This window comes from Erpetoichthys calabaricus, chromosome 2 (assembly GCF_900747795.2).
Source record: "Erpetoichthys calabaricus chromosome 2, fErpCal1.3, whole genome shotgun sequence".
NCBI classification, from domain to species: domain Eukaryota; kingdom Metazoa; phylum Chordata; class Cladistia; order Polypteriformes; family Polypteridae; genus Erpetoichthys; species Erpetoichthys calabaricus.
The window spans coordinates 342562715-342634803 of NC_041395.2; the positions used below are offsets into that span (position 1 = coordinate 342562715).

A 72089-nucleotide genomic window follows, 5' to 3' on the forward strand; every position below is an offset into this window, starting at 1 on the left:
GGCTGGCCATCCCTCACAAAGGGCTTCATATTAAGTAATTGGATTGGAGCAAAAACCTGCAGCCCTCCAGGACCATGATTGAGGACCCCTGATCTAACTTGTAGCAGTGCTACCGCAGGAAGAACTCCATTTCCCAGCAGCACGAGGGGGATTACCCTCGTTGGATGACTGAAACGGGAGCAGGGGCTTGCTGGAGATGAGAAAGGCTAGCGGGAAAGTTGTAAAAAAGGGGACCCGGTGAAGCAAAGGGGAGAGCTGTGTTCGTGTGTAACCTGTCCAATGTGTCTACTAAAAAGTCATTTGCGCCGTGTGGATCGTCTCCCGTTAGGTTGACTGGACTGTATCGCGCCTGCCTGCCTGTCGTGTGTAGAGTGTTGGATTAGTTGTCATGCGTCTTCTAAAGGAGCGCTCCTGCAAATCCCACCCCTCGCCGCTCAGGACTACTGGTTAGGACTGTTTCATTCCTTTATTACGTAAGCTGTCCCCGGGATTCTCAACTTCACACCAAACCATTTCATCCGCTTCTGCCGCATTGGACTGCACAAGGACTTTGTCGTAAGTGTTTATTGTTGTGGTTCATTCTTATATTAAAATTGTGTTGCTGTAGGGGGAAAGGGGAAGTTTGTCTTGATTGTTGTTGTTTGCATTGGTTTTCCATTTAATATATTGTTCATTCATTCATTTGGTTTATTGGATTTTGCGTCTATGTCTGTGAGTGAATGCGGATCGGAACCAAAGCTGGGTGAGTTCCTGGAATCCCCACTAAAAAAAAAAAATAATGAATCACCGTTAATGGCAGTGAGAATCTTAGCTGGGTTTTTAGAGCGCTACAAACTCTGTATCAGAGTAAAGGACGGAAGGCATGGTACCTGTAGAAAATACAAATGAAAATGTGAGATAGCTACACAGACAGTAACCAGGTAGGAAACTGAACTCTCCAATGCGTATGAGAACATGAGGGCAACCATCAAGAATATATAAGGAAAGCTAAAAGGTAGTTAGAGAGGAATGTAGCAGATAAGGAGAAAGATGACCCAAAGAGATTCCTTCAGTATTTTAGCAGTAAAAGAACAGTCAAGGAGGTGAAGAATATCTGGAATAGTAAAGGGGGATTTAAAAATATAGACAGTGAAATAGCAGACGATCTAAACTTGTTTTTTTAGGTCCTCACATGCGAGGAAGTAGATTACCTCCCAGCGGTAACAGGGACTACTAAGGAGGAACTGAGTGATTTTAGAAATTATAGAGGGAGCTCAGATTAAATAGGCTGAAATCAAACAAGTCACCAGGTCAGGTACGGTCGGGTTGTTGAATATGCACTGGTACAGCGCGTTGCCGCACCCACTACACAATGAAAGAGCTGGCTGGCAACCCCCCCAAGGCAAACATGGGGTCCAGTCCCACCCTCCAAAAATGACCCTCCATCTGCCACAGCCAGGGCATCCCCTTGGCCTGGTTCAGCCACTCAGGTCCTCAGCAATGAAGATCACCCTCGGGTAATCGCGCCACATGGCCGTAGTGCCGTAACTAACGCTCCCTCACAATGACCGTCATGTGTCTCACACGGGACTCCGTGAACAACACAAAGTCAAAGCAGCAGTGCTCAAGGATTCTCCGTAGAGACACCAAAGGAGTCCAGTCTTCATCTCAGGTCACTGGATAGCGTCCATGTCTCACAAACAGGGAGCTCCAGGACTCTAAAGACTTGGACCATTGTCCTTTTGCAGAGACAACCTCATGACCCCTCATGCTCTCCCAATCCGTCTACTGTCTTCATAGGAAGAGTCACCAGAGACATGAATGTCACTGCCAAGGTGAGTAAACCTCTCAATGATGAGGTCGACACTCTCCCCGCAGACAGACACACTGCTGGTGGCCGTGCCCAAGAGGTCATTAAAGGCCTGGATCTTTGGTTTTTATCAGGACCCTCGCAAGCCCAGACACTCCGACTCCTCCCTCAGTCTCTCAAGACCTCCATTAGAGCCTTCATTGACTCCTTATCCTGTTGGAGGGTCCATGACCTGAGACTGTGACACAGCTTTCTGACACTGGGCAGGACGTTTCACTTCAGAATGTCCTGACTGTCTTCAGATTTCATTGTTCCCTGCACAGACACGGGACACCCAGTGCCAGCTGCAGCAAAGCAGCCCCAAAACATAAGCGAGCCTCCTCCATATTTCATAGTAGGTCTAGTGTTCTTTTCTTTGAAAGCTTTGTTGCTTCGTCTATGGACAGAGAGCTGATGTGACTTGCCATAAAGCTCCAGTTTTGTCACATCTGTCCAATGGACCTTCTCTGAGAAGCATTATGGCTTGTCAAATCAAATTCCAGTCTGGCTTTTCTTTCAGCAGTGGAGTCCTCTCAGGTCTTCTTCCATTGAGCCCATTGTCACTCGGAAGGCAACGGGTGGTGTGATCAGACCCTGATGGACCTCCACCTTGGATTTCAGCTCCTCTCCCTTTGGACGTTCTTCTCAGCTTTTTGTCTGCCATTCTCGCTGTCCTTCTGCCCATTCTGGAGGTTGCTCTTCCAGGAAGGTTGGCAACAGACCTTAAACTTCTTCGTAATATTTGACACTGTCACCACAGGAACATCAAGCTGCATGGAGATGGTGGTCTTCTGGTCTTTGCCTTTCACAAGCTTGTCTGTCATTTTCTTTCTGATCTCCTCAGACGACTCTCTCATTTACTGTCTCTGGTTCAGTGAGGGACGACTTTTCTCCATTATTGAATGATTGGAGACACGTGTGAGATACGAATCCAAGAAAACAGTCAGTTTGAAAAAAAAAAAAATCACTTGAATCCCACTATTTAGGATCTTTCCTAAGGGTCCCAACACATGGGTTGAGAATCTCTTTGTAGAGTAAGCCATAGTTGCTCTCTTGTCACGCTTGCTTTGCTTTACTCGATGACATGTCAAAGGCGTGTAGGTACCCAGGTGGGACAACTACTTTCCATATCATCACTTTTTAGGAGGCATGCAGCACTTTTTCCATGAGCTGGTTTGGGGGGGCAACAGATTTCTGCACGGCTACATGATGCACAGAATCTAAAAAAGATGGAAAATAAGAAAAATCAAACCTGCCGAAAGGGAAACATTTACAAATAAAAAGATGGGGATGTTCAGCATAAAGAGATGGAAGACCACCCATAAAATGCTTTTGTAGGTTGCCATGTGTTAAAACCGCACATCAGTAGTTCACTAAATAATTCAACGTGATGGGGTTAGTGGGAGTCGGACGGATGCATCGAGTCCAAGTGTTTGTAAGTCAGGATCGGTTATCTGTCTTTTAAAATAATCCCCCCAACCCCAGGGACCACCTGGTTTGTGTACATTGTAGAGCTGGCTTAGTGTTGAATTGCTAACCGGTTATTAGAGAAACCTTTGTGATTGTCTTAGCACAGATTAAACCTTCCTTCAATAAAGAAAGTAACAGGGAAAGGCTTCCAGTCAACTTAGCGGCCTGTGCCTCCCGTCGAGGAAACGTCAAACCCCCCAACCTGCACAGCTGGCTTCAGAAGACTTGAGGGTCACTCACTTGGTAGGCTGTATTATTAATCCCTGAGGGGAAGTTGTCTTTTCATGTGACCTTTTGGGGGTCAGAGTGCAGGGGTCAGCCATTGTCCAGCACTCCCTTGGGGCAACTTGCAGGTTAAGGGTCTTGCTAAAGGGCCCAATGGAGTCGGATCCCTTCTGGAGGTAACGAGATTTGAACCAACGACCTTCCAGATACCAGTGAGCACAGATCCGTAGGCTCAGAGCCACCAGAATTTTGTTATTCTGAGAATTATTAAATTCATAATTTCATTTTCGTTTTGCATAAGGGGCACATTGTGTCCAGTTGTTTATTATTTACCGTTGGTGCCCGTGATGCCATTTTGTTTCGACAGTCCTCACTAATCCTGTACTGTTGTCGCTGTGACGCGCTGGGGTGTCGTTGGCAAGTGGTTTCTACAATTGTCCGAATGACATCTTTTTGACGGATTTTTTTTTTTTTTTTTTTTTTTTTTTAAAGTGGCCAAGGTTCCAGATTTTTAGTTTTACAAGCACTTCTGAGAGCATTTTGTCCCATTGTTTGGCCAAGAATTCTAGTACGTCACTTTTTGACGACAGGTTTTGGTTCACATCTTGATTTACATGCAGGATCCTTATGACTTCCTGGTGTTTCACCACACCCTGTCTTTTTCCTTCGATTCGGCCTCATCCACCACCTGTGCCTTCTCTCGTAGTGTTTGCTGACCACCTTGGCAGACGGTAAGCACTCTTAGTGTAAGTAACCATACAACCTTCAACAATTTCATTTTTCTGTCTTCAAAATGTCAAAAGTTCCGACATTGGAAACTTTACTCCCAAAAGTTTGTTTTTTTTCTTAGGGATGCTCTGATTGATCAATCACCAATCGAAATTGGCTGATTTTCACTAAAAAAAAAAAAGACTTGATCGGCGATTGGATCACAAAAAAACGACCTTTTCAGCCCCTGCTTTTCTAAGGTTTGTAGTAATTTAGTTGCAGTAGTTAAACCAGCACACGTCTTTTTTTTTGTTTGTTTCTTCCTTTTGCAACAAATGTCCTGCAGTGTAAACAAAGAGCAGTGAGTGAGAGGCAATTGATACTCTATGTTAGCCTTTAAGTTAAATAAAGTGGAGTAATAAACTGAAAAAAAAAATTTGGATGTGAGCGTCAGTAAAGGACCGCGTTACCTGAACCATTCTAGAACATTTCAGTAATTGTTTTCCGCTCTGGTCTTTCTGATCATAAAACAGGTCATTATGATAGCAAATGATGAGAAGAATTCCTAATTCATTGCACAATTACAGTATTTGAGGGTTTCTCTCGAGTGTCTCTTTCTCTTGTACGATTTTGGCTCAAAAACTAATCAGCACATCGTCATCTCATAACAGGTTGAAGTTTTGAGTTAGGGATAAAGTATCTATCCTTATATAATATTATAGTACCCTATCTATCTCTATCTATCTATCTATCTATCTATCTATCTATCTATCTATCTATCTATCTATCTATCTATCTATCTATCTATCTATCTATCTATCTATCTATCTATCTATCTATCTATCTATCTATCTATCTATCTATCTATCTATCCAGCTGTTTAGCTCAAGAAACGGTGACACACAGACAGACAGACACTCATCATCGAGATATCAGGTGACCCGTCAAGTTCCATCGAAAATTGGAGGTCGATAATTTTGACGAATCTAAAGCTTTTTGCTCCTTCCCCATAGACGATAGGTTAGGGTGCATTGGGTGCAAAACCAAAGTCAATAAATTGGACAAGTCGTCCTGTGAAACTGGGCAAACGGCAAGAAAAGCTGCTGTAAGGAATTCAGACCTTTTTATTTTGACCTTAAATGAAAACGGACACCGCTGGAGTTTGAACAGCAAGCTTCTTTAAAATGCAGACGCTTGCACTTTTAATTTACAAGAGAAAAGATAAAGATGAATTTGAAATTGCTGCTTTGTAAACTACAGACTCTTTTATAAACCTTATAAACTGTTTATTATTAGTTGCTGTGTGTTGTACAGCATAAGTTTTGGTAAGAAACGAGCAGTGCAGAATTAAAACGGTGATCCATATTTTATCATTTACACCTCAAGAATTACGAACGTCCAGCTGATACACCGAAGAAAAAACAAAACACACCGATATAAATATAAATATATACATGACAGTAAAATAAAAAACTGTAGTGTGATTACTGATTCAAATTGATTTAAACCTACAAGTACAGCTCTACTTACATTTAAGCTGTGATTAAGAGCCAATAACAATTCATTGATTTTGTGAGAATATTTATATTTAAAAAAAAAAAAAAAACTAGGGAAGCTCTGCCCCCTGCTGGCTTTGCTTGCCAACCCCTACACGCCTGTCATTTCCCGGATCTGCGGGTTGCGATGAATCATGCTGTGCTTTTGGATAAACACGAATACCAACTCAGTTTTGAAAGACGGAGATATCAAAGACAATTATCGCTGACAATTCATCACGTGTTGGTTTAGATAGATAGATAGATAGATAGATAGATAGATAGATAGATAGATAGATAGATAGATAGATAGATAGATAGATAGATAGATAGATAGATACTTTATTAATCCCAAGGGGAAATTCACATAGATAGATAGATAGATAGATAGATAGATAGATAGATAGATACTTTATTAATCCCAAGGGGAAATTCACATAGATAGATAGATAGATAGATAGATAGATAGATAGATAGATAGATAGATAGATAGATAGATAGATAGATAGATAGATAGATAGATAGATACTTTATTAATCCCAAGGGGAAATTCACATACTCCAGCAGCAGCATACTGATACAAATAACAATATTAAATTAAAGAGTGATAACAATGCAGGTATAACAGACAATAACTTTATATAATGTTAACGTTTACCCCCCCTGGGTGGAATTGAAGAGTCACATAGTGTGGTGGAGGATCGATCTCCTCAGTCTGTCAGTGGAGCAGGACGGTGACAGCAGTCTGTCGCTGAAGCTGCTCCTCTGTCTGGAGATGATCCTGTTCAGTGGATTCTCCATGATTGACAGGAGTCTGCTCAGCGCCCATCGCTGTGCCAAAGATGTTAAACTGTCCAGCTCCGTGCCTACAATAGAGCCTGCCTTCCTCACCAGTTTGTCCAGGCGTGAGGCGTCCTTCTTCTTTATGCTGCCTCCCCAGCACACCACCATGTAGAAGAGGGCGCTCGCCACAAGCGTCTGATAGAACATCTGCAGCATCTTATTGCAGATGTTGAAGGACGCCAGTCTTCTAAGGAAGTATAGTCAGCTCTGTCCTCTCTTACACAGATCATCAGTATTGGCAGTCCAGTCTAATTTATCATCCAGCTGCACTCCCAGGTATTTATAGGTCTGCACCCTCTGCACACAGTCACCTCTGATGATCACGGGGTCCGTGAGGGGTCTGGGCCTCCTAAAATCCACCACCAGCTCTTTGGTTTTGCTGGTGGTCAGGTGTAGGTGGTTTGAGTCGCACCATTTAACAAAGTCCTTGATTAGGTCCCTATACTCCTCCTCCTGCCCACTCCTGATGCAGCCCACGATAGCAGTGTCGTCAGTGAACTTATGCACATGTTAGGACTCAGAGTTGTATTGGAAGTCTGATGTATATAGGCTGAACAGGACCGGAGAAAGTACAGTCCCCTGCGGCGCTCCTGTGCTGCTGACCACAATGTCAGACCTGCAGTTCCCAAGACGCACATACTGAGGTCTGTCTGTAAGATAGTCCACGCTTCATGCCACCAGGTATGAATCTACTCCCATCTCTGTCAGCTTGTCCCTAAGGAGCAGAGGTTGGATTGTGTTGAAGGCACTAGAGAAGTCTAGAAACATAATTCTTACAGCACCACTGCCTCTGTCCATGTGGGAGAGGGATCGGTGTAGCATGTAGATGATGGCATCCTCCACTCCCACCTTCTCCTGGTATGTGAACTGCAGAGGGTCGAGGGCGTGACGGACCTGTGGCCTCAGGTGGTGAAGCAGCAACCTCTCCATGGTCTTCATCACATATGACATCAGAGCGACAGGCCGGAAGTCATTCAGCTCACTAGGACGTGATACCTTTGGGACTGGGGTGATACAAGATGTTTTCCAAAGCCTTGGGACTCTCCCCTGTTCCAGGCGCAGGTTGAAGATGCGCTGTAGAGGACTCCCCAGCTCCGACGCACAGACCTTCAGCAGTCGTGGTGATACTCCATCTGGACCCACTGCTTTGCTGGCACAAAGTCTCCTTAGCTCTCTGCTCATCTGCGCTGCAGTAATTGTGGGTGGGGATGTCTCTCCTATGCTGGTGTCAGCAGGATGATGGGTGGAGGGTGCAGTACTCCAAGGTGAGAGTGGGTTAGGGTGGTCAAACCTGTTAAAGAAGTTGTTCATTTGGTTTGCTCTCTTCACGTCTCATCCCATCCCACACTTCCTTCATGCTGTTATTCTGCAACTTCTGCTCCAGCTTTCTCCTGTACTGCTCCTTCGCCGCCCTGAGCTGGACTCGGAGTTCCTTCTGCACGCGCTTGAGCTCATGCTGATCACCGTCTTTAAAAGCCCTTTTCTTCTGGTTCAAAAGGCCCTTGATGTCACTTGTAATCCATGGCTTGTTGTTAGCATAGCAGCGTACTGTTCTTACTGGAGCTACAATGTCCATACAGAAGTTGATGTAGTCAGTAGTGCAGTCAACAACCTCCTCAATGTTCTCACTATGTGACCCCTGCAGGATATCCCAGTCTGTAGTTCCAGTCTCTCAGAGCCTGCTCTGCCTCCGGGGACCACTTCCTGAATGATCGTGTGGTTGCAGGTAGGACCCTCACTTTTGGTTTACATATGCAAGTGTGATCTTTCAGATTCATATAGAAATCCAAGAAAACGTCTTTCTGCGTGTTTTTCAGATAAATTTTGTGTAAAGTGTGATACTTTTGGATGTATGGATTTGTATCCATTATTGGCTGTAGAATTTCTAATACGTCCGATCGTTTAACTCTTTCAGTTCTGTGTTGCATCATCTTCTCCGTGATCATAAGCATACACCTGACCGGATTGTGGTTTCTTTGAAATTAAACTTGTCGTTGCTTTAACTGTTGCGGGACCACAAATTCTCATAGCGTATGGTCCATTATTGTGAAAATCTACGTTTTGAGCATTGAATGATGCGAACGCGAACAGATTGTTGTAGATTTGGATATTTTGCCTGTAGTGTTTGTGGATTTCACTTTCACCAAACAACAAATCTTTTAATTCTTGCGGATACACCTCTTCAGTGGGTAGACACACTGACAACACGAATTAGACGATCTACAAGTCTGCGACTTACAGTTTAAATCTGAAGAATATCTGCATACTTCTGTCATATGTCCTATGTGTGAATTTCTCCTTGGGATTAATAAAGTATCTATCTACACTGCCTGCCAAAAAAAAAGTTGCCACCTGGATTTAACTAAGCAAATAGGTACGAGCCTCCTATTGGATAATTACTGCATGGGCGATTATCTTTCAGCTGGCAACAAGTTATTTAACGCCAACTGGTGCAATGAGTGGCTTCTCATTTCTTAAACAACCATGTCGAAAGACACATCTCGTGGTCGCGGAAAAGATGTTAGTCTGTTTGAGAAGGGTCAAATCATTGGCATGCATCAAGCAGAGAAAACATCCAAGGAGATTGCAGAAACTACTAAAATTGGGTTAAGAACTGTCCAACGCAATATTAAAAACTGGAAGGATAGTGGGGACCCATCGTCTTCGAGGAAGAAATGTGGCCGGAAAAAAATCCTGAATGACCGTGATCGGCGATCACTTAAACATTTGGTGAAATCAAATTGAAGAAAAGCAACAGTAGAACTCAGGTCTATGTTTAATAGTGAAAGTAAGAGCATTTCCACACGTACAATGCGAAGGGAACTCAAGGGATTGGGACTGAACAGCTGTGTTCCCCGATGGCACGGGCATATTCCAAGATGTCAATGCCAGGATTCATCGGGCTCAAATTGTGAAAGAGTGGTTCAGGGAGCATGAGACATCATTTTCACACATGGATTGGCCACCACAGAGTCCAGACCTTAACCCCATTGAGAAACTTTGGGATGTGCTGGAGAAGGCTTTGCGCAGCGGTTAGACTCTACCATCATCAATGCAAGATCTTGGTGAAAAATGAATGCAACACTGGATGGAACTACTGTGGTGGGTTGGCACCCTGCCCAGGATTGGTTCCTGCCTTGTGCCCTGTGTTGGCTGGGATTGGCTCCAGCAGACCCCCGTGACCCTGTGTTCGGATTCAGCGGGTTGGAAAATGGATGGATGGATGGAACTAAATCTTGTGACATTGCAAAAGCTTATCGAAACAATGCCACAGTGAATGCGTGCCGTAATCAAAGCTAAAGGCAGTCCAACGAAATATTAGAGTGTGTGACCTTTTTTTTTTTTTTTTGGTGGTGACTTTTTTTTTTTGGCCAGGCAGTGTATCTCATATATTCAATCTCTTTTCACTTTAATCTTTTCATCATATTGCATTGAATTTTGTTTCCGTGTTTGGAATGACATCGTGACAACGCAACGTAGAACTGCCGGTGAGTGACTTAGCGTTTCTTTCTCTCTACACAAACTGAGTCTGACAATAGCATTCACACAAATGAGAAATGATTGGACCGTGTGTTTGTATGTGGGCGGGACTATTCCAAATCTCTTTGCATAAAGTTTTGTCTCTCGGGGCTTGAATTTTTCTCTCGCGGGATTTCACTTTCACCAAACAATAAATCTTTTAATTCTCGCAGATACGCCTCTTCATTGGGGAGAAACACGACTTTTCCCTGATGGCAACACGAATCAGACGATCTACAAGTCTCCAACTTTAAACTTTAAAGCCAAACAATATCTCCATACTTCTGTCATATCACCTCTGTCCATATATTCGATCTCTTTTCGCTGTTCTGTTATTTCACCGAGTAATAATTTCTGTTTGTTTGCACTAACTTTCTATCAGAATTTTGAGACTTTCAAATTTTAGTACTTTCGTTATCTCTAACCTACTCTGCATGTGCATCGCGCCATCCATCCATCCATCCATTTTCCAACCTGCTGAATCCGAACACAGGGTCACGGGGGGTCTGCTGGAGCCAATCCCAGCCAACACAGGGCACAAGGCAGGAACCAATCCTGGGCAGGGTGCCAACCCACCACAGGACACACCCACACACCAAGCACACAATAGGGCCAATTTAGAATCGCCAATCCACCTAACCAGCATGTCTTTGGACTGTGGGAGGAAACCCACGCAGACACGGGGAGAACATGCAAACTCCACGCAGGGTGGACCCGGGAAGCGAACCCAGGTCCCCAGGTCTCTCAACTGCGAGGCAGCAGCGCTACCCACTGCGCCACCGTGCCGCCCTGCATCACGCCAACGTTTTTGAATTCTTTACAATGTTCTACTTTGTCTTTTCTTCCTCTACTGTTTGTCTTTTATCCCCCCCAAACCCCATTTGGACCTGTTAGGTTTTCAATTCATCTCACAAAGTCTCGTCTCATCCCAAGACTTTTTTATATACGAGTAGTAGAGAGATTAGAGAAATGGTGAAAACTACCGTTTTTATTTAAGCCTCATTTCAGATTAGATACATTACAGAAAATAATTAAACAATATGACAGTTTGTGATTATGAGACGCATTTTAATTTCAGAGCGGCACGGTGGCACAGTGGGTAGCGCTGCTGCCTGGCAGTTAGGAGACCTGGGTTCCCTGCGTGGAGTTTGCATGTTCTCTCCGTGTCTGCGTGGGTTTCCTCCCACAGTCCAAAAACATGCAGGTTTGGTGCATTGGCGATCCTAAATTGTTCCTAGTATGTGTGTGTGTGCCCTGCGGTGGGCTGGCACCCTGCCCAGGATTTGTTCCTGCCTTGTGCCCTGTGCTGGCTGGGATTGGCTGCAGTAGACCCAAGGTGACCCCGTATTAGGATATAGCGGGTTGGATAATAACTGACTGATTGACTAACATATAAACTTATGGGGTGGCATGGCGGCACAGTGGGTAGCACTGCTGCCTGGCAGTTAGGAGACCTGGGTTCCCTGAATGGAGTTTGCATGTTCTCCCCATGTCTGCATGCGTTTCCTCCCACGGTCCAAAGACATGCATGTTTGGTGCATTGGCGATCCTAATTGCCCCTAGTGTGTGCTTGGTGTGTGTGTGCCCTGCGGTGGGCTGGCACCCTGCCCAGGATTTGTTCCTGCCTTGTGCCCTGTGCTGGCTGGGATTGGCTCCAGCGGACCCCAGTGACCCTGTATTAGGATATAGCAGGTTGGATAATAACTGACTGACTAACATATAAACTTATGGGGTGGCATGGTGGCACAGTGGGTAGTGCTGCTGCCTCACAATAAGGAGACTCGTTCCTTCATAGGTCTAGAGATTCAGGTCGAGGAGGGGGCCTTGGAATAATTCATTGTAACAAAATGCAAATCACTTCTAAAAATTTAGGCAACTTTACATCCTTTGAAGCATTCATTTTAAATATTAAAACAGATTCCAACACAATTATAGTGCTAGTCTATAGACCACCAGGGCCGTATTCATTGTTCATGTCTGAATTTAGCAACTTTTTATCTGACTTGGCTATAAATTATGATCACGTAGTACTGATGGGAGATTTTAATGTACACATTGATGTGGAAACTGACACTTTTAGCAAATGTTTTACTTATTTGTTAAATTCAGTAGGATTTTGTCAGAATGTCAAAGGTCCAACTCATAATCATAACCACACATTAGATTTAATCATAACTTACAAAGTTGAAATTCAAAATTTAATTATTACTCCATTAAATGAAGTTATTTCCGATCACTACTTAATTACATTTGATTTAGTCCTGCCCTTGCCAACACACTCCCAGATTAAGACAAAGACAGTGCAACATCTAGATTGTAATTCTGCTTCAAAATTTATAGATACTTTGAGTAAGTCGAGTGTAATTGTGGAAAACCATTTAGATCAGTTAACATCAAATGTAAACGTGGAAAACAATTTAGATGAGCTAACATCACATTATAATGTGACCTTGAGAGATGCTCTGGACACAGTGGCTCCCCTTAAAACAAAAGTGATCAAAGCACATAGAAACTCTCCCTGGTTTAATGAAAACACTCGAGCTCTTAAATTAGAGTGTCGAAAACTGGAGCGCAGATGGAGAACAACAAAGCTACAGGTCTTTCAAACTGCATGGACAGAGAGTGTTAATAAATATAAAAAAGCTCTCTTTAAAGCTCGCCCAGAATACTATTCTACAATAATAGATAACAATACTAAAAATCCTCGGGTACTGTTTAGAACAGTGGCTAAATTAACAAATGGAAATTCAGATCAACAGTGCAAAATACCAACAGACATTAGCAGTACAGACTTTATTAACTTCTTCAATGAGAAAATTAAAAATATAAGATCCCAGATCTCAGCATCACAGTACAAACCAAATACTAGCTTAGCAGACCCTGTCTCACGTTGCACTCAGCACTTTAGTCATTTTAATCCTGTAACTGAGCAGGAAGTCTTAAGTTTAATTTCTAAAATGAAGCCCACTACTTGTTCCCTAGATCCAGTGCCAACAAAACTAGTAAAAAGTGCAATGGATGTTCTTGCAGCGCCTATCCTAAACATTATCAATAGTTCATTATTCCATGGCACAGTACCTGAAGCACTAAAAGTGTCAGTCATTAAGCCATTACTTAAAAAGTTAGACCTAGACTCACACATACTAAATAATTATAGGCCTATTTCAAATTTACAGTTTCTCTCTAAAATACTAGAAAAAGTAGTCGCCAGTCAGCTTCAGACACACCTTATGCATTACAATTTATCTGAGAAATTCCAGTCTGGTTTTCGCACTGGTCATAGTACAGAAACGGCACTAACACGGGTTGTAAACGACATTCTGATATCCTCTGATGAAGGAAAGTCCACTGTAATTATGTTGTTGGACTTAAGTGCAGCATTTGACACCATCGACCATTCTATTTTACTGCACAGGCTAGAAAATGATGTTGGGCTTACAGGCACCGTGCTCGCTTGGTTTAGTTCTTACTTATCAAATCGATTCCAATACGTACAGAAATGTGCTGACAGTACTCCATCATTATACACAGAAGTTCAATATGGTGTCCCGCAGGGCTCAGTACTGGGACCTTTACTGTTTTCACTTTACATGCTTCCACTAGGATCTCTCATTAGGAAACATCATGTTAATTTTCACTCGTATGCAGATGACACCCAGTTCTACCTTTCATTTAAATCAAATGAAGTTTATCTGATGTTGTCTTTAATTAGTTGTGTTAGTGAATTAAAGGAGTGGATGAATAAGAACTACTTGTCTTTAAATACAGATAAAACAGAGATGTTAATTGTTGGAGGGAATGACGCTGATCACAACAATATTTTGTCATCATTTAACTCAGTGGGAATCCCAGTCAAATTTACTGAATCAGCCCGCAATCTCAGAGTTATCTTTGACTCTAGCAGGTCATTTAAAGCGCATATTACAAAGTTGTCCAAAACATGTTTCTTCCATCTTAAAAATGTTAGGAAATTAAGGCGCTTTTTAAATAAACAGGATTCTGAGAAACTAATTCCTGTATTTATCTCTAGTAGGATTGACTACTGCAATGCGGTGTGCACTGGATGTTCAAACTGTTCTTTATACAGCCTCCAGTTAATCCAAAATGCGGCTGCAAGAATTATTACAAGAACAAGAAAATACGAACACATAACTCCAGTTCTTAAATCCTTACACTGGCTCCCGGTTAAGTTTAGGGCAGATTTCAAAATCCTTCTTTTAACATATAAAGCATTAAATGGCCGAGGTCCGGCTTACTTGTCTGAACTTATCATGACTTACAAACCTGAGCGCACATTAAGATCTCAAGATGCCGGTCTGCTTATGATTCCAAGGATTAATAAAATAACAGTGGGGGGTCGAGCTTTTAGTTACAGGGCCCCTAAACTGTGGAGTGGTCTGCCTGCTACTATAAGAGATGCCCCTTCGGTCTCAGCTTTTAAATCCCGGCTGAAGACTCACTACTTCAGTTTAGCACACCCTGACTAGAGCTGCTGATTAACTGTGCAGACTGCATCTCTGTTGTTAGTCATTAGCACTTAAACATAAGTAACATGACAGTTATAATTGGATACTAACCCTCACTTATTCTGTTTTTCTTCTCGGTACTCAAATGTGGCACTTGGTGCCACGGCCCACCTGCCAAGTTGTTTTGCCTGCCTAAGGAAAAGTCATCCCAGATGGAGGATCGCAGGAATCGTGGGAAAGAGGGGTCCTTTCATCGGATTGGCTGGCCCAGCTCTGTTTCAGCCGTGGAATGGCCAAATGGGGGAGGCAGCTTGAAGGATGAGGTCTCCAGGACTCTACACAAATACAAACCTTATTATGGGATATATCATCTACTGTTAAATTCTGCTCTGTACTTCTAAAATTTATATTTTTTATTTCTTACTATATTGACCACTCCTTTAACTGTCACCTTATCGTGGTGGAGGGGTTTGCGTGTCCCAATGATCCTAGGAGCTCTGTTGTCCGGGGCTTTATGCCCCTGGTAGGGCCACCCAAGGCAAACTGGTCCTAGGTGAGGGATGAGACAAAGAGCGGTTAAACAAACCTCCTATGAAGAAAAACAATTTTGGACGGCGTTTTCCCTTGCCCGGACGCGGGTCACCGGGGCCCCATTCTGGAGCCAAGGCTGGAGGTGGGGCTCGATGGCGAGCGCCTGGTGGCCGGGCCTGCACCCATGGGGCTCGGCCGGGCACAGCCCGAAGGGGTAACGTGGATCCCCCGTCCCATGGACTCACCACCTATGGGAGGGGCCAAGGAGGTCGGGTGCAGTGTGAGTTGGGTGGTGGGCGAAGGCGGGGACCTTGGCGGTCCGATCCTCGGCTACAGAAGCTGGCTCTTGGGACGTGGAATGTCACCTCTCTGAAGGTGAAGGAGCCTGAGCTAGTGCGCGAAGTTGAGAGGTTCCTGCTAGATATAGTCGGACTCACCTCGACGCACAGCTTGGACTCTGGAACCAATCTCCTTGAGAGGGGCTGGACTCTGTACCACTCTGGAGTTGCCCCCGGTGAGAGGCGCCGAGCAGGTGTGGGTATACTTATTGCCCCCCAACTTGGAGCCTGTACATTGAGGTTTACCCCGGTGGACGAGAGGGTAGCCTCCCTTCGCCTTCGGGTGGGGGGACGGGTCCTAACTGTTGTTTGTGCGTATGCACCGATCAGCAGTTCGGAGTACCCACCCTTTTTGGAGTCCCTGGAGGGGGTGCTAGAGGGCATACCTTCTGGGGACTCCCTCGTTCTGCTGGGAGACTTCAATGCTCACGTGGGCAATGACAGTGAGACCTGGAAGGGCGTGATTGGGAGGAATGGCCCCCCTGATCTGAACCCGAGCGGTGTTTTGTTATTGGACTTCTGTGCTCGTCACGGATTGTCCATAACGAACACCATGTTCAAGCATAGGGGTGTTCATATGTGCACTTGGCACCAGGACACCCTAGGCCTCAGTTCGATGATCGACTTTGTGGTCGTGTCGTCGGACTTGCGGCCACATGTCTTGGACACTCGGGTGAAGAGAGGGGCGGAGCTGTCAACTGATCACCACCTGGTGGTGAGTTGGCTTCGATGGTGGGGGAGGATGCCGGTCAGGCCTGGTAGGCCCAAACGTGTTGTGAGGGTCTGCTGGGAACGTCTGGCAGAGCCCCCTGTCAGAAGTAGCTTCAACTCCCACCTCCGGCAGAACTTCGACCACATCCCGAGGGAGGTGGGGGACATTGAGTCCGAATGGGCCATGTTCCGTGCCTCTATTGTTGAGGCAGCTGACCGGAGCTGTGGCCGTAAGGTGGTCGGTGCCTGTCGTGGCGGCAATCCCCGAACCCGCTGGTGGACACCGGCGGTGAAGGATGCCGTCAAGCTGAAGAAGGAGTCCTACTGGTCCCTTTTGTCCTGTGGGACCCCGGAGGCAGCTGATAGGTACCGGCAGGCCAAGCGGAATGCGGCTTCAGTGGTTGCTGAGGCAAAAACTCGGGCGTGGGAGGAGTTTGGGGAGGCCATGGAGAACGACTTTCGGACGGCTTCAAGGAGATTCTGGTCCACCATCCGGCGTCTCAGGAAGGGGAAGCAGTGCAGTGTCAACACTGTATATGGTGGGGATGGTGCGCTGCTGACCTCGACTCGGGACGTTGTGGGTCAGTGGGGGGAGTACTTCGAAGACCTCCTTAATCCCATTAACATGTCTTCCAATGAGGAAGCAGAGCCTGGGGACTCAGAGGTGGGCTCCCCCATCTCTGGGACTGAGGTCACCGAGGTGGTCAAAAAACTCCTTGGTGGCAGGGCCCCGGGGGTGGATGAGATACGCCCGGAGTTCCTCAAGGCTCTGGATGTTGTAGGACTGTCTTGGCTGACACGCCTCTGCAACATCACATGGACATCAGGGACAGTGCCTTTGGATTGGCAGACCGGGGTGGTGGTCCCCCTCTTTAAGAAGGGGGACCGGAGGGTGTGTTCCAACTACAGAGGGATCACACTCCTCAGCCTCCCTGGAAAAGTCTATTCAGGGGTCCTGGAGAGGAGGGTCCGTCGGATAGTCGAGCCTCGGATTCAGGAGGAACAGTATGGTTTTCGTCCTGGTCGCGGAACAGTGGACCAGCTCTACACCCTTAGCAGGGTCCTGGAGGGTGCATGGGAGTTTGCCCAACCAGTCTACATGTGTTTTGTGGACTTGGAAAAGGCATTCGACCGTGTCCCTCAGGGAATCTTGTGGGGGTACTCCGAGAGTATGGGGTACCGGCCCCCCTGATAAGGGCTGTTCGGTCCCTGTACGATCGGTGCCAGAGCTTGGTCCGCATTGCCGGCAGTAAGTCGAACCCGTTTCCAGTGAGAGTTGGACTCCGCCAGGGCTGCCCTTTGTCACCAATTCTGTTCATAACTTTTATGGACAGAATTTCTAGGCACAGCCAGGGTGTTGAGGGGGTCCGGTTTGGTGGGCTCAGGATTGGGTCACTGCTTTTTGCAGATGATGTTGTCCTGTTTGCTTCATCCGGCAGTGATCTTCAGCTCTCTCTGGATTGGTTCGCAGCCGAGTGTGAAGCGGCTGGGATGAGAATCAGCACCTCCAAATCCGAGACCATGGTCCTCAGCCGGAAAAGGGTGGAGTGCCCTCTCAGGGTTGGGAGCGAGATCCTGCGCCAAGTGGAGGAGTTCAAGTATCTCGGGGTCTTGTTCACGAGTGAGGGAAGAATGGAGCGTGAGATCGACAGGCGGATGGGTGCGGCGTCCACAGTGATGAGGGCGCTGCATCGGTCTGTCGTGGTGAAGAAGGAGCTGAGCCGTAAGGCTCAGCTCTCAATTTACCAGTCGATCTATGTTCCTACCCTCACCTATGGTCATGAGCTATGGGTAGTGACCGAAAGAACGAGATCGCGAATACAAGCGGCTGAAATGAGTTTCCTCCGCAGGGTGTCTGGGCTTTCCCTTAAAGATAGGGTGAGAAGCTCAGTCATCCGGGAGGGGCTCAGAGTAGAGCCGCTGCTCCTCCGCATCGAGAGGAGTCAGATGAGGTGGCTCGGGCATCTGATCAGGATGCCTCCTGGACGCCTCCCTGGTGAGATGTTCCGGGCACGTCTAACCGGGAGGAGGCCCCGGGGAAGACCCAGGACACGTTGGAGGGACTATGTCTCTCGACTTGGCTTGGGAACGCCTTGGGATTCTCCCGGAAGAGCTAGAAGAAGTGGCCGGGGAGAGGGAAGTCTGGGCATCTCTGCTCAAGCTGCTGCCCCCGCGACCCGACCTCGGATAAGCGGGAGACAATGGATGGATGGATTACTATATTGAGAAATTGTTCTGTTCTGTGTATTGTATTGTATTGACCCCCTTCTTTTGACACCCACTGCATGCCCAACCTACCTGGAAAGGGGTCTCTCTTTGAACTGCCTTTCCCAAGGTTTCTTCCATTTTTCCCTACTAGGTTTTTTTGGGAGTTTTTCCGTTGTCTTCTTAGAGAGTCGAGGCTGGGGGGCTGTCAAGAGACAGGGCCTGTTAAAGCCCATTGCAGCACTTCCTGTGTGATTTTGGGCTATACAACAAATAAATTGTATTGTATTGACCTGGGTTCACTTCCCGTGTCTGCATGCGTTTCCTCCCACAGTCCAAAGACATGCAGGTTTGGTGCATTGGCGATCCTAAATTGTTCCTGGTGTGTGTGTGTGTGTGTGTGTGCCCTGCGGTTGGGTGGCACCCTGCCTGGGGTTTGTTTCCTGCCTTGTGCCCTGTGTTGGCTGGGATTGGCTCCAGCAGACCCCCGTGACCCTGTAGTTAGGATATAGCAGGTTGGATAATAGATGGATGGATTATTATTCCATAAATATTAGTGATATTTTTGCACATATTTTATTAATTAAAGTATGAATTGTAAGGAAATTTTGTTTTATGCATTTCTACGGAAATGTTATTTATTTTTCTGGTCACTCAATAACAATAAGCCTACAGAATTTAACTTTGTTAATACAAAATGAACAGCTAACACCCGTGGTCTTCAGTTTAATTCCACAAATGCACTTTAATACGAGACATAAGGCTTCTGTTTTTCTGGTTGTGCAGGGGATTCGTGTAAAAAGTTTTTTAAAGGGATAAAAGAAAAAATCGGAATCAGTATCAGAATCTGCTGAACAAATAAAATAAAATTGATGATCAGCACCATGTTACCCAACCATGCAAAAAAAAAAAAAAAATCTTTAAAAAAGCAAATCCAGAATTAGTCCAAGTTTGGGCTCCCCGTCAGCACGTCCCGCCACGTCACTGGTCAGTCGATGGCTCAGCTCGTCGGGCGTCAGGCGGCTCAGGAATCGTCGCTCTGACTTTGATTTTTCAAACAAGCGTGAAACACTCGACAACTGGGGGGGGGGGGGGGGGGGGGGGGGTCTGAAGATTAAACAAGTGGACTCCTACAAAGCGACATCCAACCACTTCCAAAGCCCTAGCAATCCCCACAGTCGGCAATGTCGTTCAGAAATGGGAACTGTGGTGGTCAAGGCAACATCTGGAATACCAAGAAAACGGACAGCAAAGCAAAACGAGTCGCGTGACCGCGAGGGTCCTGAGCCAGAAATGGTGGCGCACGGCCATCATGGAAGAGCCACCTGCAGGGGAAAAAAAAAACCTCACCGGGTATCTCGTCACAAAAAAAAAACGTTGTGTTTATTTTGGAATGAAGTTAAAAAAAAAAAATGAACAGTTGGGCGACCACCACAAAAAGTTTGGTTGGAAGGAAAGGACCACCATGGCAGCTTTTCAATATGGGAGGGATTTGCGACAACGGCGTAGCAAGGTTCACAGGGGCCCGGGTGCAATCATCATTGAATGGGCCCCCAAACCTGCTCGCTTCGTGCGCTCGCGCTCCGGAGGGGGGGGCTCTCGCTGCTGAAATGCTTGAAGACAAGATAGATTGAGAAGGAAACCATTAAAAACGATGTTCGGAGAAAAATATAGTTTTGTTTTGTAAAGCGTAAAAACAGACGTGTGTTGGCGACTTGGCGTTATTGCCTAATAGTGTATATACACTGTACTCGTCTGTTGTCTCAGCCGGTACTATAGAACAATAAAAATAAAGGATTATCTATGTTTACATATCAAAATCACGACGAATAAAACTTTCAATACGGAATATGACGAGCATTTCAGCGTGGGAAGCTGCTTGCCTGCTTCATAACTAAGCCATAGCCTTTCGGAGAATGAAGCGAACATGTCGCTTTGTTTTTAGCCGCCGCCGTCTGTACACAATGTGCCGAGTCGGACGGCGCTAATGAAAATAATGTAATTGTGGGAAAATGTAAAAATGCTGACTGACGGTGGCTAAAATCGCTAAATACGGACATGTGACAGTCCTTACTATAAAGTTACTTAAATTAATAAGCAATACGATCAGTCTAGGGCGGCACGGTGGCGCAGTGGGTAGCGCTGCTGCCTCGCAGTTGGGAGACCTGGGGACCCGGGTTCGCTTCCCGGGTCCTCCCTGCGTGGAGTTTGCATGTTCTCCCCGTGTCTGCGTGGGTTTCCTCCGGGCGCTCCGGTTTCCTCCCACAGTCCAAAGACATGCAGTTTAGGTGGATTGGCGATTCTAAATTGGCCCTAGTGTGTGCTTGGTGTGTGGGTGTGTTTGTGTGTTTCCTGCGGTGGGTTGGCACCCTGCCCAGGATTGGTTCCTGCCTTGTGCCCTGTGTTGGCTGGGATTGGCTCCAGCAGACCCCCGTGACCCTGTGTTCGGATTCAGCGGGTTGGACAATGGATGGATGGATGGATCAGTCTAACTAATTTGACTGTGACTGATGGTCTGATGCCCCGATCACCTGATGAGAGCGCCGCAAAAAAAAACAAAAACAAAAGAGGCCTGATGGGCCCTCCCGAGGCCCGGGTGCATTGCACCCTTTGCCCCATTGTAGCTACACCACAAATTTGCGATGCTCCTGGGGCTGAGTTTCAGTTTGTGGCATAGGAAACACACGAGTGCGAAGAAGAAGAATGGATTCCACTAAATACCAGCAAATCGTCATCAAAGGCGGGCAGTCGGGCAGCCAGCCAGCAAAGTGAAGCCGGAGAAAAGATGGCATTAAAAAAAAAAAAAAAAAAAAACACGCTTGGAAATCTACAGTGACGCAGCTGACGGGATACCGCGGTCCAGGCTGGCTCCACACTCCCAGGTCACTTCTTGAACCTGGAGCCGCCTGATAATGGAGGACACACACACAATCAGCACGGGCTCGGTGCAAAGCGGTTCAAGTGTATTTATCTGAAAACGGACGGTATCCGTCAATAAGGGCGCGTACAAAAAGGCGACCTTCAAAAGGGCGACCTCAATTGAGCGCCGAATAAATGCGCGCATAAATAAAAGAGTGCTTCAAAAGGGTGACGTCAATTGGGCGCAGCGAATAAAGGCAAACGCAACAAAATTATTACAGAAAATTTATTAGATAAAGGCAATGATTGAACGTATAAAAAGGTGACAGCAAGAATATTAAAACATCCAATTAATTAATACATGAACTTGTAGCGCTGCCACATAAAGAATAATGTTTTCTGCTGTCGATCGGTTGTTGGGGGGGGGGGGGTGAACAGTCTTCCGGCAGAGATTGACAGCGGTGCCCCAGAGGTGGAACTTCCGGTTTGTTCGAGGAGTGATTTGCATAAAGCGCGCCGTTTTAAAGAGTAAATGAGAAGGGAGAGAGAAAGGAAAAGAAGAGCATCGTATATCAGAAAAGGCAGATCAGATTCTGCTCTGGCCATGGGAAAAGCCTAGGAGCTCCTATTCAGTCCTGTCAGAAGGTGGATGGTCTTCTCCTTTTACCTGGGAATCGATCGTTCTGCTAGTACCTACGGACTTGGGTGAGCTATCGAAACGGACTTACTTTCATTTAATCATGGCGCAAGTCTGACTGTACATCTTGTATGACGAAGAGGATATTGGATATATATATATATAGTCCGCTATTTTCAGGACTCCGCATCAGCTTGACGGCCGTTACAGGAATATTATTGTGGACTATCAGCGGATCTATTTATTATCACTAGTACGGGAATTGGGGGAATGAATACTTTTGATGTATAGATACATGTATATGTTGGTGGCGCTGCAAAACTAAGGGTTACTTAGGTTCGGGCGGGCGATCCATGTGTAAGGGGTTAATTTTCTATTTCTTGTTTATTTGATGGTCTAAGGTGGGCTGTGACATATACCTGCATTGATTTTGAGGGATTATTTTATTAGAATAAAGACTATACGGGCAACTTATTAAGGTGTGATATTGGCCTACCCTTTTAACATCTGCCTTTAGCTAGGTCAGAATTGTGGTAGCAATTCTCTCAGGCTAGTGCTCAAGACGAATCGTTACAAACTTCTAACGAACTATTTCTGAAGTTCTGTATATTTCGTTGTTTTCAAAATTACACAAAATTAGATTAAGGCAGTGACATTTTTGGTATGACAGCGAGACGAACATTTTCCAATCCTATATTCAGTGCATTTCCAGATGTGTTTCCCGTTGATAGTTTTCTCCTTTCTGAATGTATAGCCTTCGACTACTACCGGTAGTAGATCTGCACCTTTGTTGCTCTTCACATATTCCAGGGCCATTTCAACTAAATTATCTATGAACGCCTTTATGTGCCGCGCTCAATTGAGGTCGCCTTTTTGAAGCGCTCCTTTATTTGCGCGCGCATTTATTCGGCGCTCAATTGAGGTCGCCTTTTTGTGCGCGCCCTTATTGAATAGAACCGGAAACGGACAAAAAGTGCAAAAAAATCAACCAACCATAAAAAAAAGACAAAATCCAAATACAGGGGGTCCTCGGGTTACAACGTCTCGAGTTTACAACGCTTACTCCTATAAAAACTTAAAATAAAATGAGACGTGAGAAGGAATAAAGAAGGGATTTTTTTTTACACTTATATTTTCTGTACAGTTTACAGTACAGTATATTTATGTCCTTTTCCTTTTTCTGTGGCTTAGTTGTGTTTTTATGTTCTAGGTCAGGGGTGGGCAAAGCCATTCCCGGAGGGCCGCAGTGGCTGCAGGTTTTTGTTCCATCCCAGTTGCTTATTGAGAAGCATTTATTGCTCTTCTGCTTCATTTTAGTTGTCTCGCTCATTAGGATTTTGAACCCTTATTGCTTATTTTTGTCTTAAACAGCTGTTCTCTTGGTTTTTAATGTTTTTTTTTTATTAGCAATAAGATTCAAATGACAAAAGAAAGCAGCATTTCTCCATTTTGCTTGTTTTCCATTTACACCTGTGTGTATTGTGCATTATTTGGTTTTAATTAAAAACTTGGGGGGCGGCATGGTGGCGCAGTGGGTAGCGCTGCTGCCTCGCAGTTAGGAGACCCAGGTTCGCTTCCCGCGTCCTCCCTGCGTGGAGTTTGCATGTTCTCCCCGTGTCTGCGTTCCGGTTTCCTCCCACAGTCCAGAGACATGCAGGTTAGGTGGATTGGCGATTCTAAATTGGCCCTAGTGTGTGCTTGGTGTGTGGGTGTGTTTGTGTGTGTCCTGCGGTGGGTTGGCACCCTGCCCGGGATTGGTTCCTGCCTTGCACCCTGTGTTGGCTGGGATTGGCTCGCAGCAGACCCCCGTGACCCTGTGTTCGGATTCAGCGGGTTGGAAAATGGATGGATGGATGGATAAAAACTTGGAAGATGAAGAGAAAAAAGTGAACGACTGAGTATTACTCATACATTTTAGACTTCATATCATTTAGATGATATCATTAGAAAGGAAATACAAATATGAGAGTGGCCTGACATAAGAGTTAAAACACTAACAAGCCATGAAATTGAATTATTGGCAATGATTGTTTTCTAATTAAGCAACTGGGTTGTTGCAAAAACCTGCAGCCACTGCGGCCCTCAGCACTGACTTTGCTCACCTGTTCTCGGTTATGATTTTGCAAAAGTGTTAGGATAGGTAAGTGACTTAGGATAGGGTGTGTTTCGACTTAAACCAAAATTCGGATTACAACACTGTTGTAGGAACGGAACTGTGTCGTAACCCGAGTTCCCCTGTAAATATACCAATATACCCGAGGTCAAAACACAGGCAGGAAACCAAAATCCCACTCGCATCCATCTCCAATTTCGACGTCTCCTCCGCTTACCCGACAGGGGACCTCCTTCCGATAGACACAGCCACCCTTTTAACTGGCTCGGACCCCCAAGACCCCCCTGCTGTCGTCACATTGGTCCACTGCCACTCGCCCCGAACAACGGATTGGCCAGCCGAAGTGACCCTGTGCAGCCCCCTCGAGCGTCGGCCATACACCCGCTCAGGGCTCTCCAGCTGTGATGTGTCAGTTCAGAATCACAAAGACGGGCCGACGCGCTGCTGTTTTAACTTCTGGGGAGTATTTTCTGTACGTCGCTTAAATCATCCGAGATCTGATGCCTCATTTTAGATGAGTTAATGCCGGTGACACTCATCCGGGATGAATCGTATTTTCAAACGCAGCCGTGTAGTAGATTAGTCGAGCAGGATCTAATCATACGAGATGAATGCGCGCGCCCGCGCTGAGTGAAAAGCCCAAATATATTGAGTCTAGAAAACGTGATCAGCAAGTCATTGATAGGCTGGAACAAAATGACGAAAGAACGGGCGCATTTTGTTTTCCACACAATCGGAGCAGGACCTTTTATTCGAAGGACATGAAGAATTTTAAGATTTAATATGCACAAGGGGTAACACTGCAAAAGCAGCCCAACCCAGAAAAGACAGCTAGCAAAAAGTGGCCGACAAATTAAACGCTAAGTAGTGTGCATTGTACTTACTGAATGCAGCGTTTCATTTCCTATGTGTCAGATTAATTATTATTTAATATGTCATAATTCCCGATCAAACGTGAGCACAAGGAGAACATGGGAACAGGTTGAAGTGAAGTACAAGAATATACTTCAAACTGGTAAATATTGGTATAGAACTATTTAAAGAATTGTTGACATAAATAATCATATATAATATAAAAAAACATTAATTTTAAAGCTAATAAAAAGGCAGACAAGCAAAAAACAGCTGGACGTCCACGCGGTCCAGACCTAACCCCTGCAGAAGAGTTGGCTCACCAGCAAAATGCCCATCGCCCTGTTTCTGAGGGCATTCCAGGGGGAAGCTCCTCCTCAGAACCAGTGGCAGGATGCAGTGGTAAAGGATGGTCATTGCATATATTTGTCATCGATATGTGCCATAGGTATGATCCATATAGCCCTCTTTTTTGTTAGGTCAGTTGCAGGGAATGTCATATCCCTTGAACCTGTGTCTGACCAACGAGATAGATAGATCAAAGGCACTATATAATAGATAGATAGATGGATCAAAGGCACTATATAATAGATAGATAGATCAAAGGCACTATATTATAGATAGATAGATGGATCAAAGGCACTATATAATAGATAGATAGATAGATGGATCAAAGGCACTATATAATAGATAGATAGATCAAAGGCACTATATAATAGATAGATAGATAAATAGATACATAGATAGATAGATCAAAGGCACTATATAATAGATAGATAGATGGATCAAAGGCACTATATAATAGATAGATAGATAGATGGATCAAAGGCACTATATAATAGATAGATAGATAGATGGATCAAAGGCACTATATAATAGATAGATAGATAGATGGATCAAAGGCACTATATAATAGATAGATAGATAGATGGATCAAAGGCACTATATAATAGATAGATAGATAGATAGATGGATCAAAGGCACTATATAATAGATAGATAGATCAAAGGCACTATATAATAAATAGATAGATAGATCAAAGGCACTATATAATAGATAGATAGATTGATCAAAGGCACTATATTATAGATAGATAGATAGATAGATGGATCAAAGGCACTATATAATAGATAGATAGATAGATCAAAGGCACTATATAATAGATAGATAGATCAAAGGCACTATATAATAGATAGATAGATAGATACATGGATCAAAGGCACTATATAATAGATAGATAGATAGATGGATCAAAGGCACTATATAATAGATAGATAGATCAAAGGCACTATATAATAGATAGATAGATAGATAGATCAAAGGCACTATATAATAGATAGATGGATCAAAGGCACTATATAATAGATAGATAGATAGATGGATCAAAGGCACTATATAATAGATAGATAGATCAAAGGCACTATATAATAGATAGATAGATAGATAGATAGATCAAAGGCACTATATAATAGATAGATAGATGGATCAAAGGCACTATATAATAGATAGATAGATGGATGGATCAAAGGCACTATATAATAGATAGATAGATAGATCAAAGGCACTATATAATAGATAGATAGATAGATGGATCAAAGGCACTATATAATAGATAGATAGATAGATCAAAGGCACTATATAATAGATAGATATATAGATGGATCAAAGGCACTATATAATAGATAGATAGATCAAAGGCACTATATAATAGATAGATAGATAGATGGATCAAAGGCACTATATAATAGATAGATAGATCAAAGGCACTATATAATAGATAGATAGATAGATGGATCAAAGGCACTATATAATAGATAGATAGATAGATGGATCAAAGGCACTATATAATAGATAGATAGATCAAAGGCACTATATAATAGATAGATAGATAGATGGATCAAAGGCACTATATAATAGATAGATAGATAGATGGATCAAAGGCACTATATAATAGATAGATAGATAGATAGATCAAAGGCACTATATAATAGATAGATAGATCAAAGGCACTATATAATAGATAGATAGATAGATAGATAGATAGATAGATAGATAGATAGATAGATAGATAGATAGATAGATAGATAGATGGATCAAAGGCACTATATAATAGTTAGATAGATAGATGGATCAAAGGCACTATATAATAGATAGATAGATAGATAGATAGATCAAAGGCACTATATAATAGATAGATAGATCAAAGGCACTATATAATAGATAGATAGATAGATAGATGGATCAAAGGCACTATATAATAGATAGATAGATAGATGGATCAAAGGCACTATATAATAGATAGATAGATCAAAGGCACTATATAATAGATAGATAGATAGATAGATCAAAGGCACTATATAATAGATAGATAGATAGATGGATCAAAGGCACTATATAATAGATAGATAGATAGATAGATGGATCAAAGGCACTATATAATAGATAGATAGATAGATAGATCAAAGGCACTATATAATAGATAGATAGATCAAAGGCACTATATAATAGATAGATAGATAGATGGATCAAAGGCACTATATAATAGATAGATAGATAGATAGATGGATCAAAGGCACTATATAATAGATAGATAGATAGATAGATCAAAGGCACTATATAATAGATAGATAGATCAAAGGCACTATATAATAGATAGATAGATAGATGGATCAAAGGCACTATATAATAGATAGATAGATAGATGGATCAAAGGCACTATATAATAGATAGATAGATAGATAGATGGATCAAAGGCACTATATAATAGATAGATAGATCAAAGGCACTATATAATAAATAGATAGATAGATCAAAGGCACTATATAATAGATAGATAGATTGATCAAAGGCACTATATTATAGATAGATAGATAGATAGATGGATCAAAGGCACTATATAATAGATAGATAGATAGATCAAAGGCACTGTATAATAGATAGATAGATGGATCAAAGGCACTATATAATAGATAGATAGATAGATCAAAGGCACTATATAATAGATAGATAGATAGATAGATAGATCAAAGGCACTATATAATAGATAGATAGATAGATAGATAGATCAAAGGCACTATATAATAGATAGATAGATAGATGGATCAAAGGCACTATATAATAGATAGATAGATCAAAGGCACTATATAATAGATAGATAGATAGATAGATCAAAGGCACTATATAATAGATAGATAGATCAAAGGCACTATATAATAGATAGATAGATAGATAGATCAAAGGCACTATATAATAGATAGATAAATAGATGGATCAAAGGCACTATATAATAGATAGATGGATCAAAGGCACTATATAATAGATAGATAGATAGATAGATAGATCAAAGGCACTATATAATAGAAAGATAGATAGATAGATAGATAGATCAAAGGCACTATATAATAGAAAGATAGATAGATAGATAGATAGATCAAAGGCACTATATAATAGAAAGATAGATAGATAGATAGATAGATCAAAGGCACTATATAATAGATAGATAGATCAAAGGCACTATATAATAGATAGATAGATAGATGGATCAAAGGCACTATATAATAGATAGATAGATAGATGGATCAAAGGCACTATATAATAGATAGATAGATAGATGGATCAAAGGCACTATATAATAGATAGATAGACAGATACTTTATTAATCCCAAGGGGAAATTCACAAGCTGCCCATGGTTGCTCCCCCGGAACATATGCAGCAGGGGCGTCCCAGCTGGGCATGGGACCCGGCCGTCCGTCACAGCATGTAGAACCAATGCATTATTACACAGAGCACCTTCAGATAATGAAGAGCACACCAAGGGTCTTAAAGAAAGGAGATTGTGTGCCATTGTTGATATATTGGCATAGCTCAGTAAAGTCAGGTAAGAGTGCCCTCTATTGGCCCTGATGAGCACTGCACCCCAGAACTCTGACCTGTCCTTAAAGAGCCAACGACCTTTATTCTTTATAGTGCCTTTCTCTAATGAACAACATCCCAAGCCCCCTAAAGGAAGTAGTTACAATACCAGTATTGACCTCTAGGGGGAATCCTCTATAGTCAAGTTACATTGCCCTCTAGTGGCCACAATTACTATTGTACTCCAGAACTCTGACCTGTCCTTAAAGAGCCACCAGACTTTATTTTAATAGATGGTGCCGTTCTACTCCATGCCAACCCACCTTCTGGTGATCCTGGGGACCATTACATCCCAGAGTACTTTCCTCGTGGATCCAGTAAAGTATTCTATGTAGCAGCTATAGAGTTGCCACTCTTGGCATAGGGGGGTATTGTGCACACTTACTGTTGCTCCCAAGAGTTCTGACGTATCGTTATAGAACAAATTATTTTAATAACACCTTCCTATGAAGACACCACGCGAAGAGCACTAAAGTAGGAGATGAAGTACCAGGGTGGTCATCTAGGGGGAGTCACATTACAGTGCCCTCTAGTGGCCATGACTGTTATTGTACTCCAGAACTGGGACCTGTTCTTAAAGAGCCATGAAACTTTATTTGATTTAGTGCCATTCTGTAGGGAGCACAATTTTGTGTCACCTTCTGGTGTCCTCACCTGTCCTTAACAAAAACTGCCTTACATTGTGCCCTTCTATAATCAATCTCATCTCATCGTATGGTTAACAGCAGACAGGCAAGAGAGCCAGAGACCTCTGAGCAGGTGGTCCAGAGACCTCCGAGCAGGTGGTCCAATGACCCTGGGCCAGTTAATTATTTACTTGCTTGCTTGGCATGCCTGGCATCACAGACAGACTGTGGCGATGCAACTGCAGACAAACAAACAAGAAGGGGACTTCACTCGCAGTGGGCACTGCCTATGGACTGTCTGCCAGCTGGCATGCATCTCTTCACCTGCACTCTGATGGTGTGCACCTTTGGAAATTAATGAGTGGAGAGAACTAGCCCACCCCCCCCATTCTTGCTATTCTCACCTCTTTCTGGACCCCCGTGACTGTTGGCATACAGCGCAGACGTAATGCAAAGTCCAAGCACCAGAGACCCAAAATGAAGGTGTCAGTGGGTGCTGGTAGGCAGGGGACCTTTGATTAGTGTGGCACCGCACAATGAACTGTTACTGTTAGAGGGCACCATTGAGACGGGTGCTGGCCGTTGGTTTTAATTCCTGGCTTGTGTTTATTTTCTGTGTTCTTGTTGTTTTTATCATTGTTGACTTATTACTCTCATGTTTTGATGTTGCGGCACAGTGGGTAGTGCTGCTGCCGTAATAATAATAATAATAATAATAATAATAATTCTTTGCATTTATATAGCACTTTTCTCACTACTCAAAGCACTCAGCAATTGCAGGTTAAGGGCCTTGCTCAAGGGCCCAACAGAGCAGAGTCCCTATTGGCATTTATGGGATTCGAACAGACAGTCTTCCAATTACCAGTGCAGAGCCCTAACCTCAGAGCCACCACTCCTCTCCACTTGCAGTTAGGAGACCCAGGTTCGCTTCCCGGGTCCTCCCTGCGTGGAGTTTGCATGTTCTCCCCGTGTCTGCGTGGGTTTCCTCCGGGCGCTCCGGTTTCCTCCCACAGTCCAAAGACATGCAGGTTAGGTGGATTGGTGATTCTAAATTGGCCCTAGTGTGTGCTTGGTGTGTGTGTGTGTGCGCCCTGTGGTGGGCTGGTGCCCTGCCTGGGGTTTGTTTCCTGCCTTGCGCCCTTTGTTGGCTGGGATTGGCTCCAGCAGACCCCCATGACCCTGTAGTTAGGATATAGCGGGTTGGATAGTGGATGGATGTTTTGATGTTATTTCTGTTAGTTTGGTTTATTGTTTGTAAATGAGATATTTGTTCACTTTAATGTGTGGCGATACATTCACCACCAGGGGGTGCCACTGAGCCCCAAACCTCAGACACTGTAATGGCCAACACGATTTTGGGTTTAAATAACAGATACGTGTTACACCAAAGCACCTCTCCAACAATCAGCCTTCCAAAGACCAGCCACAATCCAAGTAAATCAATCAAAGTCTTCCTCCTTCCTTCCTCCTAGAGCACGGGTGTCAAACTCCAGTCCTGCAGGGCCGCAGTGGCTGCAGGTTTTCATTCTGACCATCTTCTTCATTAGTGACCACTTTTTTCTGCTGATTAACTTCTTTTTTTTAGATAGATAGATAGATAGATATAATGGTAAGGCGCTATATAATAGATAGATAGATAGAATAGTAAGGCACTATATGATAGATAGATAGATAGATAGATAGATAGATAGATAGATAGAATGGTAAGGCGCTATATAATAGATATAATGGTAAGGCACTATATAATAGATAGATAGAATAGTAAGGCGATAGATAGATAGATAGATAGATAGATAGATAGATAGATAGATAGATAAAATGGTAAGGCGCTATATAATAGATAGATAGATAGAATAGTAAGGCACTATATGATAGATAGATAGATAGATATAATGGTAAGGTGCTATATAATAGATAGATAGATAGAATAGTAAGGCACTATATAATAGATAGATATAATGGTAAAGGCACTATATAATAGATATAATGGTAAGGCACTATATAATAGATAGATAGAATAGTAAGGCGATAGATAGATAGAAAGATAGATAGATGGATAGATAGATAGATAGATAGATATAATGGTAAGGCGCTATATAATAGATAGATAGAATAGTAAGGCACTATATGATAGATAGATAGAATGGTAAGGCGATAGATAGATGGAAAGACAGATAGATGGATAGATAGATAGCTAGATAGATAGATATAATGGTAAGGCGCTATATAATAGATAGATAGAATAGTAAGGCACTATATGATAGATAGATAGATAGAATGGTAAGGCGCTATATAATAGATAGATAGATAGAATAGTAAGGCGCTATATAATAGATAGATATAATGGTAAGGCACTATATAATAGATATAATGGTAAGGCACTATATAATAGATAGATAGAATAGTAAGGCGATAGATAGATAGAAAGATAGATAGATGGATAGACAGATAGATAGATAGATATAATGGTAAGGTGCTATATAATAGATAGATAGAATAGTAAGGCACTATATGATAGAATGGTAAGGCGCTATATAATAGATAGATAGAATAGTAAGGCACTATATGATAGATAGATAGATAGATAGATAGAATGGTAAGGTGCTATATAATAGATAGATAGATAGAACAGTAAGGTGCTATATAATAGATAGATATAATGGTAAGGCACTATATAATAGATATAATGGTAAGGCACTATATAATAGATAGAATAGTAAGGCGATAGATAGATAGAAAGATAGATAGATGGATAGATAGATAGATAGATATAATGGTAAGGCGCTATATAATAGATAGATAGAATAGTAAGGCACTATATGATAGATAGATAGAATGGTAAGGCGCTATATAATAGATAGATAGATAGAATAGTAAGGCGCTATATAATAGATAGATAGAATAGTAAGGCGATAGATAGATGGATAGATAGATAGCTAGATAGATAGATATAATGGTAAGGCGCTATATAATAGATAGATAGAATAGTAAGGCACTATATGATAGATAGATAGATAGATAGAATGGTAAGGCGCTATATAATAGATAGATAGATAGAACAGTAAGGTGCTATATAATAGATAGATATAATGGTAAGGCACTATATAATAGATATAATGGTAAGGCACTATATAATAGATAGATAGAATAGTAAGGCGATAGATAGATAGAAAGATAGATAGATGGATAGATAGATAGATAGATAGATATAATGGTAAGGTGCTATATAATAGATAGATAGAATAGTAAGGCACTATATGATAGATAGATAGATAGATAGATAGATAGATAGAATGGTAAGGCACTATATAATAGATAGATAGATAGAATAGTAAGGCGCTATATAATAGATAGATAGAATAGTAAGGCGATAGATAGATGGAAAGATAGATAGATGGATAGATAGATAGCTAGATAGATAGATAGATATAATGGTAAGGCGCTATATAATAGATAGAATAGTAAGGCACTATATGATAGATAGATAGATAGAATGGTAAGGTGCTATATAATAGATAGATAGATAGAATAGTAAGGCGCTATATAATAGATAGATAGAATAGTAAGGCGATAGATAGATAGAAAGATAGATAGATGGATAGATAGATAGATAGATAGATATAATGGTAAGGCGCTATATAATAGATAGATAGAATAGTAAGGCACTATGATAGATAGATAGATAGATAGATAGATAGATAGATAGAATGGTAAGGTGCTATATAATAGATAGATAGATAGAATAGTAAGGCACTATATGATAGATAGATAGATAGAATGGTACAGCGCTATATAATAGATAGATAGAATAGTAAGTCGATAGATAGATAGAAAGATAGATAGATAGATAGATATAATGGTAAGGCACTATATAATAGATAGATAGATATAATGGTAAGGCGCTATATAATAGATAGATAGATATAATGGTAAGGCGCTATATAATAGACAGATAAATAGATAGATACTTTATTAATCCCAAGGGGAACTTCACATACTCCAGCAGCAGCATACTGATAATAACAATATTAAATTAAAGAGTGATAACAATGCAGGTATAACAGACAGTAACTTTATATAATGTTAACGTTTACCCCCCCGGTGGAATTGAAGAGTCACATAGTGTGGTGGAGGAACGATCTCCTCAGTCTGTCAGTGGAGCAGGACGGTGACAGCAGTCTGTCTCTGAAGCTGCTCCTCTGTCTGGAGATGATCCTGTTCAGTGGCTCCAGTGGATTCTCCATGATTGACAGGAGTCTGCTCAGCGCCCGTCACTCTGCCACAGATGTCAAACTGTCCAGCTCCGTGCCTACAATAGAGCCTGCCTTTCTCACCAGTTTGTCCAGGCGTAAGGCGTCCCTCTTCTTTATGCTGCCTCCCCAGCACACCACCACGTAGAAGAGGACGCTTGCCACAACCGTCTGATAGAACATCTGCAGCATCTTATTGGATGCCAGCCTTCTAGTGAAGTATAGTCGGCTCTGTCCTTTCTTGCACAGAGCATCAGTATTGGCAGTCCAGTCCAGTTTATCATCCAGCTGCACTCCCAGGTATTTAGAGGTCTGCACCCTCTGCACAGTCACCTCTGATGATAGTTTTAATTAACTTGACTCCAGCCCTTTAGTTGTTTCTTTTTCTTTAATTAGCGAGACACAAAACCAGCCACCACATGACCAGCTCACCTGTGCCCATCACACAATATCTGAAAATAAAGAAAGGTGAAGATCTCAGTAAAGTTGCTCTCTCAGGTCACCCAAACATCTTTCTTCTTAGAAAAAACAGAAAATCAGCAGTCATGGAGATGTCTGCTGTGGCAGAATGAGAGCAGCAACAAGCCATAGAATTAAATAACGGGTTTAATTAACAGCGAGAATCCGCGTCTCATTAAGAGATTGGTTGGAATGAAATTGGCCGGAGTTTGACGTTCCAGTTTAGCTGCTCATCTGTTTTACATCTCGTTTCTGTTTGGCTGCCATTTAATGAAGAAACAAATCAATTCAGAGGTCTGACTAAAAACAGGGCTATTAAAATGAAGGGAAGAGGAGTTCATTAGCAGTGAATTCGGGTCACTAATTAGGACAAGGGTCAGTTCAGTTCAAAGTGTATTGTCATGTGCACGGTAAGGAAAGACGTTTCCCTGTACAATGAAATTCTTTCTTTGCTGTGCACACCAAATGACAAAACCAAAGTATAAAGATAAACATAAATAATAAGTAGCAGATAGATAATAATGAAAACCTGAAGCCACTGCGGCCCACCAGGCCCAGAGTTCGACACCCCTGAACTAAGGGGTCTGAGTCACGTCAATTAAAACGAAGGCAAAAGAAGTTAATCAGCAGCAAAAACAGCTCACTAATTAAGAAGATGGTGTGGCACGCGGCTGGCGGGACACCCCTGCACTGTATCTTCAGGTGGAGCAGCCCTGGATGGTGCAATACCTCCCCCTGGACACTAGATGGCCGCCCCCCTGGGTTGGAGAGGTGCCTCGGGCAGCCACTGCAGTTGGATGCAGCCCTGTTGGGTTCCCGCAGGCACGGCCAGGGGGTGCTGTAGCTGGGACTCCTGTGGCCCTGTGGGCCACGTATGTGCCACACCCGGGACAAGCCAATCAAGCGCCTGGAGCACTTCAGGGCGAATTATAAAAGGGGCCAGACAGCCAACACTCGAGGGCCAGAGTCGGGAGGTGGTGGTGATGGTGCCAGAGGAGTGTTTGTCTCGTCTCGAGTGTTTTTGGGACTGTGTATTGCCTGTGGGGTTCATAGAGAAGACGCACCCCACAGGTGAAGAAAAATAAAAGTCTTTGTGCTTTTACACGTGCCTCAGTGTGAGTCTGTGTCAGGTCGGGCACAATATAGCGCCTTTTTACCACAAGGGTTAGAATGAAAACCTGCAGCCACTGCGGCCCCCCATACCCAGAGTTGGACACCCCTGAACTAGACTAGAGTGTCGCCTGCTGCCTGCCTTTTCGAGTCATGCCCAGGGATGCTTCCGGTGCCACAGCGTGTCGTCCAGTTTGGCAAAAATCAAAAACTGAAATCCGTCCTTCATGGAAGTTGTGACCACCAGGGGGCGTCCCTGTGCAGCAAACCAAAGACACGGTGAAGCCCAAGACACTTGTAGGCTTCAATAAAAGATCTTCATTAAAGTCCCTATGAGTGCCACACTCACCCTCATACAAACCAAGGGGTCCCGTTCAGACCCCCCCCCCCCCAATCTATGTGACCACATGATTCTCTCTCTGCAGGCTGATGCCCACCCTCATTGCTTGGATGGTGTAATCTGCATTTCCTAAAATGAACCTGCCTGCCATGGTGGATGTGGCCCTCCTGCTGGATGATTGCACTCAAGTCTTCCAATTCTCAACGTCCACCGGTCTGGGGGGTAGAAGTGACAAATCTGAAGTGCCATTTGACAGGACCCCCTTAAAGACCAGTGTTGTCGAATGGCCTTTGTTGTGCTAAGCAGCTGATTGGCTCCACATGACTTTGGTTCAAGAGACCCCCTTGTCCAGACAGGGTGACACTGCAGTTCCCTGAGAGGAGACCACCATGAAGTTCCCGGACTTGGGTGAAGTGCTGCTAAGTCAAGTCATAGAGCCCTCTGGTGGTCTCAGTGACCATTGCACGTCAAAGCCCACTCAGCCCAATTCAGGGTCACATGAGCTGCAGCCATTCCCAGCAAGACTTGGTGCAAGGCAGGAACTGAACCAGGGTGGGGCGCCTCCTCGATGAAGGGGGACTATCACGCCCTCACTTATATGGAGCCAGTTTAGAGTCACCAGCTATGGGAGGCAAACCAGAGCAAAAGCAATAATACACCCTGGAATAAAGAACAAATTACACACTGGCAGTCAAGAGACCAGCATTTGAACCCATGACTGGGGGGTAGAAATTCTAACAGCTGTCAAACCCTATTGCCTGCCCCCCCCCCCCTGTTTTTATAGCGCCTTATGGAATAAGTGAATGTTATCTCAAGTCCAAGTATGGAGTTGCAGTACCAGTGCTGACATCTAGAGGGAGTTCTGTGAAGTCAGATTACAGTGCCCTCTAGTGGCCCTGGTGACCATTACATCCTAGAGGTCTGTCTATGCTGAATCAATAAACCATTTCATATAGCACTGTCATAAAGTGAAGACCACCCAAGGCTCTAAAAGAAAGGAGACAGAATATGGGGGCAACCCAATAAGATCAGGTTACAGTACCCTCTGGTGGCCATGATTAATGTTGCACCCAACAGCCCTGACCTACCTTTATTAAACAAACTATTTTAATAACACCTTCCTTTGACAAACACCACGCCAAGAGCACTAAAGAAGAAGCTGCAGTACCAGGGTTGGCATCTAGAGGGACCCATTTGAACCCATGACTGGGGGGGCTGTCAAATCCTGCTCCCCCCCACCCTGTTTTTATAGTGCCTTATGGAATAAGTGAATGTTATCTCAAGTCCAAGTATGGAGTTGCAGTACCAGTGCTGGCATCTAGGGGGATTTCCGTGAAGTCAGATTACAGTGCCCTCTAGTGGCCCTGGCGACCATCACATCCTAGAGGTCTGTCTATGCTGAACCAATAAAGACCACCCAAGGGTCTTAAAGAAAGAAAGACAGAATATGGGAGCAACCCAATAAGTTCAGGTTACAGTACCCTCTAGTGGCCATGATTAATATTGTACCCAACATTGCATGTCAAAGCCCAGTCAGCCCAATTCAGGGTCACATGAGCTGCAGCCATTCCCAGCAAGACTTGGTGCAAGGCAGGAGCCAAACCAGGGTGGGGCGCCTCCCCGATGAAGGGGGAATATCACGCCCTCACTTATATGGAGCCAGCTTAGAGTCACCAGCTATGGGAGGCAAACCAGTGGTCTCAGAAACCAGTTACACCAAAGACACTTGGAGGCTTCAATAAAAGATATTCATTAAACTCCAAAATCCTCCTTCCAACAAAACAAACTTTTTCTTCCTCCTTCCGAGTGTTGCCCGCTGCCTCCCGACTCTGACTTATTTGATGCGTGGCGGTGGTCTTCTTTTCAAGCTGGACACGGGAATGCTTCTGGTGCCACAACGTGCATAGAGATAGTAGGGAGGTCCTCCCCTCACAGCGCCCTCTGTTGGCACTCAGGGACTCCGACGGGGTTGCACTTCCAAACTCCGACTCCCAAGCTCCCCCATGTGCGCCCCAACTGGGATATCGCAATAAGACCACCTGCTGTAAAGGGGGGAATGGAACTGCCACCGGCTTCCCACATCCGCTGGTCCACCGATTATGTTATTCCGGCCTGTGACGATGCGGGTTTTTGCTCCGCTGGACAACGAGGACACCGAAACGGAAACAAAAGGTGTTCAAATGAAGTGCAGTGCGATGAATGACGTCAAGGAATAAAGAATCCGTTAAAAACAAGTGAAAATGTGGAGGTTAAAATCCATCCATCCATCCAGTATCCAACCCGCTATATCCTAACTACAGGGTCACGGGGGTCTGCTGGAGCCAATCCCAGCCAACACAGGGCGCAAGGCAGGAACAAATCCTGGGCAGGGCGCTAGCCCACCGTAGGACACACACACACACACACACACACACTAGGGACAATTTAAAATGGCCAATGCACCTAACCTGCATGTCTTTGGACTGTGGGAGGAAACCCACGCCGACACGGGGAGAACATGCAAACTCCATGCAGGGAGGACCTGGGAAATGAACCTCAGGTCTCCTAACTGCGAGACAGCAGAACTACCCACTGCGCCACCGTGCCACCCGGAGGTTAAAATAATCCAATAAATACTGCATTCAAATTGAGGTTAAAACACTGGCTGGAAGCAGGCCCTTCTTTAAAAGCCCGGTGCCTTCTTCAGCTGGCGGCTCTCATCCGTCCGGGCCCTGCACCAGGGGAGCTGACTTTCTCCTGCTGGTCCGGTGGCCTTCCGACCCGCTGGCTCCGTAGGGCTCTGCCACGCTGAGACTCGGGTTCCCCCAGCGACCAGGGTGCTTCACCCTCCCAATCCTCCGACTCCTCTTTAAGAACTCAGCAGGAGTGACCCAAGCCCTGTGCCCCTGGCCATACACCCCAGCTGCCTGTAACCATCGGCGAGCCTATTCTCACTCGCTCACTCGCTCCTGCAGCGTCTCCTTCTCCAGCCTTCTGCCTTTTCTCCTTTTTAACCTCCGCTCTCTGTTTTCTTTCCAATCTCTCTCCCCCTCCACACTCGCGCTTCTCCTGTTTATAATGGGGACGTGGCACACGTGTGGCGATTAGCAGCTCCCGGCATCAATCACAGACACGGGCGATCCAGCACCTGTGCACTTCAGTGTGGAAGCGCCCATGCCCACATCGTGCCCAAGAACCGCTGCGGCCACACTACCGCCCCCCCCCTCTTTAAATTTATTTAAAACTGGCCTTCTATTTGGAGCCGCCATACCACACGGCCAGGCATGAAGACGTTTCCTCGTCAAGCTGGCCAGCTCATCTGTCCTTCCATCCAGGCCTCCAGTCTTGGCAATAAATGACTTTCCATCCTGTCGCAACATGCAGCCTTGTGGGTGGAGCCCCAGGAGGCGTGGCCATCCTGACGCCACACCCACTGGTTTCTCCCTCTGGCTTTATAAGTAGCACAAAAGGAAAGGACTCAGCGGCGGGTCATTGAGTTTAGTGGCGTTTTCTTTGATCTGTTTCTGTTTTCTGGATGTTTCTCGCTCGTTTCTGGGGTCCTGCCTGTGGATTGTGTAATGAGGTTTAGTTACTTGGGATTGCCTTTTGAATCCATCCATCCATCCATCCATCCTCCAACCCGCTATATCCTAACTACAGGGCCAATCCCAGCCAACACAGGGTGCAAGGCAGGAAACAAACCCCGGGCAAGGTGCCAGCTCACTGCAGGGCACACACACCCACACTAGGGGACAATTTAGGATCGCCAATCCACCTAACCTGCATGTCTTTGGACTGTGGGAGGAAACCCACGCAGACACGGGGAGAACATGCAAACTCTACACAAGGAGGACCTGGGAAGCAAACACCCAGGTCTCCTTACTGCGAGGCAGCAGCGCTACCCACTGCGCCACCGAGCTGCCCAGCCTTTTGAATCATTTTTTGTTATTCTTGTTTTTTTTTTGTTTTTTTTAGTAAATAAATCATTTCTGTTTTAAATCTTGTTTTTTTTATTTTGTTCATTTGTTCTTTATTTCTTCATTTTGGGCCTAGTTTAGGCCAGTGCCTCAGCTAGCAGTTGGGGACTGGCTGGTTTTATCTGGGCTGCTTTTTTGGGTCTTTTTTATTGAGGCTTCATAACCTTTTTCTTACGTTTGGGACTCCAAATCATAACAGCTGGGCCACGAGGAGCCATAGTGGTGTGTGTGTGTCCCGATGATATTCATCCTCACTCCACCATCACCTTCATCAGCCATACCACCTAGTTATGGAAGGAGGCCCTAATTTATAGAACAGGAGATCAAGAGGACTTCATACTTTCTGCTCACGGGAGGAGTTCTGCAGTGGAAAAACAAAGTGGGGCACCATGTCATGTAGCAGGGGTACCCTAGGCCAGCAGGTGGGTGGTCGGACTGGAGGGTGAGCCCCCATGTTATCCTTCTACCTGTTACAGTGGGCAGGCTATCAGGGCCACTAGGAAGAGACCTAGGAGATCAAGAAGTAGAAGAAGAAAAAATGAGAAGACACAGAGAGTTGATAAACCTCGACTACCACCCGGGACGGCCCGCTCAAGGGTACATTGCGCCCCCTAAGGCAAAAGTGAGGCTCCATTTTAGATCCATGTGGTCAGATTGGTAAGTGACATTGACGAATGTCCCCTTTGAAATAAATGAAAAGGGGGGTCCCCTTTGGAGACTGGCATCCCCACCATCACATATGAAACTGACAAGCGGGTGGGGTTTGCCACGCATCTCCAGAAGCAGGAAGGGCAGAAAATACTAAAGGAGTGGTTGTGGCGCCCCCTAGGCTGGCGCCTACTCAGCCGTCCTTAACTACAGCAGACACGGGTTCTTCTATTTAAATTTAATTTATTCAACACTTTGCCATTAGAGAGACTAAAATCTCGAAGAAATGACATCAAATTCTCAAAGATTTCATGAGGGGGCGTCTTCCATGGAAGGCTTTCTGAGTTTGTAGGCCAGCCAGTTACAAGATGGAGTACCCATAGTGCAATGTGCCCCCTCCCACCAAAGCGCAGCTCTCAGTGCTGTTATTACTGACCGGCACCACGCAGCGGCCCAGCCAGTCGTCGAAGAAGACGTCCTTGTCAAAGACATCGAACTCCAGCTTGTAGCCGGGAACGACTTTGCCGAAATCGAAGTTGTGGTTCCACTCTGGGTTGTCATTTTCCTCGATGTAAGGCGTCATTTTGGTAGTGAAGCCGTACGATACTTTGACGTAAGCGTCTGTCTTACCCGCCGGGTCGCCGTGCAGCCCCCTGGCTCCCTTCACGACCACCTTCAGCTGATTGCTTCCATCCAACAGGAGGAACCCATCCAGTTGGATCAGATGGTAGACCACCTGGAAGAGAAGAAAGTGTCTCCAGGGTTGTGAAGGTGACATGACTCTAGACGAGGGACACAAAGGAGAAGACACTGTGAGGACACTGGAGACACAAGGTAGAATGAATCAATCAATCAATGCGAAAATGTCAAACTAAGGATTAATTAACACGATCAGTTATCAATTAAATACATAAAACATAAAAGAACATTTTAGTCAATGCCAAATTGGTGATCAATTGCTGATTAGCATTGTGCTGCGGGGTCCTCCATCCATCCATCCATTTTCCAACCCGCTGAATCCAAACACAGGGTCATGGGGGTCTGCTGGAGCCAATCCCAGCCAACACAGGGCACAAGGCAGGAACCAATCCCGGGCAGGGTGCCAGCCCACCGCAGGCGGGGTCCTCCATGGTTATTAATTTAAAGAGTTAGCACAGGCCTATAATTGCCAATTAGGAAACGGAGAACAAAGGGTTAATTCATGTCGTGATTACATCGTTGAACTCGTGACACACTAATTGGATGAGAATGCATGCATGATAGAGAAACGTTAATTGACACCAGTGTTCTGGGGTGGATCTGCCATCAGGGAATTGTGGGTGAACATCCAGGGGCCAATCAGGGCAAGGGGGCTTTTTACCAACACCCTGGTGTTCGATGAAATGGCTGAGTGTCTGCACGCCAAAACGACCAAGGGGGGGGATTACCTAAAATTGAATGAAATCATCGAGTATCCTAAGTGGGACAGAGGTTAAGCGATTGAGTCAAGTACAGTAATCACAAGGGAGAAATACCGCGCTGAATAAAACGACCGTACACTGCTTTATATAAAGTATGAGCCACTCTCTGTTAAGGAGCGAAGTCACCCAGGGACCTGTGGGGGGGTCTTAATCTGATCATTAAAGTGAATCACCCTTAATCACACAATGAGTCACAAGATCCTCAATCATTTGATGTGTCAGCGGAACCGTTACCCATGAACAAGTCACGTGATTTTTGTTCAGTTGATTTCACAAACTGAATTATTACCCAAGAATGAGCCACCAATTCGCATTCATTTGATTTGTGAGCTGAATCATTACCCGCGAAGGAGTCGTGCAATTCTTCTTTATTTACAAACTCAATGATGATCTGCGAATGAGTCTCACCATTCTCATTCACATGATTTGCGAACTGAATTATTACCTGAGAATGAGTCACGTGATCGATATTCATTTGATTCACCAATTGAATCATTACATGAGAATGAGTCACAAGATTCTCGTTCATACGATTTGTGAGCTGAACCATTACCGATGAACGAGTCACACAATTTTTGTTCATTTGATTCCCAAGCTAAATTATTACCCGAGAATGAGCCACCGATTCTCATTCATTTGGTGTGTGAGCTGAATCATTACCCGCGAAGGAGTCACGCATTTCCTGGTAATTTGATTTGCAAACTGGATTATTACCTGAGAATGAGTCACAAGATTCTTGATTTGAGAACAGAATCATCACCTGAGAATGGTCACGTGATCCTCATTCATTTGATTCACAAATTGAATTATTACCTATGATTCACATTCACTTGATTTGCGAAATTAATTATTATTCACAAATGAGTCAAATGATTCCCATTTTGTGAACTGAATCATTACCTGAGAATGAGCCACGCGATTCTCGTTCATTCGGTTTGTGAGCTGAATCATTACCCACTAAGGAGTCAAGCAATTCTTTATTTACAAACTCAATTATGATCTGCGAATGAGTCGCACCATTCTCATTCACATGATTTGTGAACTGAATTATTACCCGAGAATGAGTCACGTGATCGATATTCATTTGATTCACCAATTGAATCATTACATGACAATGAGTCACAAGATTGTCATTCATATGATTTGTGAGCTGAACCATTACCGATGAACGAGTCACACAATTTTTGCTCATTTGATTCCCAAGATGAATTATTACCCGAGAATGAGCCACCGATTCTCATTCATTTGATGTGTGAGCTGAATCATTACCCGCGAAGGAGTCACGCACTTCCTGTTAATTTGATTTGCAAACTGGATTATTACCCGAGAATGAGTCACGGGATTCTTGATTTGTGAACAGAATCATCACCTGAGAATGGTCACGTGATCCTCATTCACTTGATTCACAAATTGAATTATTACCTATGATTCACATTCACTTGATTTGCGAAATTAATTATTATTCACAAATGAGTCAAATGATCCCCATTTTGTGAACTGAATCATTACCTGAGAATGAGCTACGCGATTCTCGTTCATTTGGTTTATGAGGTGAATCATTACCCACAAAGGAGTCACGCAATTCTTCTTTATTTACAAACTCAATTATGATCTGCGAATGAGTCACACCATTCTCATTCATATGATTTGTGAGAGGAGTCATTACCCGTGAACGAGTCACTCATTTCCTGTTAATTTGATTGGCAAACTGGATTATTACCCGAGAATGAGTCACGAGATTCTTGATTTGTGAACGGAATCATCACCTGAGAATGGTCACGTGATCCTCTTTCATTTGATTCACAAACTGAACTATTACCTGTGAATCCGTCACATCATTCTCATCCACTTGAGTTGTGAAATGAATTATTATTCACGAATGAGTCTCATGATCCCCAGTTTGGGAACTGAATCATTACCTGAGAATGAGCCACAAAATTCTCATTTATTTCAATTGTGAGTTGAACCATTACTTGTGAATGAGTCGTACATTTCTTGTTCATTGAATTACAGACTGAATTATTATTCACAAATTAGTCACGTGGTCCTCATTCATTTGATTCATAATCTGAATTATTCCCTGTCCACTTATGATCCTCTAAAGCTTTGTCTTATTTTAATTCTGCATTCTGTCTGTGCTGTCATGGTCTGTGCTGTTAAACATCCATCCATCCATTATCCAACCCGCTGTATCCTAATTACAGGGTCACGGGGGTCTGCAGGAGCCAATCCCAGCCAACACAGGGTGCAAGGCGCCAGCCCACCGCAGGTGCTGTTAAACAGTTCAGTGCAATATGATGTGACTCGGCCCTAAGTCTTTAAGTAGTATAGCGCCTTTCACTGATCATTATCGCACAGTGCTTTACAAACTAGACAATCAATCAACTACTCATCTACCCATCCATTTTCTTAAATGGTTTATTCCAATCCTGGCAGCCCTGGGCATAAAACAGGAGCCAACCCTGAATGGCATGGCAGACTGGGCCATTGGTTGGGGTCACCCACATCCCCACCCACACTCATTCTGATTGCCCAATTTAGAGTCATTGTTTACGGTAAAGTTGGCTGCAACAGAAACGTAAAATGTCTGCAGTTGTCATTGCCAGTGACAAACCCCACAGCTGATGGCCAATGCCCACTTTGGTCACTCAGTCCACCGTAATTCACAGTGCCATTGGTGCTCAAGAGACTCACCTGGTCATTGAAGACAGGTCCACTTGTGTCTCAGCCTTATGCAGAATGTCTGACGGTGGTCACTTATTGCCCCAAGTGCTCTGCCTGCCCTTCTCAGTGGGCGTTTGTGTGTTTGTCAGTCAGTGACAGCGAAGTTGGCATCACTGCTCTGTGAAATAAACACATGCCAAACGGGTAAACAAATAAAAGATAAATAAAGAATATAGAGGCAATGCCCCCTAGGTTTAACCTTTATGTCTCCTAAACTGGGGGGCTTTGAGTGAGAGTCAGATATGGCACCTGCATTGCACCCAAGGACCTGCCTGCCCCCCCTTCTGCCAGTGTCCCCTCTGTGCCATGCTGCTCGATCCTGGTTGCTCTTGCTGTTCGGTCTCCTGGCCGCCTGCCTGTCTCAATGTTTTTTTTGTATTTGTTTACCCACTTGGCATGTGCCAGCTTTGGTGTCACTGATTGACAAATGCACAAACACTCACTTGAAAGGTCTGTGTGGCAAGTGCCTGGCATCAGACATTTTATCTGAGGCTGAGACACACGAGTGACCAGGTGAGTCCTGTTAGCACCTCATTAAATCACAATGGAGGGTTAAGTTAAGGGGGACTGAGTGACCGAAGTGGGCATTGGCCATCAGCTATGGGGGCTGTCAGGGGCATTAACCGATGGCTATGTGACCCACCTGCAGGCACTTTCTGTTATGTTAGAGTGAGCTTTTCAAAAAGTAAAAAAAAAAAAAAATGAAGTCAAATTAAATCAAAATTGATAGACTGGGTGACCCCAAGGTTAGGGGTGCAGACTCAAAGCTCCTGTGACTCGGGGGCAGCTTTATGGATTTTTGCTCTTTCTGCTGCTGTTTGCCTCCCACAGTCCAAGACATCCACCTTACTGGTGACTGTGACTCTAAACTGGTCAGTCTGAAAGAGTGTGGGTGGGCGGTTATCTGGGTGACCCCCAACAATGGACCGATATGCCATTCAGGGCTATGCCCAGTGGTGCCAGGGCACTCTGTGACCCTGTAATGAAATAAATAACTTCAGAAAACGATTAGTTCATTGAATAGCACTGCGTGATAGGAACCTCCGCAAACGTCGAAATACAAACATAAAGACCAAAAGTAATCAGTCCTACATTTATATAGTGCCTTTTATATAGCGCCTTGCACAACAAGCACTGTCCAATATGATTCATAAAGGAAACAATATCAGCCAAAGTATATAGCGCCTTGTGCTTTAGAATGTTATGTTTGACTTATCTATATATTACCTGTTTATATTTGTAAAGCTCTGTGTGCTAATAATCACTGTGAAAGATGTAATAAGACGAAAAGACAACTTTTGATCAGTCCTGCAATCCTCTTTAATAAAACCCCTGTGTGCGTCCAGTGTCCATGTATATCTTCTGGTGAAGTGCGCATGCGCGGTGCACGGTGCGACGCTTCAAAGCAGATGCTTCAAAGGCCGCCTGACGCGTCACACAAGACAGAGAGGGCGGGACCTATAAAATATCCCGCGGCAGATCCAATCGGATTTCGGTAAATGAGGTAAAACCTAAAACAGAAAACACGAAAAATCCAATCGGGTACTGAGACGCGGAGACCAGCTTCCCCATTGTTGTGCAAGTGTTCACTCTGAGGATGTCAGATTTGCGATTAAGAAGCTTGGCCCGGTAAAGTGTAAAGTGTCAGTCGTTGAAGGGGTTTTCCTAAATATACGAATTTTCATGATATTACAATACGATGACTTTTAAAAGTAGATTTATTTTCGCGCACATTACATCAGTTGTTGGGGAGAATCTGCTGATTGCTCACTGTTGTGACAGAAAATTAAACGCATATTACGGACAGCAAAGCCAGTATTGCTGTCTGAGAAAATTACAGGCATTTTACGGAAAAAATTTAATGAGGTAAAAGGTCCCCTGCCATTTAATATAGACTGTTCCTACTAATGTTTATGGACTACTGTTCTAGCGCCCGTTATTGTAACGGGCTTAATGTCTAGTAGTTATATAATGCCTTAGAATAAGAGGCATTTTAGAAAATAAAAAAGAAAACCAATCAATTACACTTTATATAGCACCTTGCACAACAAGCACTGTCCAATATGGCTCATAAATAGATTAATTGATATAGCGCCTTTTGCTTTATGTTTGACTTATCGATACAACATATTTATATTTATATATATTCTCACAGGTGGCGCAGTGGTAGTGCTGCTGCTTTGCAGTAAGGAGACTGTGGGTTCGCTTCCCGATTCCTCCCTGTGTGGAGAGCGCTTTGAGTAGTGAGAAAAGCGCTATATAAATGCAAAGAATTAGTATATTTGTAAAGCTCTGTGTGCTAATAACTGCTGTGAAAGGTGTTATGTAATATAAAGACAACTAATCTTAGTTATATAGTGCCTTACAGCAAGTATCAGAATGAGGTAGAAAGCAAAAGAAAAGCCAATCACATTTTATATAGCGCCTTGCCCAAAAAGCACTCTCCCAATATATTTCAGAAAGGAAGCACTATTAGTCAATTTATATAGCGCCTTGTGGTTTAGAAAGATATAAGTGGCTATATGTTACATATTTCAATTTGTAAAGCACTGTGTGATAATAACCGCTGTGAAAGATGCTATACGACATAAAGACAACTTTTGATCAATTCTAGTTATATAGTGCCTTACAGAAAGTTTCACAACAAAGTCTTTTAGATTACATAAAATAAAAAATATTAAAATACATTTTATGAAGTGCCTTACACAACAAGCACTGCTCCAATACAGTTCAATATCATGCATTTTATATAGTGCCTTGTGCTTTAGAAAGTTATAGTCGGCTTATTTATTTATTGCGTGTGCTTGGTGTGTTTGTGTGTGTCCTGCGGTGGGTTGGCACCCTGCCCGGGATTGGTTCCTGCCTTGTGCCCTGTGTTGGCTGGGATTGGCTCCAGCAGACCCCCGTGACCCTGTGTTTGGATTCAGCGGGTTGGAAAGTGGATGGATGGATATTTATTTTTGTAAAGTGCCTTGTTATAAAAATAAAAAAGCACTGTGTAAAGTGTTATACAACATAAAGTCAAGAACTGTAATTATCAATCATAGTTACATAGTGCCTTACAACCAGGGACGTGCGGTCAGGGGAGGCAACCTGTCATCATGAAAGTAAAAAAAAATAATAATGGTAACATAAAATAAAAAATAAATGTGTCCACTGGTCTGTGCTATAAATTTGTTTTCTGTAAGAATCCAATAATTTTGATCATTTTTATAGTCAAAATCGCTGAATTGGCGCTTTTCCAGTTCAAATACAGCGGAGAAACATGAGGTGCAGCAGTGACGACCCTCACCTCCCCTCGGACTGCGCTCTCCCCTCACACACTGACGGGGTTCATGCCTGCAATTGGCGCGTCCCTGTTGCTGTCTCTCTGTATGTCGCCAATATAAGGTTTGCAGAGACTTTTATTATACACCCTGACTTTCCACAGTCTGACTAATATCTTTAATGAAAATGTGTCACATTTTTAGTCTTGCTGATCGGACATAAAGCCTCAGTGAAAAGGCACAAAGCAAGGCAGACAGTACCGTGTCGTCCTGAAGGGGGCGCATGTAATCCCAACATGTGCTCGCTGTTCTTCTCCGCCGAGGCGCCAGTACGTTAGCGATATCAGAAAGTCAAGTGCACCGCAGCGGTCCGTTTATTTTTATTTTTCTGTTCTGACTGACTGCTGCCAAAACGGAAGAGTTAAGACTTTCAAAACTAAAGGAAAATAAGGAGGACTTTTACAAGAAAGTGACTGAGATTTAAGATAAGGATAGGCGCATGGACTTCTTTTACAAATAAAGGTAAGACCATAAACGGCTTTCAATTTTATAAAAAATGGAATCAGACTAAGAAAAAAAAAAAAACAATCCAATATTTAAAAACTAAATTTTGACCATAAATACAATATTCTTTTGTTTTTCTTGTTATCCTTTTGTTGAACAGTCTGGATTAGATAGATAGATATATAAAATTGATTAAAGCAGGAGAGTTAAAAACAAATACTTCAATTAAGGTCAAAACTGAAATCCGATTTTTTTTTGTACACCACTCTGCACTTTCATTTGTATTGAATGAGGGTGAATTGTGGAATTGCAGCGGCAAATTTAGAACACATGGAGGGTGAGGAGTAAATGCGCTCTCTCTCGCCGCTATAAACATAACGTTCTTTCTTATCCAAATATGCGCCTTACCTGTGTGTGTGTAAAGAATGCTGATGACTGGGACGTGCGGTCAGGGGAGGCAGTCATCATGAAAAGTAAAAAAACAAAAAAAAAAAAAACAAATAATGATAACAAAAAATAAATGTGTCCTCTGGTCTGTGCTATGAATTTGTTTTCTGTATGATTCCAATAATATTGATCATTTTTATAGTCAAAATCGCTGAATTGGCGCATTTCCTGCTCAAATACAGCGGAGAAACGCGAGGTGTGCCAGCAACGAAACACACCTCACCTCGGGCTGCGCGATCTCCTCACACACTGACGGGGTTGATGCCTGCGATTGGCGCGTGCCTGATACTGTCTCTCTGTATGTCGCCAATATACAGTTTGCAGACACATTTATTATACACCATGACTTTCCACAGTCGGGCTAATATCTTTAATAAAAGTGTGTGACATTTTTAGTCTTGCTGATCGGACATAAAGCCGCAGTGAAAAGGCACAAGGCGAGGCAGACAATACCGTGCCGGCCTGAAGGGGGCGCATGTGAGCCCAACAGGTGCTCATTGTTCTTCTCCGCAGAGGCGCCAATAAGTTAGCGATATCAGAAAGTCACGTGCACTGCAGCGCTCCGTTTATTTTTATTTTTTGTTCCGACTGACTGCCAAAACGGAAGATTTAAAACTTTGAAAACTTAAGGAAAATAAGGAGGACTTTAACAAGAAAGTGACGGAGATTTTCGTGGAGAAGGATAGGCGCATGGACTTCATGTACAAATAAAGGTAAGACCATAAACGGCTTTCAATTTTATAACAAAAATTGGGTCAGACTAAGAAAAAAAAAAATCCAATATTTAAAAACCTTAAATGAAATATTCTTTTGCTTTTCTTGTTATCCTTTTGTTGAACGGTCTATAGTACTAGGGTGTTGTACCGTTTTAGCCATTATGAATGTAGAGAAAAGCCAAGCAAAATGACACCTTTTATTGGCTAACTAAAAAGATTACAATTTGCAAGCTTTCGAGGCAACTCAGGCCCCTTCTTCAGGCAAGTAATTGAACGGTCTATATTAAAATTGATTAAAGCATCAAACTAAGGTCAATATTGAAATCCGGTTTTTTTTGTACACCACTCTATACTTTCATTTGTATTGAATGAGTGTGAATTGTGGAATTGCAGCAGCAAATTGAGAACACTTGGAGGGTGAGGAGCAAATGCGCTCTCTCGCCGCTATAAACGTAACGTTCTTTCTTATCCAAATATGCGCCTTATCTTCCATCCATCCATTATCCAACCCACTATATCCTAACTACAGAGTCACGGGGGTCTGCTGGAGCCAATCCGAGCCAACACAGGGCCCACTGCAGGGCACACACACACACACAGGACAATTTAGAATCGCCAATGCAACCAACCTGCATGTCTTTGGACTGTGGGTGGAAACCGGAGTACCCGGAGGAAACAAACACAGACGCGGGGAGAACATGCAAACTCCACACAGGAAGCGAACCTGGGTCTCCTAACTGGGAGGCAGCAGCGCTACCACTGCGTCACAGTGCAGCTTACCTGTGTGTGTGTGTGTGTAATGAATGCTGATGAGATATGAAACATAACCAGTAGTCAATGTGCTAACTGAATAGTCAATAAGCGACTCTTTGGGGTTCATCCATCCATCCATCCATCCATTTACCAACCCGCTGAATCTGAACACAGGGTCCCGGGGGTCTGCTGGAGCCAATCCCAGCCAACACAGGGCACAAGGCAGGAACCAATCCCGGGCAGGGTGCCAACCCACCGCAGGACACACACAAACACACCCAGCACACACTAGGGACAATTCAGAATCGCCAATCCACCTAACCAGCATGTCTTTGGACTGTGGGAGGAAACCGGAGCGCCCCGAGGAAACCCACGCAGACACGGGGAGAACATGCAAACTCCACGCAGGGAGGACCCGGGAAGCGAACCCGGGTCCCCAGGTCTCCCAACTGCGAGGCAGCAGCGCTACCCACTGCGCCACCGTGCCGCCCTTTGGGGTTCATATATTTGTAAATCTGACTCTGAAGGAGTCACCAGCCATGAACCTCACCGCACGTCACTGGCTGTGCGATGTTATAGGTAACGTAAAAACGTGAGATCCACAAAATAGCGGTGCCCGCTGTCCAAACAAAATGGCGTCAAAAGATAACGCAGAAAATGAGGAACTCTCTCAATGACATCTTCATGTAAACAAAACAAGCTGCAGAAATGGACTCGTTGGATCTGAAAATTCCAAGACGCGGCTCAGTAGTTGACAACTCTTGAAAAATCGACGTATTTGGTAAGTTTGAAGGCTTCTGTTTTCATGTATCGACTCCAGGCCACTCACTTCCATTCTCGAATACAAGAGTGGATTGGTCATTCTTTAAAATTTGCAAAAAAAAAAAAAGCCTCACTTTAGGACACCATTTCATGTAGTAACATAATATAAAGTGTACCATGATGGCGATATAGCAACTTTGATTCTAAAAATACCAAACTTGTCCTTTCATTCCCAACACAAATTTCTAAGTATCGGGACCAATCAAGCCTTTAGTTTTTGATTGAACGCGTACAGTAAGTTGCTTTTTCTACCTCGTGTCCTCACAATGCATTATTCCTTTGTGTCCCTTTCCTAGTACCATGGCATCTTCTCAACCCTGGTGGCACTTTCTTCTCCTCCTGGTGGTCCACCTTCTGATCCAGCCGGATGGGTGCAGCGGCAATGAAGACAAATTCCTGCAGGTCTATGTGAGGAAAGCCAACGGGCTGCGCGGTGACCCAGCCGGGGCAACGGATGCTTACGTCCGAGTGTCATACGGCTCCACCACCAAAACGACACCACACGTGTCTGAGGATGACAACCCCATCTGGAACATCAGCTTCGACTTTGGTAAGGTGATTCCTGGCTACAAGCTGGAGTTTGATGTCTTTGACAAGGACGTCTTCTTCGACGACTGGATGGGGAGCTGCAACGTGCCGGTCGAAAACAACAACGTGTCCAGCAGCTGTCAGTTGTTGAAAGATGCCATCTTTTACTACGGGTACACCATCTTATCAGAACCTGACCCTTGAGTCTCCTCGATCTTTACAAGATGCTTTCTTTCACTCAGTCTGTCAATTTTTATTTTAATCTCTTCAGAATTTTTAATCTTGTGGGTGGCAGGGGGCATAATCAATAAATCCAGATGCTAAAAAAGAACCCGTGTCTGCTGTAGTCGAGATGGCGTCAGGTCTCTTTTTTCGCCTTTTCACTTTTAACTTGTTGAAACCAAGCAGAAAAAGTAAAGAAATGTGCGAACAATGGCCACTCCACACCTCGTCCTTCTTCATCGTAATCCTGATATTCACAACAAGGTCTAAAAGCTGATGAGAAACAGCATGAGAGTGGCCATTGGGAACACTTCTGACCGCCGGTAATGGGAAGACAGGGAGCACAATAACCGCGTGTAGCGTTTGTCATGTGGCTCTTAAAGCCCCGCCCACTCATCCATTACACAGATTGGTGTAAATCGGTTTTATTTTAAATTTAATGTTTCGTGTCTCTTTACGGCTTTTGGACTTTGGGGATCCTGCTTCTCCATTTTATTTTTACATTCAAGGTGTCTGAATACTTGACACCAGTCAGTGGGTGCCGCCCATTTTGTGGAGTCCCGGTTGCCAGGGGTGTGGCTTCAAAAGGTCACGACTCAAGGGGTCACTTAGGTCGTGAGGGTCATAGGTTGCCTCGGTGGCCATTTTGTATCCAAGTTTGCAGATGATAATCTCCGACTCCCTTTGATACAATTTCGGCAACAAACTTTTTGGCTAAGAGTTTTTGACTTTGATTGTCGTGTTTTTCGACTCTTTGGCTATATTCGTTTTTTCTACATCTCCGGATTATCGTTGGGTGAGTGGAACTCACCAAGTTCATTATTCGGTTGGTCTGCTTTTGCACCCCAACCATCACATACACACACACATAGACACTGTGGTGAGTGTCTGGAGTTCTTACCCGGCCAAAGTGTGGCAAGACCGGGGGAGAGAGTATTATCAGGACAGGGGCGATAGAGGGCAGCCCCCTTGGTTTCCAGTGGGGCCTGTTGCTCAACCCTGTTGAACCCGTGGCTACCGCCTGCAGGCACATGGGCCTGTCCAGAGTCTTATTAGAACATTAGAACACTCTGGACGAGAACAGGCCATTCAGCCCAACAAAGCTCGCCAGTCCTGTCCACTTATTTCTTCCAATAAAACATCAAGTCGAGTTTTGAAAGTCCCCAACGTTTTACTGTCTACCACACTACTTGGTCGCTTATTCCAAGTGTCTATCGTTCTCTGTGTAAAGAAAAACTTCGTAATGTTTGTGCGAAAGTTACCCTTAACAAGTTTCCAGCTGTGTCCCCGTGTTCTTGATGAACTCATTTTAAAATAACAGTCTCGGTCCACTGGACTAATTCCCTTCATAGTTTTAAACACCTCACTCAGGTCTCCTCTTAATCATCTTTTGTTTAAACTGTAAAGGCTCAGCTCATTTAATCTTTCCTCCTAACTCATCCCCTGTAGTCCTGAATCAGCCTAGTTGCTCTTCTCTGGACCTTTTCTTGTGCTGCTATGTCCTTTTTTTGTAGCCTGGAGATCAAAACTGCACCCAGGACTCCAGATGAGGCCTCACCAGTGTGTTATAAAGCTTGAGCAGAACCTTCATTGGTCACACCACCCGGAGGTGTGGCCAGAGGAAGCTCGTTGGACACCTGGAGTCCTTCTGGGTGCCCTCTAAAAAAGGAGCCGCCTCACTCCATAAGTTGTCCAGAGTCAGGAGGAAGAGAAAAGCCTGAGGAGGAGTGGAAGGAGAAGGACTGGCAGCAAGAAGGAATTATGGTGTAATGTGTTGCATAACTGACTGGTAATTTGGGCATTGTATTATGCAAGTAAACTGGTGTACTGTGGCAAAACCTGTCTCCTGCCAGTCTGTGTTCAGGTTGGCGTAACAACACACACACCCTATCCACACAAGCACTGATTATGGGTGATGTTCGCTTGCTCATCACTCTTCAGTATTCCACACAAGGGGCTCATTAGCTACGGCGTGAATGACACCACCTGTGTCTCTGGACATAAGTGAGACCTAAGGCTACCGGGGTCCCTAGACACGTCTCTGGATACACCCCTAGACAGTGTTTTGCCACATTTGCTGCAGTTTTGTGTTGTCTCGTTATTGGCACTGCTGCCATTTTGTCCTTTTTCCTTTATAAAATGATGACACTCAGCCCACGGTACTCCAGGAATCTCATTCCTTCAACTGTTTAGGACCTTTGCATAGCATTGCTTTGGTACCCAAGAACAACGTACACACAAAAAGGCCGACACACCTTCACAGTGTCTCTAGATGTTGTATCCAGCAGGGGGCGCTTATTCCCTGGGATATGTCCTTTCTTGACTAGAGCCAACACCCATCCCTTTGGTAACCAGGGCGGAAATAAAAATATCTCTCTATTATAACAAACAATCTCGGAAGGAGACGAGACGCGGCCTTCTCAGAGAGACACTTTCACGTCCCGCGAGATGAGTCTTTGTGCCAAGAGATTTGACCACGCCCGGGGCCGGAAATAAAAGACAAAGAGTAGATGACCGAGTAGAACGTCGTAAAGAATTCAAAACCATTGGCTTGATACACATGCAGAGCAGGCTAGAGATAATGGAAGTACAAAAATAAAGTCTCAAAAAAAAGGATCACATTAGCACAAACAAACGGAAATTACTACTCGGTGAAACAGCGAAAAGAGATCGAATATATTGTTTGGATTTAAACTTTAAGTCGGAGACTTGTACATGGTCCAGATATAATTATGCAATTACAGTAATCCCTCACTTATCGTGGGAGATAGGTTCCAAGGCCGACCGCGATAACTGAATTTCCGCGAAGTAGGGACACCATATTTATTTAATTATTTAACGTGTATTTGGACGTTTTTAAACCCTCCCTGTATTGTTTACAACCCACCCTTTACTCTATTAATAACAGGGACAACTGCTAAGCAAAATGAAATCGGTAGATAAGTTTACACTTACTGTATAGCGAAGTACACGTAGCAGCTTGTAGGCGGTCATGATGTCGTCGAAAGATTCCTAAAGCAGATTCCATCCAGACTACTGCCTTATCACGTCCACTTGCAACTCATTTTGCGGCCTGGTTAAAGGACACTGCGGCCGTAGATCTTATATGCTTTTCCTCCTTTTTAAATAAAAAGAATCGTGGACTTACTGATGCTGTAATGGTGTCCTGCAGCGGTGTAGCTGTTCCCTTCCTTCAACATATCCAAAACTTTTACCTTTTCTGCAATCATTTGCATCTTCTGTTGGCGCTTGGACACGGCCCCTGAAGCAGTAGCACGTTAATGCTGAATGAGTGAGATGAGACTTCCTGGTTAATGCAGCACTCCGTCGCTGAGCCAATCAGCAGCACACAGGAACTTAACTGCATGCTCTGATTGGGTAGCTTCTCAGCCATCCGCCAATAGCATCTCTTGTATGAAATCAACTGGGCAAACCAACTGAGATAGCAAGTACCAGAAGTAAAAAGACGCATTGTCCGCAGAAACCCGCGAAGCAGCGAAAAATCCGCGTTATATATTTAGATATGCTTACATATAAAATCCGCAAAGTCGTGAATCCGCGAAAAGTGAACCGCGAAGTAGCGAGGTATTACTGTATGCAATTTTCATTATGCTATAATTTTATTGCATAGAGAATTCACAAAACATTCTTTTTGTTGCCAATAGATGGCAGCACCTTCCTGGCATTCATTTATTACAAGATATTTCGAACAATTCTTTTGTCTTGCATTGTTTTCCAGCATTGCATTAAAAGTTGTATAATTAGATCTGGACCACCCTCTAGATCGTCTAATTCGTGTTGCCATCAGGGAAAAGTCGTGTTTCTTCCCAATGAAGAGGCCTATCCACGAAAATTAAAAGATTTGCTTTTAGCTGAAAGTGAAATCCCGCGAGAGAAAATTTTAAGCCCTGTGAGACAAGACTTTATGCAAAGAGATTTGGAAAAGCCCCGCCCACATGTCCACACACACGGTCCAATCATTTCTCATTTGTGTGAATGCTATTGTCAGACACATTTCTTGTAGAGAGAAAGATAGATCTTTTCTCACGGGCAGTTATACGTTGCGTTGTCACGATGTAATTTCAAACACGGAATCAAAATTCATTGCGATATTGACGAAAACATAAAAGCGAAAAGAGATCGAATATATGGACATAGGTGATATGACAGAAGGGTGTAGATATTGTTTGGCTTTAAACTTTAAGTTGGAGACTTGTAGATCGTCTAATTCGTGTTGCTATCAGGGAAAAGTAGAATTAAAAGATTTGCTGTTTGGTGAAAGTGAAATCCACATACGTGGACGGCAGAGACATGAAGTTGCTGGTGCGTAGCGCAGGCCAGTGGGAGAGTTGGTGAGCGAAGTGAGCAGGGGGTGATGCCCCCTAGTCTTACAAAAAGACACATATGTATTTAACTTGCTTTAAAATGTCATTTCCACATCCAAAAATACAATGCATTCATTTATACATACATATCTAGGCCGGAGGGAGGCCAGTGGAAAGTACAGGTGATGTTCAGTCTTCAGTGTGGCGGATGATGACAAGCTATAGGAACCTCCAGCAGGTGGGGAGAAGCATTTGGTTGGCTTCTGGCTTTGTGATGAATCCTCTTCATTATAAACACTCACATATTTACAGATTTGTCAGGTATGGACCACTTCCAACTGAGTCATCCATACTGTATTTGGATTGTGCCTGAATAACACCTTGCCCTGTTCTCATGGCTTCTACAGACAGCAGCTGTTGGTCACTCTGGCCGTATGTTGATTCAGCAAAACGTCAGCATTTTAAAATGGCCTACCAAAACATCAACCGAGAGCAACTTCTCCCAACCATCCAAAAACAGTTTGGTGACCAGCATGATGGAGCACCAGGCCATAAGACAAAAGTGACAACTAAACATTGAAATTTGGGGTCCATGGTCAGGAAACTCCCCAGATTTTAATCCCATTGAGAACTTGTGGTCAACCTTCAAAAACCCACCAGTTCTGACAAACTCCAAGCACTGATGATGCAAGAATGGGCTGCCATCAGTCAGGATTGGACCCAGAAGTTGATTCACCCAGCCTGCCAGGGTGAATTGCAGAGGTCTTGAAAAAGAAAGAAGGGCCAACACTGAAAATATGGACTCTGCGCATAACATGAATTTTGTTGTCAATAAAAGCCTTTGAAACTTCTGAAATGCTTGTAATTCTACTTCAGTATGCCAGAGAAACATCTGACAAAAAGATCTAAAAACACTGAAGTAGCAAACTTGGTGAAAACCAACACTTGGGTCATTCTCATCTACCATCAGTCCTGTGTCATGCCAACAGTAAAGCATCCTGAGACCATTCATGTCACGTGGGGTTGCTTCTCAGCCAAGGCAGTGGACTCACTCACAATTTGGCCTAAGAAAACAGATACGAATAAAGAATGGGACCAAAACATCATCCAAGAGCAACTTCTCTCAACCATCCAAAAACAGGTTGGTGACCAACAATGGACAATCCAGCATGATGGAGCACCAGGCTATAAGGCAAAAGTGAGAACTAAAACATCAAAATTTTGGGGTCCATGGCCAGGAAACTCCCCAGACATTTAATCCCATTGAGAACTTGTGGTCAAGAGGTGGGTGGACAAACAAAAACCCACCAATTCTGATAAACTCCAAGCATTGATGATGCAAGAATGGGCTGCCGTCAGTCAGGATTTGGCCCAGAAGTTGATTGCCAGCCTGCCAGGGCAAATTGCAGAGAGGGGTCTTGAAAAAGAAAGAAGGGCAAAGACTGCAAATATCGACTCTGTGCATAAACTGAATGTCATTGTCACTAAAAGCCTTTGAAACTTCTGAAATGCTTATAATTCTACTTCAGTATACCGGAGAAACATCTGACAAAAAGATCTAAAAACACTGAAGCAGCAAACTTTGTGAAAGCCAACACTTGGGTCGTTCTTAAAACTTTTGGCCACTACTGTACACCTGATCGAGCATAAAATCATCACAGAGCACCACGTTAGATGACAAATAAATTCCTTCAGTGGTGATTATTACAATAAAATGACAATAAAATAATACACAGGAAAATGGTATGTGGAATCTTTAAAAGAACAGGGAGCACCCCAGTAAACAAATAATTAACTTCAGCATGGGAAAAAAGGAATGGATGGCTGCCTGTTTACATACACACTCACCGGGAATTGGGATCGTCAACAATTTATTGAAAAAAGAATGCGGTCAGCATGTCACATAACTGGAAACTTTCCCTGTGGATGGACAGACGCAACTTTGCCACCAGTCAGTGTTTTCCTTTTGTTTCACCGAGGTACCTGCCCTTTCTGTACACTTTGACTTGTCATCACCTCTCTGATTGTGAGTGCATCATCTCTCATTCTGCGCATCACTTCGTTTCAATGTACGCGTCATTTTGTTTTAATAGTGCAGGCCACCGTTTTTGGGCGCATCAACACTTCTTTTGAATGTGCGCGTCACTTTGTTCTAATAGTGCGTGACACCGTTTCTGGGCACATCAACATCTCTTTTGAATGTGTGCGGCACCTTTTTTAATTGTGCGCATCACAACATTACATTTTTTGTCACTTGATCTTTGGGGCCACCATACCGGTCAGTTCTTTATTAGTTTGCACTCACTTGATGTGCAAATTGAATGCTTATTGATTTCAAGCTCTACAATCAACACCTTTTTTGAATGTGCGCGTCACTTTGTTCTAATAGTGCGTGACACCGTTTTTGGATGCATCAACACTTCTTTTGAATGTGTGCGCCACTGTTTCTGGGCGCATCAACACCTCTTTTGAATGTGCGCGTCACCTTTTTTAATTGTGCACATCACAACATTACATTTTTTGTCACTTGGTCTTTGGGGCCACCGTACCGGTCAGCTCTTTATTAATTTGCACTCACTTGACGTGCAAATTGAATGCTTATTGATTTCAAGCTATACAATCAAAGAACAAACATGAAAGAGTTAACAGCTAATTCATAAATTATAAATTGGCATTCAGTTCAGGCGGACAGAGGACTGATCAAATTGTTCTTTATTCAGCCTCCAGTTAATCCAAAATGCTGCTGCAAGAATTATTACAAGAACAAGAAAATACAAATACATAACTCCAGTTCTTAAATCCTTACACTGGCTCCCGGTTAAGTTTAGGGCAGATTTCAAAATCCTCCTTTTAACATATAAAGCTGTAAATGGCCGAGGTCCGGCTTACTTGTCTGAACTTATCACGACTTACAAACCAGAGCACACATTAAGATCTCAGGATGCCAGTCTGCTTGTGATTCCAAGAATTAAATAAAATAACAGTGGGAGGTCGAGCTTTTAGTTACAGGGCCCCTAAACTGTGGAGTGGTCTGCCTGCTACTATAAAAGATGCCCATTCAGTCCCAGCTTTCAAATCTCACTACTTCAGTTTAGCACACTTTGACAAGAGCTGCTGATTATCTGTACAGACTGCATCTCTGTTGTTAGTCATTAGCACTAAAACATAAGTAACATGATAGTTAGAATTTGTTACTAACCCTCACCTATTCTGTTTCTCTTCTCGGTACTCAAATGTGGCACTGCCCACCTGCCATGTTGTTCTGCCTGCCTAAGGTAAAGTCAGCTCTGATGGAGGATCGCAGGAATCATCAGGTAGAGGGGCTCCTGTCATCGGATTGGCTGGCCCAGCTCTGTCTCAGCTGTGGAATGGCCAATAGGGGGAGGCAGCTTGATGGCTGAGGTCTCCAGGACTCTGAACAAATACAAATCGTATTATGTGATATCGTTGACTGTTGAATTCTGATCTGTACTTGCAATATTTCTATTGCACTATTATATTGTATTAAGGATTACTTGTGTTCTGTTCTGTGTATTGTATTGTATTGACTCCCATCTTTTTGACACCCACTGCACACCCAACCTACCTGGAAAGGGGTCTCTCTCTGAACTGCCTTTCCTGAGATTTCTTCCATTTTTTCCTTACTAGAGTTTTTCCTTGTCTTCTTACAGAGTCAAGACTGGGGGGCTGTCAAGAGGCAGGGCCTGTTAAAGCCCATTGCGGCCCCTCTTGTGTGATTTTCGGCTATACACAAATAAATTGTATTGTATTGTATTAAATTTTAATTAACACCATGACTGTATCATTTGTGAACTGGCATCCCTTTGCCCTCTCGGTGAGATCTTACAGTGCACACTCTTGACCCATTCATCCATTTCTTGTACCCACTTATTCTTGTTTAGGCAGCAGAGAGTCGGTGCCATCCTGGTTGACAACTGCTAGCTTTCTGGTATCCTCTACTTGCACTCAAACACTAACTGCTGGACCACCCAATCGATCCATCAGAGTATAATTGCAGTCCACAATGAGGTGAATCAGGTAACACCCCAGCAAAGACAGTCCCAAAATGTCCATCAAATGCCCAGTTAAGATTGTGAGAAGGTTATCTGATGTTGTGGGTGTTCCGTGACCCACGTCATGCCTACTCTGGGCTGCAGTTAGACCCGTCTCAACCAATCACTATTGACTGTTATTTTTTATCCATCCATCCATCCATCCATCCATCCATTTTCCAACCCACTGAATCTGAACACAGGGTCACGGGTGTCTGCCAGAGCCAATCCCAGCCAACACAGGGCACAAGGCAGAAACCAATCCCTGGCAGGGTGCCAACCCACCTCAGGACACACAAACACACCCACACACTAAGCACACACACTAGGGCCAGTTTAGAATCACCAATTCACCTAACCTGCATCATAATGCAACACAAAATCACAAGGCCATTCATTTAATGACAGTGACATCCCTTTCAGTTGATAGCCAAAACCCACTTTTGTCACTCAGTCCCCTTTTATTAAAAGTTCCACTGCTTCTGCCTGGAGTCACCTGGGGCATCATGCATAACGCGTGCATAGAATTCACACTAAAACATGGCGTACAGACAAAAGCGGAAATGTGCGTATGCACAAAAAAATCCAGATGCATAAATCTGTGCAAACGTCAACTTCCACGTTCTTCCACTCCATAAATCCCAGACAGCTTGAAAAGTAACGCACGTACATGCCGCCACTCCCCAAACTCCTCCCAGAATTGCAACTCTTTGAATATGCAAATCAGTATAAATAGCCCTAAAGCTCAGCGTTCTGTGAAAAGGGAATGGCAAAAGCACGGGGTAAAAAGAAGAATTTCAGCGAATACCAAGTGGAGGCAAAGAAAATGTACTATTTGTTGGTTTAAACAGTGATATAAACAACAAAAAGGAAGTTGATCGAGTGACATAGAGTGTCAGAGAAACTCGAAAGCTCAAGTTCAGAAAGCCGCACAGTGCCCGAAAAAAAAAGAAGTTGTCAGATATCAAAGTTGCCATGAAAAGGTGAGTCGTAGCCCACCATCTGAGTGTCATATGAAAGCTTATTAGGGTACAGAGAAAAAAAAGGCACACAGTGGGGAAAAAAGCACGAAATGTCAACTTCAATCTCGAAATTTCCACTTCAATCACGCAGTTTATTTTGTCATCAAAGTAGAAAGTCATAAACTTCATCTTTAAATCGTTTAATTTACTAGTTTCTCCAATCCCATCGTAACTAAAGTAGCACATTAAATGCTTTGTTTTGTATTTGTTCTTCTATGTACTCGAATCACTACGTGCTTCCGGGCTTTCTCTTCCTCTAACAGGACACAGAATCCATTACATTCATGATATTACAGCTCTCTGAATAATTTAAATACTTGAGATGTATACTTGATATCATTTTCATGATGATAGGAGTTAAAGCATGTTATTAAACATGGGAACACGGTGGCGCAGTGATAGTGACGAGCTGGCGCCCCATCCAGTGATTGTTCCTGCCTTTCGCAAGATGCTTGCTGCGCAGTGCGTGACCTTCGATGAAATAATTTATTGCAGCAGTACTAACCTCCAATTCCTGTCCTTCCTTTTCTTTCTCCAAGTAACCAATCACTACACAATCAGCTCTGTAATAGACGTTAAGCCATCTCTAAGCTTAGAATGCCAATTCTTTAAAACTTTTATGAAACATTGAAATATCTTCGTAGTACATGTTTAACTATTCGTCTGTCCTTCCAGTGTCGCGTCAGCACCAGCAAGAATACAGCATGAGGCAGGAACAATCCCTGAACAGGGTGCCAGATCGTTGCTAGTGCAGCGCCACCATGTCCTCACATGTTTAATTATTAACAATGTACATTATTTTAATTAAGTTTAAAACTTATCTGTATAATGTAATAAACATGCTTTACTGCATTTCATCTTAAAAATAATATCATAAGCTCCAAGAAGATAACGCTTGGAATTCTAAATTGACTTAAAAGCCAGTCATCATCATCTGTAAATACGCGCTTTATAAAATGGCGCAGCTTGTTCAATATTATAACTGTATCGCAAGTTTACGGTGAGGTGATTGTACTTATAAGTCCAAACAGTTCTACAAGGAGCACTTGATGGACTGATTGAGAGGGTTTAGTGCACTTGGAATGAAACTGTTTCTGAACCGCGAGGTCCCTACAGGAAAGGCTCTGAAGTGTCTGCTGTATGGTTGCAGTTCAAATAGACTGTGCGCATGGCTGAGACAGCGTGTGCTTGATGCAGAATAACGATAATCCGATCAGCTGCTGTACAGCTGTGATTTCACACAGATACAGTGGGATAAATACTCAATGGTGCACTGGGAATAACAACACTAAAGCAGAGATGGTATTTAGAATAGTTTGGCTATTCCGTGGACCATTATATTATTATGGGTTACAATGAGATGCCTTAATCTAATAAACGATATGCAGTTAATTTCAGTGTATATGATAAAGCCACGTCAGGGATGTCCATCTAAAAAAGAAAGGGAAACCACACAGGAACAGTAGCACTGCTTTGATGCTGGGTGCCGCCAGCTTGCAAAACTGAGCGGAAAACTTGTGTACGCCAGGGTTTGAGCTAGCATGAAAATGTGAGTGGCTTTACGCCAAGTTTAGTTTTTATAAATCGTGATGTGAGTGTGGAAACAGACGTACGCAACATTTTTGTGCATACGCACCATTTATATATGAGGCCCCTGGTCACTGGAGACAGGTCCCATTTTATGTCACTTTTCGCCAGTCTGCCCTTTTCAGTGGGCGTTCATGTTTTTTGCCAATCAGTGAGACCAGAGTTGGCATCACCTCTCTGTGCAAAAAACCCATGCGAAGTGGATAAACAAATAAAAAAAATAGTATGCCCTATGGCCAGGTACAGGAATGATAGATCACAAACAAATAAAAGTTGGGACACCAATCGGGTCATCCCGTTTAATTAACTGAAAATTCCCAATAGGAATAACACCCTCAGGCTTAACCTAAACAAATGGGTTCGGCTCTAGTCACAGAATCAGGGTCTAGCTGGCAGGAGTTCCATCCGGTGGGTTGCTCTGGTTGTGAAAAGATGTCTCCTTCTGGGCAGCTGGGGAACCAGAAGGGGCGGGGCTAAGTGTCCTCACTGGGCAGTTTCTCAGTGCTGCGGGAAGAGAAGTAGAAGAGAATGTTAGTGACAGTGCCCCCTCTCATCCTGGTGGATTATTACATCCCTCGACTGAGCCTGTGAGGAGATCATGTAATATTCATGCATGACACTCCTTACTGTTCTTTGTAAAAAATGATAATTAATGCTCATCAGAAAATTTGGGATGAAATTTGATCTTTTCTAGCTTCTATGGAATGGAGCTAACTCTTGCAAAGGAGTAAATGTGTTTTTGCAGTACCTAAACTGAAGTATTGACTAAATTTTGTATAGAATTCCACTGGGTAGCCGTCAGGACCAGCCGTTTTCCCACTTTGGGATGAGTTGATAGCATCCAGTAGTTCTGAGAGGGTTGTCAAGTTCTTCTGTGCAAAGAGCATTGAGCCGTGGTGAACACACTCCTTCGACTGGGTCTAGTCTTCTTTAAACTGAGAGGGTTTTGAGGGCTTGATTAATTGACAATCTTGGGGGTGCTGACATGTCACCTGCTACACTTGGGTCCCAATCCAGGTGGTTTGTTGTGCATGCTCCCTACCCCCCTATATCTCTCGCTCTCTCTCTATCTTATCTAATGTCCAAGGTGGGGGCCCACTTGAAGTTTAGCATAACTTGATGTATTCACTATCTATCTAAGGTCTGGAGGTGGGCCCTTGATCTAATGTCCAGGTGGGGCCCTCTTAATGTTTAGCATGGCTCAATTACTCAGAATTAATCTAAGGTCTTTGGGTGGACCCTCAATCCAAGGTCTAGTGAAGGTCTCCTTAAAATTTAGCATAGATTGATTTATTCATGGCTGACCTGAGGTCTCAGGGTGGGCCCTCCTGAAGTTTGGCACAACTTGATTAATTGATAATCTATCTAAGGTCCATGGAGGTGGTCCACTTGAAGTTCAGCATAACTTGATATTTTCATTATCTATCTAAGGCAGGCGTGTCCAACTCTGGTCCTGGTGGGCTGCAGTGGCTGCAGGTTTTCATTTTAACCATCTTCTTAATTAGTGAGCTGTTTTTGCTTCTGATTAACTTGTTTTGCCTTCATTTTAATTGACGTGACTCAGACCCCTTAGTTGTTTATTTTTCCTTAATGAGCAGCCAAACAATAATGAGGCACAAAACAAGCTGCCACATGGCCAGCTAGCCTGAAAATAAAGAAATGGTGAAGATTTCGGTCAAGTTGGTCTGCTCAGGTCACCAAAACATCTTGACATTGGTCTTTTAAAAACAGACAATCAACAGTCTGTTGTGGCAGAACGAGAGCAGCAACAAGTACTGATATTCAATAACGGATTTAATAAACAGCAATAATTGTCTTCTTATTAAGAAACTGGTTGGAGTGAAATTGGTTGGAGTTTGACATTCCAGTTTAGCTGGTCATCTGTTAGCTCATTTCACATCTGTTTTCTGTTTGGCTGACTACTGACTACATCAACTTCTGTATGGACATTGTAGTTCCAGTAAGAACTGTACGCTGCTATGCTAACAAAAAGCCATGGATTACAAGTGACATCAAGGGCCTTTTGAACCAGAAGAAAAGGGCTTTTAAAGACGGTGATCAGCATGAGCTCAAGCACGTGCAGAAGGAACTTAGAGTTCAGCTCAGGGAGGCGAAGGAGCAGTACAGGAGAAAGCTGGAGCAGAAGTTGCAGAATAACAGCATGAAGGAAGTGTGGGATGAGATGAAGATCATCACTGGCTGCAGCTCGAAGCGGGGTGCCACCATCGAGAGAGACGTGAAGAGAGAAAACCAAATGAATAAGTTCTTTAACAGGTTTGACCACCCTAACCCACTCTCACCTCGGAGTACTGCACCCTCCACACATCCTTCTGCTGATACCAGCATAGGAGAGACATCCCCACCCATAATTACAGCAGCCCAGGTAAGCAGAGAGCTGAGGAGACTTCGTGCCAGCAAAGCAGCGGGTCCAGATGGAGTATTGCCACGACTGCTGAAGGTCTGTGCGCTGGAGCTGGGGAGTCCTCTACAGTGCATCTTCAACCTAAGTCTGGAACAGGGGAGAGTCTCGAGGCTTTGGAAAACATCTTGTATCACCCCAGTCTCAAAGGTATCACGTCCTAGTGAGCTGAACGATTTCCGGCCTGTCGCTCTGATGTCATATGTGATGAAAACCATGGAGCGTCTGCTGCTTCACCACCTGAGGCCACAGGTACGTCACTCCCTCGACCCCCTCCAGTTCGTATACCAGGAGAAGGTGGGAGCGGAGGATGCCATCATCTATATGCTACACCGATCCCTCACCCACATGGACAGAGACAGTGGTGCTGTAAGCATTATGTTTCTGGACTTCTCTAGTGCCTTCAACACCATCCAACCTCTGCTCCTTAGGGACAAACTGATAGAGATGGGAGAAGATTCATACCTGGTGGCATGGATCATGACTATCTTACAGATAGACCTCAGTATGTGTGTCTCGGGAACTGCAGGTCTGACATTGTGGTCAGCAGCACAGGAGCGCCGCAGGGGACTGTACTTTCTCCGGTCCTGTTCAGCCTATTTACATCGGACTTCCAACACAACTCGGAGTCCTGCCACGTGCAAAAGTTCGCTGACGACACTGCTATCGTGGGCTGCATTAGGAGTGGACAGGAGGAGGAGTATAGGAACCTCATCAATGACTTTGTTAAATGGTGCAACTCAAACCACCTACACCTGAACACCAGCAAAACCAAGGAGCTGGTGGTGAATTTTAGGAGGACCAGGCCCCTCATGGACCCCGTGATCATCAGAGGTGACTGTGTGCAGATGGTGCAGACCTATAAATACCTGGGAGTGCAGCTGGATGATAAATTAGACTGGACTGCCAATACTGACGCTCTGTGCAAGAGAGGACAGAGCCGACTATACTTCCTTAGAAGACTGGCGTCCTTCAACATCTGCAATAAGATGCTGCAGATGTTCTATCAGACGGTTGTGGCGAGCACCCTCTTCTACATGGTGGTGTGCTGGGGAGGCAGCATAAAGAAGAAGGACGCCTCACGCTTGGACAAACTGTTGAGGAAGGCAGGCTCTATTGTAGGCATGGAGCTGGACAGTTTGACATCTGTGGCAGAGTGATGGGCGCTGAGCAGACTCCTGTCAATCATGGAGAATCCACTGCATCCACTGAACAGGATCATCTCCAGACAGAGGAGCAGCTTCAGCAACAGACTGCTGTCACCGTCCTGCTCCACTGACAGACTGAGGAGATCGTTCCTCCACCACACCATGTGACTCTTCAATTCCACCAGGGGGGTAAACGTTAACATTATACAAAGTTATTGTCTGTTTTTTCCTACATTGTTATCACTGTTTAATTTAAATATTGTTTTTTGTATCAGTATGCTGCTGCTGGAGTATGTGAATTTCCCCTTGGGATTAATAAAGTATCTATCTATCTATCTATTGTATCCTGCTACTATACTACAATTAAGATCTATCTAATGAAGGAACAATTCAATTCAGAGGACTGAATCCTTAAAAACAGGGCTACTAAAATGAAGGGAAAAGAAGTTAATTAATTAGCAGTGAAAACTGCTCTCCAATTAGGAAAAGGGTTAGAATGAAAACCTGCAGCCACTGTGGCCCACCAGGACCGGAATTGGACACCCCTGATCTAAGGTCTGGGAATGGGTCTCTTAATCCAAGGTCTGGTAGAGGTCCCCTTGAAGTTTACCATAGCGTGATTCATTCGTGATTAATCAAAGGTCCAGCCAGGGTCCCCCTTAAAGTTTAGCACAACACAATTCATTCAAAATCAGTATTCTGTCCTGTGGGGTTCTGTCACGTTTCAGCCCGAATTTCTCCCCTGGCTGAGGTTCAGTGTTGTGTTTCTTGTCTTTTTTGTCCATTTTTGTGCCATTTATCTATGTTAATGATACTTTTGTTTATTATCTGCTTTGTTGCAAAAGTATGTGCTCCTTGTGTTTGATTGGTGGATCCCCAAGAGAAGGGACCACCTTCTAGTTACCGCCAGAAACTGTCTTCTGCTCTACAGGATAACTCACCACCCACAAGTGCAGTCAATGAATGGCAAGGATATCTCAAGGCTTTATAGGGCTGAGGGCAATACCTTGAGGTGATGGGCTGGTGGTCCCACCCCTTGGTGAACCACTCACAAAACACAACACACATAAAAGAAGATGCATTGACACAAAGAGAATAAACAAACAATAATGTTAACATAAAAAAATGAACACAACAGACATAACAGGAGCATCTGAACTTAAGCCACAGCATGAAATAAGCCCTGAAATGGAAACTGTCACTCCTGCTCATTAAACGTTGAGAGGGCGGGTTCTTGAGTGTTCTGTTTTTGATTGGTGATTAGTCGGTAGTGGGGGCGTTAACCTTCAGCCATTCAGCCAATCTGAAGTGAATGCTGTAAATGTGGTACTTACATTTACAGCATTCACTTCAGATTGAAGCTGCCACCTTGCACAGGAATTCTGGGCAACTTTTTTCTTTGCACAGAGTGACAACTTTGAATGTACACACGAGCCACGCGACTCCCAAGTCAAGTAAAGCGAACAAGTCCAAGCTACCAAAAATTAATTAATCAAATAACAGAACTCGCTAGAGCCCGCCCTCTCAACTTTGACGAGTGAAAGTGACAGTTTTCATTTAAAGGCTCATTTCATGTTGTGTGTGGTATCACTGAATGAATGAATGGATGAATAAAGAAATAAGTAAATAAATAAATACATACATGAAGATTATATATATATAATCTTATTATATATATATATATATATATGGTTGAAATAGTTTACTGTCAAATAAATGCAAAGAGTACATGACACGTGTTTCGCCCTCATTCTGGGCTCATCAGGTGTACACACTCCACTGCACTCCCTCTCGGGAATCGAACCTCGGACGTCAGTGCCAGAGGCGATGCCCCTAACGTTGCGCCACGGCGTGTGGTTCGTTTATTTGACAGCATGTAGATCGGGGTAATTACATTCATGGCATTCGAAGTCTGTGTCACAATCTGATACGATTCCCGAGAGGGAGTGCAGTGGAGTGTGTACACCTGATGAGCCCAGAATGAGGGCGAAACACGTGTCGTGTACTCTTTGCATTTATTTGACAGTAAACTATTTCAACCATTCTATGATCTGCTCTTCACAAACTGAGGGCACCGTGGCGGATGTTAGCAGATTGCTGGCCAACCACAAAGCGTTACCTGGTAGGTAACCACCCACACTATCAGATTGTGACACAGACTTTGAATGGCGTGAATATATATATATATATATACACTGTATATATTCATAGCATTTGTAGTTTGAGACACGATCTGATTGTATGGGTGGTTACCTACCAGGTAATGCATGTGGTTGGTCTGCAAGTTGGCAATAAAACTATATAACATTATATATAACACATATATATAACACACACACACACACATATTATGTATATATATATATATATATATATATATATATATATATATATATATACTAGCCATGTGTGCCCAACTACGTTGCGCGTGTTAAAGTTGTCTGTGAAGGGATCCCTGTTTAAACGCGGCTGCCAGTCGTGAACTGGGCCCTTCATCGCACAGCATTATGATTTTTTATAAGGGAAACAAAATTAGAAAACAAAACCCTTGGACATTGATTCGATAGGAACGGCCTACTTGGAATCACTGTCCGAATAGTAATTATGTGGTGGTGGAGGAGCATTGCTGCTTCTCTCCGTTCACAGTCCGTCTCGTTTTCATGATGCTGTCGTTTCCTGTCACGATCTCTTCTTAACCTTTCTCCAATCTCGCAGGTTGCTGTGTGGCAATCCAAAAAGTAAGGAAGAAGCAATGCTTCTTTCTTGAACTCCAAACGCCGATTGATGGAAAATCACAGAAGTGTGTCCGACTTATATACTCTGACTGCCGACTCCAAGAAGTGGGTGAACATTCAATTTGGACGAAGTGCTGCCAACGACAGTCGATAGAAACACAAAAAACCACAGTCTCGACAAAGAAGTAGGTGTCGACGCCAGATCTACACAAAGAGTGGTGTCGACAGTGTTTGTAAACAAAAGTAACAACCAAGGTGTTGTGTATTCAGCCGTACAAACAGCACGTAGTCTCCTTTAGTTCAATCCTCTTTAATCACCACACTCCAACCTCATCCAACGATCCTCCCCCTCACTTCCTCTCCTCCTCCATCACTACTGCCCTCTACTGAACACAGCAGGAACACCACACAAGGCAGTGAATTTGCGGACAAACAAAGATCAAGATCCAAATGAAAATTATATATAAAGATAATATATAGTATATACAGTGCATCCGGAAAGTATTCACAGCGCATCACTTTTTCCGCATCTTGTTATGTTACAGCCTTATTCCAAAATGGATTAAATTCATTTTTTTCCTCAGAATTCTACACACAACACCCCATAATGACAACGTGAAAAAAGTTTACTTGAGGTTTTTGCAAATTTATTAAAAATAAAAAAATTGAGAAAGCACATGTACATAAGTATTCACAGCCTTTGCCATGAAGCTCAAAATTGAGCTCAGGTGCCTCCTGTTTCCCCTGATCATCCTTGAGATGTTTCTGCAGCTTCATTGGAGTCCACCTGTGGTAAATTCAGTTGACTGGACATGATTTGGAAAGGCACACACCTGTCTATAGAAGGTCCCACAGTTGACAGTTCATGTCAGAGCACAAACCAAGCATGAAGTCAAAGAAATTGTCTATAGACCTCCAAGACAGGATTGTCTCAAGGCACAAATCTGGGGAAGGTTACAGAAATATTTCTGCTGCTTTGAAGATCCCAATGAGCACAGTGGCCTCCATCATCCATAAGTGGAAGAAGTTCGAAACCACCAGGACTCTTCCTAGAGCTGGCCGGCCATCTAAACTGAGCGATCAGGGGAGAAGGGCCTTAGTCAGGGAAGTGACCAAGAACCCGATGGTCACTCTGTCAGAGCTCCAGAGGTCCTCTGTGGAGAGAGGAGAACCTTCCAGAAGGACAACCATCTCTGCAGCAATCCACCAATCAGGCCTGTATGGTAGAGTGGCCAGACGGAAGCCACTCCATAGTAAAAGGCACATGGCAGCCTGCCTGGAGTTTGCCAAAAGGCACCTGAAGGACTCTCAGACCATGAGAAAGAAAATTCTCTGGTCTGATGAGACAAAGATTGAACTCTTTGGTGTGAATGCCAGGCATCACGTTTGGAGGAAACCAGGCACCGCTCATCACCAGGCCAATACCATCCCTACAGTGAAACATGGTGGTGCCAGCATCATCATCATCATCATGCTGTGGGGATGTTTTTCAGCGGCAGGGACTGGGAGACTAGTCAGGATAAAGGGAAAGATGACTGCAGCAATGTACAGAGACATCCTGGATGAAAACCTGCTCCAGAGCGCTCTTGACCTCAGACTGGAGCGACGGTTCATCTTTCAGCAGGACAAAGACCCTAAGCACACAGCCAAGATATCAAAGGAGTGGCTTCAGGACAACTCTGTGAATGTCCTTGAGTGGCCCAGCCAGAGCCCAGACTTGAATCCGATTGAACATCTCTGGAGAGATCTTAAAATGGCTGTGCACCGACGCTTCCCATCCAACCTGATGGAGCTTGAGAGGTGCTGCAAAGAGGAATGGGCGAAACTGGCCAAGGATAGGTGTGCCAAGCTTGTGGCATCATATTCAACAAGACTTGAGGCTGTAATTGTTGCCAAAGGTGCATCGACAAAGTATTGAGCAAAGGCTGTGAATACTTATGGACATGGGATTTCTCAGTTTTTTTATTTTTAATAAATTTGCAAAAACCTCAAGTAAACTTTTTTTACGTTGTCATTATGGGGTGTTGTGTGTAGAATTCTGAGGAAAAAAAATGAATTTAATCCATTTTGGAATAAGGCTGTAACATAACAAAATGTGGAAAAAGTGATGCAATGTGAATACTTTCTGGATGCACTGTATGTGTATATATATATATATATATATATATATATATATATATATATATATATTATTATATACTGCTCAAAAAAATGAAAAGGCACCCTTCTTAACTCTTTCAGGGCTGATGTCGACTTTTGTCGAATTTCAAGGGTAAAGGACGGTAATCGGTTGTAAACTGCGACAAAACTCGCCCTTACGTTTTAGTTCGACTCTCTTTGCTAGAAGAAAAGTTAAGTAGCTTTGCTAGTTTAACCTCGATTTCCTGTGCGTGCATGAGTAGCGAAGACCTCCATGGACATTTTACATAACATTGCTGAACTGGACTCTGACTTGTCGGACTTGGAATTTGATGCAAGTGATTTGGAGATGGAGGTGAAAAACGAAAGTGAGGTACTACCATTGGCTGATCAGTCCCCAGCTGATCGTGGTGCTGAACATGTTCGTGTAGCGGACACTCCTACAGCAGCGTTCACTTGGGATGACCACCACTTATAATGACAAGAGGAACAAACCATATTGGGTCACAGTGCGACTGCCACCACTACCCACTTGCTGTGCGAAGACAGCCAGGTAGCTGGCCCACTGTGCATTCCTGCTGGCCATCGAGGCTCCCCTGCGCAGCCACTGCTGCCAGAAATGCCAAACTTGTGTCAACAGCAGCACAGTTTTATGTTGATTTATGTGTGAAACCATTGCTTTGTGTGCTTTACAGAAAACTGAGTTTTTTGGAAAAAATATTCAGCCCTCAAAGAGTTAATGAAAGTATAGCATCAAGTCAATGAACCTTCTGGGCTATTGATCTGCTCAGTTAAGCAGCAGAGGGGCTTGTTCATCAGTTTCAGCTGCTTTGGTGCACTAGAGGGGCAACAATGAGATGACCCCTGTTGTGAAGAATTAAGTTGGTTCAGGTTTAAATTACAACCAGTGCACACATCCGGTCAGGGATGGATGAAGGTGTCCAAATTCTATTTATTAATTTCTTCCAAACTTATACAAATGTGAAGATATGGTCTAAATAAAATAATAAACATAAATTAGCTATCCCAGTTTCATTCTCTTCAGTCTGTCAATGTTAACATTAGTCATTAACATACT

The 72089-nt window shown here is 43.7% G+C and overlaps 2 protein-coding genes across 2 annotated transcripts; one reads left to right on the forward strand and one right to left on the reverse strand.

Annotated features, from left to right (window-relative positions):
* Window positions 1-40365: 40365 nt before the first annotated feature.
* On the reverse strand, window positions 40366-44452 carry LOC114647366 (extended synaptotagmin-1-like). Its single transcript, XM_028796063.2, has 2 exons — window positions 44297-44452; window positions 40366-40924 (listed from the first exon to the last, which is right to left on the reverse strand). Exons 1-2 carry the CDS (start codon window positions 44302-44304, stop codon window positions 40504-40506), a joined length of 429 nt encoding a protein of 142 aa, XP_028651896.2. The 5' UTR covers window positions 44305-44452; the 3' UTR covers window positions 40366-40503.
* Window positions 44453-44675: 223 nt separating this feature from the next.
* On the forward strand, window positions 44676-51693 carry LOC114647365 (perforin-1-like). Its single transcript, XM_028796061.2, has 2 exons — window positions 44676-44839; window positions 51131-51693. Exon 2 carries the CDS (start codon window positions 51135-51137, stop codon window positions 51564-51566), a length of 432 nt encoding a protein of 143 aa, XP_028651894.1. The 5' UTR covers window positions 44676-44839; window positions 51131-51134; the 3' UTR covers window positions 51567-51693.
* Window positions 51694-72089: the final 20396 nt, after the last annotated feature.

Coding starts and splice junctions, on each gene's coding strand:
- LOC114647365 (XM_028796061.2), top strand. CDS start 51,135: ATGGCATCTTCTCAACCCTGGTGGCACTTTCTTCTCCTCCTGGTGGTC.